At 41.2% G+C, this 53,355-nt stretch overlaps 4 protein-coding genes across 7 annotated transcripts; 1 reads left to right on the forward strand and 3 right to left on the reverse strand.

The window, feature by feature from the left end:
* Window positions 1-14,498: 14,498 nt before the first annotated feature.
* On the reverse strand, window positions 14,499-18,205 carry thumpd1 (THUMP domain containing 1). Of its 2 annotated transcripts, none has more exons than XM_069689633.1 (5): window positions 17,691-18,205; window positions 16,735-16,912; window positions 16,554-16,639; window positions 16,250-16,412; window positions 14,499-15,285 (listed from the first exon to the last, which is right to left on the reverse strand). In XM_069689633.1, exons 1-5 carry the CDS (start codon window positions 17,904-17,906, stop codon window positions 14,954-14,956), a joined length of 975 nt encoding a protein of 324 aa, XP_069545734.1. In that variant the 5' UTR covers window positions 17,907-18,205; the 3' UTR covers window positions 14,499-14,953. The 2 variants fall into 2 exon arrangements, with proteins under 2 accessions (XP_069545734.1, XP_069545733.1); XM_069689632.1 differs by having other exon boundaries at window positions 16,735-16,915.
* Window positions 18,206-19,140: 935 nt separating this feature from the next.
* Window positions 19,141-23,530, reverse strand: eri2 (ERI1 exoribonuclease family member 2). Its single transcript, XM_069689635.1, has 9 exons — window positions 23,508-23,530; window positions 23,252-23,316; window positions 23,102-23,182; window positions 22,868-22,995; window positions 22,598-22,760; window positions 22,215-22,315; window positions 21,811-21,892; window positions 21,184-21,272; window positions 19,141-20,750 (listed from the first exon to the last, which is right to left on the reverse strand). Exons 1-9 carry the CDS (start codon window positions 23,528-23,530, stop codon window positions 19,248-19,250), a joined length of 2,235 nt encoding a protein of 744 aa, XP_069545736.1. The 3' UTR covers window positions 19,141-19,247.
* A 487-nt stretch (window positions 23,531-24,017) lies between these two features.
* On the forward strand, window positions 24,018-34,373 carry LOC138615805 (RNA exonuclease 5-like). Its single transcript, XM_069689634.1, has 19 exons — window positions 24,018-24,104; window positions 24,785-25,057; window positions 25,242-25,368; window positions 25,469-25,580; window positions 25,879-25,986; window positions 26,957-27,045; window positions 27,269-27,384; window positions 27,647-27,785; window positions 29,516-29,610; window positions 29,695-29,797; window positions 29,886-29,983; window positions 30,363-30,471; window positions 30,760-30,876; window positions 30,955-31,092; window positions 31,261-31,356; window positions 31,430-31,790; window positions 31,882-32,069; window positions 33,888-33,997; window positions 34,085-34,373. Exons 2-19 carry the CDS (start codon window positions 24,792-24,794, stop codon window positions 34,137-34,139), a joined length of 2,427 nt encoding a protein of 808 aa, XP_069545735.1. The 5' UTR covers window positions 24,018-24,104; window positions 24,785-24,791; the 3' UTR covers window positions 34,140-34,373.
* A 1,558-nt stretch (window positions 34,374-35,931) lies between these two features.
* Window positions 35,932-46,180, reverse strand: parn (poly(A)-specific ribonuclease (deadenylation nuclease)). Of its 3 annotated transcripts, none has more exons than XM_069689637.1 (26): window positions 46,089-46,180; window positions 45,737-45,814; window positions 45,552-45,631; window positions 45,214-45,281; window positions 44,062-44,143; window positions 43,869-43,929; window positions 43,000-43,168; window positions 42,821-42,883; window positions 42,680-42,718; window positions 42,555-42,597; window positions 42,376-42,453; window positions 42,154-42,210; window positions 41,352-41,429; window positions 41,179-41,222; window positions 41,030-41,072; window positions 40,588-40,663; window positions 40,391-40,501; window positions 40,238-40,307; window positions 40,103-40,158; window positions 39,414-39,500; window positions 39,262-39,336; window positions 38,998-39,175; window positions 38,763-38,887; window positions 38,089-38,155; window positions 37,826-38,004; window positions 35,932-36,929 (listed from the first exon to the last, which is right to left on the reverse strand). In XM_069689637.1, exons 1-26 carry the CDS (start codon window positions 46,105-46,107, stop codon window positions 36,883-36,885), a joined length of 2,073 nt encoding a protein of 690 aa, XP_069545738.1. In that variant the 5' UTR covers window positions 46,108-46,180; the 3' UTR covers window positions 35,932-36,882. The 3 variants fall into 3 exon arrangements, with proteins under 3 accessions (XP_069545738.1, XP_069545739.1, XP_069545737.1); XM_069689638.1 differs by having other exon boundaries at window positions 38,089-38,149; window positions 42,376-42,456; XM_069689636.1 differs by having other exon boundaries at window positions 42,376-42,456.
* Window positions 46,181-53,355: the final 7,175 nt, after the last annotated feature.

The raw sequence follows: 53,355 nt of genomic DNA on the forward strand, positions 1-53,355 counted from the left end.
CACGTATAGTCAAAGTCATATTTTCATGCAAGTGTCTGAAATCCCCAGACACCAAATTATGGACTTCTCTCATCTTATTCCACATGTGTATTATTCCATGCATGCTTTACACTGAACACGACAAATATCTGACCTGATATTCACACGTGCTCATATGGGATTTTATCACGTGAATTTGTTTCCATGAGCCTTTTCTTTTTTGTAAATTCTTCTGATAAAACAAGGACTAAAGAAAGTGTGGAATTAAAAAAACAATAACAAAAAACAAAAAACAAAAATAAAAGAATATCACTAAAACGCAGTAGCTTTTCTGGAGCTTTTGATCATACCATATGAACTTAATCTATAGGTGGAGTTTAGCTGTCATGGAAATATAGATGTGCAAATTGTCATTATAAGCTACAGAATTTGCTGTTTCCGAGGTCAAGAGTGAACTTGGATTCCTGTGGCTCCTGTTTTGTTTTTTGTTTTTCTATTAATAAACTAATAAAGTACTACTTCCCATCGCAAAAATCAGTAACAGCAGTACCAGTGGTCCAAAAACTGCAAATCAGGCCACCAACACACTGAATTACCAACATCATTATGGAGTTGGTGTGAAAATACACCACTAAAATGACCACGTCAAAGTCATTATTTACTGTCTTCAGAGCAGCTACAGGATTTGTCTTTAGATGTCATAATCACCTCAAGAAGATGAATCTATAGGGATTTTATTTTCCCTTTAAATTGCAGACGATGTACTTACCGCGCCTCCTGAGAGCCTATCAGGCTAGCTGTGCCATGAAGAGGTGAGCAGGATCTGGTGGCTCAGGTGAGGTCCCGACACCTGTCCTCATCTCTGCCCACTCCTGGATGGACTGCTTCACCATGACAACCTGAAGCTGGGAAACAACAATAATATCCATGCACAGCATTAAAGATAAATGGAGCAACAGACATCTTTTCAGTGTCACATCAGCGCTATAGCCCTCGTGTATCCCAGATTCTTTTCTTTTTAGGTAATAATATACAAATAAATTAGTAGAATTTGAGCAGAACAATAAGGTATCATATTGATATCATGATATATAACAGATACCGTCTAGCATTTTGTTTCTTTTAATGTCTTTATATAGATTAAAATGAGTCTTTTAAGGCTGATTTAATAGTGGCATATTTGGACACTAACCTGAAAAGTACATACAATTCCTGTGTTTGTTTGAACAAATCTACAATATAAACTATTGTCTTTATTTGAATTTAATTCTATATAAAATGTAACATTTATTTATGTAAATATCAAAGATATTGACGTTCTTGGTCAATATCTTGTTAGTACTCTCCACTCTTAGGATATGTGCAGTTAAAGCTTTATTAAACTTATTCAAAAACATGAAAATCTGCTGCACTTACACCATAAAACACCCTTTGGCTTCCTCATTTAAAACAGATAATCGGTGGGACATTGTTCAGTAAGTGATCTCGAGATGACTTTCAGAGGGCACTAATGGAGACAGGCAGCAGCTTCGTTCAGAAAATAACAATGAGGGGGACTTTACAGCCAAGCTAAACATGCGGCATTATGGAAATGTATTCACATTACTTTGGTTATATCCTCAACAGTCCGCACACATACGCACGTACTGTATACACACTGCACCTGCGTATACAGGTTCCTGTGGCAACAGGCTGGTGTCGTTACGGCTGCTACAGTGACCCCAGGAGACAACGAGGAGAGAGGGAAGGAGACAAAGAGAGAATACTGACGAAGATGAACTTGACCTTTGTGATGTCTTGGTGAAGAGGGGTTGGGGGCATGTTGATACTTATGAATCTATAATGAGTCTCAACTATGTGTGTGTGAGCATTAGAGAGGTCGGAGCTCTGAGCTGAAGAAAAGGTCATCACACAAGGGGGGCACTAATACACCTGGCCCTGCTTCCTCTATCTATCTGTCTATCTGTCTATCTGTCTATCTGTCTATCTATCTATCTATCTATCTACCTATCTATCTATCTATCTGTCTGTCTGTCTGTCTGTCTGTCTGTCTGTCTGTCTGTCTGTCTGTCTGTCTGTCTGTCTGTCTGTCTGCCTGCCTGCCTGCCTGCCTGCCTGCCTGCCTGCCTGCCTGCCTGCCTGCCTGCCTGCCTGCCTGCCTGCCTGCCTGCCTGCCTACCTACCTACCTACCTACCTACCTACCTACCTACCTACCTACCTACCTACCTACCTACCTACCTACCTACCTATCTATCTATCTATCTATCTATCTATCTATCTATCTATCTATCTATCTATCTATCTATCTATCTATCTATCTATCTATCTATCTATCTATCTATCTATCTATCTATCTATCTATCTACCTACCTACCTACCTACCTACCTACCTACCTACCTACCTACCTACCTACCTACCTATCTATCTATCTATCTATCTATCTAAAAATAAAATGCAACTCTAAAATGTCTAGTTTTATCAATTAAATGTTTCTTCTTTACAGTATCGGGCACATTTGCACATATGGCTACAGACATGCACATTTTTCTGAGGGGATGGGGGGTCAGTCAGTATCTGGTGTGACCACCATTTGCCTCATGCAGTGCGACACATCTCCCTCAGAGTGGATCAGGTTAACTGTGGTCTGTGTAATGCTGGTCCACTTCTCTTCCATGGCTGTGGGAAGTTGATGGATATTGGCAGGAATTGGAACACGCTGTCGTATACGTCGATGCTGTCTGGTGAGAATGGAGATCGTGCAACAACTGGGATGATACCTGCATTCAAATTTCCATGGTGAAAATGCACTTGTGTTCAGTTGTCTATAGTGTATGCACGCCCAATACATAAGCCCACCTATCACCTCCACCGAGGGCCACTCTGTTCACCATATTCACATCAACAAACCGCTCGACGACGAGGACTCAGATGAGCTTCTCTGAGACTTCTCGCAGTTTGTGCAGAGATTCTTTGGTTATGCGAACCAATCGTTGCATCAACTTTCTGGGTAGCTGGTCTCCTGTGATATTACAGGGTGAAGCCCCTGGATGTGTCAGTCCTGGGCGGGCGTGGTTACACGTGGTGTGGCCAGCAGGATATACTGCCAAAATCTCGGAAACAACGTGGGAATCGGCTAAAATTAGTGAAATGAACATTTAATTCACGGGCAACAGCTCGAGTGAACATTCCTGCAGTCAGCATGCCAATTGCTCTCAAGACTTGTGACATCTGTGTCATTGTGTCGCATTAAAAAAGTGCACTTTTTGGAGTGGCATTTTATTGTGACCAGTCCAAAGCAAACCTGTGCAATAATCCAGCAGTTTAATCATCATCTTGATGTCACAGCTGTCAGGTGGCTGGATTATCTCATCAAAAGTGAAGTGCTCATTAACATGGTTTTAAAAAACATTCAGTGCAAAATTTGAGAGGAATAAACCTTTTGAGTATATAAAAGAAGTCATATCTTTTTTACTTTAACTCACACAAAAGTGTTGAGTTTGTATTTGTGTTAGATATATTTGTCTGTGTGTCTGTCTTTCTTTCTGGGCGATATGTTGAACTACACGTATACGCCTTCTTTCCAAGAGTTTAAAGATGATATTGAACCTGGAGATGTTAGTTTAGCTTAGCATAAAGACTGAAAACACAGGTAGACAGCTAGCAGGTAACAAACCAGCACTTTACAAACTCACGAATCTAAACTTCACATCAAGCGTCACGAAGTGGTGATTCCTTGTTTGCATAATTGAGCGTTGTATTTCAGGAAGTTAGGGTTGATCAGGTCTGTATTCTCTTTTATTTTTAAGTTCTGGTGTTACTGATAACACTGACAAAGGCCCTGATCAAGTGGCAGTGTGCCAGACATTGATTTGTAAAGGAATGTACAAAGTCTCCGAATCTGAAAAGTGAAGCCAATGTCTATGTCTTAAAGTGCAATACCACTGAGGGCCACTTGGTGCTGGCTGCAGTTTTATGAAAGTATTGGATTAAACTGATTTTTTTTTTTTTTTTCATCAATCTGACAAAGTACATGGAATAACCATAAACAGCCATCACCTGGAGTGTTTATGAACAATTTATGACAGTATATTACATCACTACTGTGATTTAAAACAGATACTATGATCGAGGATTTTATCTGAATGTCCCAGCTTTACTTTTTTTCTTCTCTGTGTGCGCCATGTATCTTATTCTAGGAGACTGTACACTTTGGCTAATAAGCAGAAAATTGTGTTCTGCAGAGCTGGGGACATTGTCGTTGATACAGGAATGATCAATGAGGCTGCCTCCATGATCAACTGATGACCCCGGAAAAGACAAAGAGCCCTGTGAATCTCTCTTCGAGTACTGTCAAGAATGTGACGTAAACAACAATTTCCAGTGACGATAAGAGTAGATTATCAACTTTTAAATTGAGGCAGCCCCCTTGGACCACTGAGACGGAGCTTTTTGTCAGCGTGTCGGTCTAGCTCTGGGGTCCCTTTGTTCCAGCTGCCACAGCAGATTTGGGCGTCTGTACGGAGGCCTGTCAGAAACAGGCTTATCTCTTGGGGGCCTCCCGGCACAAAGACCCATTTAGATGCTCACAGAGAGTGAAATCTTCATTATATACCTCTTGAAAAAGAAACAGTCCTCTGCTCTTTAAGAAAATTAATTGAAGACAAGTATTTTGTTTGGTTGCAATAAAAGCTCCGAAACAAAGGATAAAGGGGATCTAGTACAGTGGACCCTTTTATTACGTTTGTTATGTCGTGAGTAGGGTGATATCAACATTTTAGTTTGGTTCACGCTGAATGTTTACTACAAAATAACACAAACAATGTCACAGAGCTGTGAAGGACAGTGAGAGTTGAAGTTTGTGTCCGTCACCCCAATTTTGTCTTAATTGCACAACTCCCTTTGTTATTTCTTTATCTTAAAATACTCTAATTAAGTCACATAAGAGGACGAAACATTATGTGAAATTTAAAAAAAGCACAGTATCAATATCAAAGGTTTCCCTCATCCATTTATCTCCCTATCATTTATCCATACATCCACCCATCCATCTGCTGGCCTTTCCCAGCCATGCCTGTAGTAAGAGTGTCAGTATATCTGCCATGGCGTCCTGCTGATGTGTATTGTGATGGAGTTGAATACTCCAGCTACCAATATGGCCTGCACCAATACTGGATTAGCCACAGTGGATTAGCTGGCTGCCCTCCTGCTGCTTATTCAAATATTGTTTCACGTATTGTCATCATTGGGGCAGAGCTCTGGCCCGGTAGCCTGCAAGCGACAGAATATTCTCAAAGAAAACCAAAAAAAAAAAAAAAAAAACATGTCTTTGCTTCCATTTTCCTACAAAAGCGTCTGATTTCATCTTTCAGCGAAAGTGGAATTTGGACCACAGAGGGTCGGGAGAGATTGTCGATGGGTTCGGTGAGCATCTGCTGCCCTAGAACAGGCAGAGAGAAAAGAGGATGGAAAGATGATGGAAAGCAGGACCCAACCAAGGCCAAAACCAGGCATGAAAGCGAGCCTTGATCTTTGATACATGGTGTTCGTCTTTTTTTCTCCTCTCTCCCTTTCTCTCTTTCACCCTAACACATACACTTGGGAGTCAAGGCAATTGATGTGCTGCCTTTGATGGCAAAGAGAGGCCTATATTAACAGCCAAAAGACCATGATGAAAGGGCCGAGAAAAAGAAGGAAAATAGGTAGAAAATGTGTTATTAGAAAGAACGGCAACTCATGATAAATAGTTGGGATGGAGGGATGGTAACCAGACATCGGGGCGTTCGTAGTTTGATGGTTTAACGGCAGCGGAGGAAAAGCTAAGGTAGACGGAGAGCTTACCGTGCTAGCCCGGCGGTAGTGATGGCTGAGGTTGGCTTGGTGGTTCCAGTGTGTCATGCTGATGGTCGTCCTGTAAGAATAAGGGACGTGGATACACTCGCTGCACGGCCCGGGTTCCTCATGGTGATTTGGAGGTCTGGACGCCAGTGGACGTCCCATTGCTGAAGCAGTCGCCATCTTTGTCCCGTTGTTGTCTTGGATATCCTCTCCTGCGTCTTCATCCCTCCCTCTCTCCTTTGATCATGCCTCCCTCCCTTGCTCTCTGCCGTATGACATCATCACGCAGCGGTATCGACAAGCATCAAAAGAACCTCTGGGCAGGACTGTGTATCTGTCGGTCTGTGCATTTGAAAGGGGTGTAAATATGGAGCATTAAGAGTGCTGTACCCCCCCGCTCCTCGCATCCACTGCCCTGCTCTCTCTGCAGATGGATGGTTTATTAGGCCAATACAAAACTATACACACACATGCACACACCCACACCACCCATCTCAGACGGGTGTATCCCAAGGCCCCCTGCTGTGCCTGCAGCGTTTGATGATGTGTTCAACAGCTTCATTCATTCCCAAAGCTCGCTCCTTTTCTCCCACGTTTATTTCATCCTTCTTATCCAACTCTCCAAGTGGTGGCCGCAAACACAAATGCGCTCTTGGTCAACTTTGTGGCTAAATGACAGTTAATTCTCTCTCAGACTGATCTAGCAACACTCCTCCTTGCGTTGCCGCCCCTCCTTCCTCCAACGTTTACTCTCATCCCCTGCTCTTTCTCTCTTACCTCCTACAGCTGGTCGGTACCATTTCCAATCCTGTTAAAGTTGTATGTCCTCTTAAGAAACCCCTTTTGTGTGTCTGTCATCTGCCTGAAAATCACATATACATGTTTCACTGTCACACTCTCAATCCTCTGTGGCAGCTGTTATCCAATCCAAGAAGATCTTCCTCCAAAAAACCCACATAATTAGGAACAGAATGAGTTGCATTTGTCCAACATGAATGTGCCAGCAAACACAATGAAGCCAGTTAGTGTTTTACAACCATCAACACATCTTTGACATACACTACACTGGATTTACATACTGCTCTACAAATGCTGGCAGCTATAACCCGAACCACAGACAGTGAAGTCAAGAAAAAACATTTTCAAGTTTAAAGTTTACAGGCTGGACAACACACTGTGTGCCAAAGAAAAAAAGTATAATACATTCAGTTCATGCTTTTTTTTCATTTTCAAACAAGCTAGTTATTTGAGCCCATTTTAACCAAACACATGACGCTGAGATGGTCTTTTGTCCAAACTAGTTCCTCATTATGACTACATTTATATGGCCACATTAGCTCAATGTAGCTATGTGGAAGGAAAAATGTAACCACCACGACATAAGTAAGTAAAAAATAAAAAAGAATTCTAATTACAAATTACTAAAAAGTTCGTTTAAATTTAGCTCAGGTCATCGGTGACTGTCCTCCCAGCTAACTTTCACTGATAACCGACTTGTTGTTATTTTAGCTTGTTAGAAGTCTTTTTTAATTTTCTGTATTTGTTTTTATATTTAGATTCACTTTTCATGAAAATTGGATACCATGACATATTTAAAAATATTTTTTAAAAGGTAAAACCAGTGTTAAAAGTCTGTCTTTAACTGAAGTTTGACCAAATACAGTACGTAGTTAATGTCTTTTGGCTTTGCGTGCAGTTTGGTGCACTTACATTTAGCCCTGTGCAAATATCTTTACACTAATTACAAAATGTTTTTATTCTCCAAATTAGGATTTTTATTAACACTATCTCTCTAACTGAGTTGTTGCTGCTCAATCCTTTTATAGACTTTATGAAGTTTTTAGATCCACAAATATACATTGTCTTTTTAGCCAGCAAGAGCAACATAAGCTACCAGACTATCTAAACCAACCCAATGCAAACTAAAAATGAAACTGAAACAACAACAATTTCACTTCCTTGTTTTTGACGCAATTCTTATGAAAAAAAATGAGGAGATGAATGAAAATTTGTGGTAGCCGACAGTTATATGCTGTGCTCTTTCTGTGACAGACAAAGAGCAAAATTAAACAAGTCTCCTTCGTGAAAAAAGGGCATTGATCCATTTCCTTTTAAGTAGATTTTATTGGGAGGGAAAAAAAAAGAATGAAAAGTAGTTAAAGCTTTTTAGAGTCACACAGCTGATGTCCAACGTCTGCCTCCTCTACTCGGTCTGCTGTTCCTCTATTCTCCCAGTGGTTTCTATTCACATCTGTCCTCCGCACGCTGCCCTGCTGCCCGCCTCTCTGCCCCCACACAGCATCCCCTGTCCAACTAGCTGTCAAGGTTCTTGTTAGCATTATGCCTAACTGCATCTTTCTGCTGCCAAAGCAGTCCAGTGATATGGAAAGTACCCTCGGTGAGGATTACACCGCTGATGAGACCTGCTGGATAAATGTGTGTGCGTTTGGAAGAGAATGGCTTTTCCTCAATTTGTTGTTCTCCTCTTTCCATCTTCGAGTTTCCTCTCTTCAGCTCAACAAACTGTTTCTCAGCCGTCCTACTAAAACCAAACCTTCCATCTCATCCGCGTATACCAATCGCGTAAACAGTCATTTTTATATTTTTGCATTCAAACAGCAACTTCATCCCAGGTATTGAAAAAAACAACAACACATTTTACAATATTAATAGACCCCTTATAAAATACCCACTTATTTCCTCTACAAATTACTTCCCGTAATCCTAATCAACTAAATCCGTCTGCTGATTGCTCCCCTTCTGCAGGGACAAATAGGGATGTTTGGAATCAATATGAGCACTCTTGGCCTACCTGTAGGATTGTTGGGGTAACAGCTAATGGCAGCGAGCTGACAGGCTGTAGAGGGTTGATAAGCATTTCTCATTATTGAACCCCATTCACATGGCTGGCTGCCACACACACACACACACACACACACACACACACACACACACACACACACACACACACACACACACACACACACACACACACACACACACACACACACACACACACACACACACACACACACACACACTCTCTCTCTCTCTCAGAGAAATAGATGTCCTCCAAAACACATTGCAACAATAGATACAAATAAATACATACACCATTGGTGCATGCATCTATTAAATATGCATGTGTGTGTGTGACAAAAGAGAAAGCATCTGGTTAAGCTATAAAATGACACATACCTAGAGGGGATGAACAAAACAACAGCCCTTATTATACAACAGCTCTGCGGTAAAATACCAGTTTGGGGTTAATTGTTTTTTGTTGCAGCAGTCGGACACGTGGTCAGTGGTCATTTCTGATTTTGACAATTTGTTATCAAGCAAATAGCACATTGAGTGTCTTTCAGTCGTTGCTGGTTTACTTATGAAAACTTTATGAGTTGCCACAAATAAATGCCCCGTGTATGGTGTATGCCTCCATTCACACGGTCATTCATTACTTTACCATTTGCTATAGCCCGATTGCATTCATTTGCAGCGCTTGTGACCAAAACGTTATGCAGCCTAATTAAATCATTATTAAAATTACAGACAGGAAATTTGAGCTATTAGAGGTTTGACAATCATTCAGCAAATTTGAGTGATTTGGACTAATCTCGTGTTTTTGTGCCCTTGAGACTTTTTTCAAATCAGACAATAAAACATGAACATTTCCTCTGTATTATTCATATTTTCATGATAAGCAGTGTGGCTGTGAGCCTACACGGAACAATATGAACTTCAGCCCTAATTACCTTGAATATTTATAACTGTGTTTTTTTATGATCAAACTGCCTTCCTTAAAAATGAGCCTGTTATAAAACTAACATTAAAGGGATTGGAGGTGTTCTTTTAAGGGTAGAAAGGAGATGTTCAGGTGTCAAAATCCCTTTAATGCAAACATTAATTTATTTATTCTAGTAGAGTGGTTTCTAAAGTTGAGGTTGGGATCCCTCCAAGGAGTCACAAGATAAAATTGATGGGTCGAAAACGTATTAATGGGACAGGAAAAATGTGGTATTGCTGCTTGTCAAAAAACTTCTATATATTTTTAACTGTTCTCTTGTTTATTTATTGGTAAACACTGAACCGGTTTACCACTTAAAATCTGACTACTTTTGAAATCAAACAATCTAAGATGGTTTCGAAGAGAAAATTATTCTTTGGTCATGAGCCCAAAAAGTCTTTGAGAAGCTTTTTAAAATGTACTTTTTTATAGTGACACCGTGAGAAATAGAATATTTAATTCGGCGGACAAAACAATCTCACCTCATGGTTCACTTAGTCTTTGTTGTAAAGCTTTCAATCCTATCCCATTGTCTTCATCAGCAGTGAGCTGCTCACACCGCACCGTCCCAACAGACTCCTCAGGTCTGCTCGTCTGGGTCCTCTAAATGTTCCAGAGTCCGGGTTCGAAACAAAGGAGATGAGCCTTTGGAGTTTTAGACAAACCTTCCTCTGAGCATCAGATCAGCTGAAATCTTGGCTTACTTTCGTAGAATGTCTTTTCCTCACAGCTGACAGACTACACTTGTGTGGTCATGAGCTGTTGGTTTTTAATTGTGTCATTGAGAGTTTTTAAATCTTTTTATGTGTGTGTATGTAGATGCATTTATGTATGTATATGCTCATGTTTTTTTGTTTTAATTTCCAGACCTTGGAAAGCACTTTGTACTTAATGCTTGAAAAATCCTCTATAAATATAATTATTATTATTATGATATCAGTCCAATAACTGACTGACTCAGAAGACACTGCTAATGTTGTCATTTTTTTCAGAATGTATTGAATTGGGACGAATGCATTCTGGTTTATGTAAAGGACGTAAAAGCAGTGGTGATGCAGGATTATGCAGAGCTCTATTGTCTTCTTGTCGCAGTGCCCACGTGTCAGTTTTTCTACGTGATTACTGTGTATCCTGCTCACTCCCACACATGTATACAACTTCGTATGCGTCGTCACCTTTTTCTTTACACCGCGTCTCATTCTGATGAAGCTTGTTGTTTACTCATCATGTCATAATGTTTCTACTCGTACGTTCTACATTTCATGTGTTCACCTGTTCTCTCTTCAGGCCGTTACTAAACACAAATTGTACCTTGTTTGTTAGTAACATTTTTATGAGTGGCATTTTAAGGCAAGTAAAGAACCTAGATGCATTTTTCTTAATCCTTTTCTTACTATGAGCAATGTGGGTCCTCCACAAACACAACACAAACTGCCGCAGTTGGAAGTGCTTTTGCTCGTTTCACATTTCGTCTGAGCTCTTCTCGCTGGTTTGTAGCGGGCGGGGTTCTGTAGGAAAAGGTAATGTCATATATTTCTGTGCACCCATCTGAATTCAGCCGTGTTTGAATCTAAACGGGATGACAGTTGTGGGGTTGTCAGCAAAAAACACATTTACTGGATTAAAATAGCAGATTATCTTTCGCAGATAAGAGTTCTTGGGAAAACACTGAATAAATATGAATACAATAATTTTGACTTCCTGATTAATTTACTTTCTGTAACAATAAACAATGAGTCCCTCAAAAATTGTCTTCAGACATATTTTTAACCATAAAAAGTGTAAAATACTTAAAGTAATTACTTGTGTTGACGTTACACATAATTTCAAAATTGCATACTCCATCACCCTTGTTGTAAAACCCAGAAGCTATTCATTTTATTTCGATAGTTCCACTGCTGGAGATAAGTCTGAATCTCACTGTGTATGCGCTGGAGGCTTCAAGTTTCCACATTTAATCCTGCTGATCTAGCCGACATGTTAAAATCACATTTCAGACACTTTTGTCCTTCATTACATGAATTTAAAAACAGCAGCGTATAGTGCCACTCTGAACATGCATCTCCCCGTAAAGGGGAGCTCAAACATCACTAATAAATAGGAACTAAATGTTTGTTTGAACTTTAATTCCAATCTATTGTTTACTTAGTCTCGAATATACGTTTTTGAACCTACATTTTTAGGGGCTTTAATGGTTATTTTATCCACATGTGAATAAGTGAAAGAAGACCTGCAGTCCTTGGCGAGCTCTCAAGCTCAACAATTCGAGCCTCTGCACGTTCATTCTGCACTGAGGGAAAGCCAGGGCTACATTTGTGAGGGGGTTGAGGCCATTGTTCGCCTAAAGTGAGACAAATGAGACCCCGGAGAGCACTACTTAGCCACTCATAAAGGTCAGATATGGAGTCACACCAATGGATGCTAATCCCGACCCCGGGGACTGTGTGCACATGCGCCTGTGGATGTAATTGTTTCAGAGGCCTGTGACATTTAAACCCGAATGAGTGTACAATCCTGGGTGGCAGCGCAATGCGTACGTGCTTGTGTGCCTTTGGCTGGGAACCAATGGGCTTTAGTGCCCACGGAGGTTTAATTAGACATGGCCTCGGGGACAATTAAAACATCAGAGTCTATTTTCTCATGCAGACAACATCATTTAGTTCCTACTGTAAATATTCACTAGGTTTTGATTATGCTGCTCCTGGCACAACATTTACAACTGTCATCCTCCAAACCATGGTGTTAAAACACTGAATAGAAAATTTGAATAACCCCCATGTGCTTTTAATTTTTTGTGTTTTTGGAAAGATAATCACTACTAATAAAAAGAAATGCCTTCACAGCTATGGGAAATGATTAAATCTGCTATAGACATAAGAATTTCATCTGACAGCAGACATATCATTATGAGGGATCACTATACGTCAGCCATTATATAGGCTAGTTCCACAACCTAATTGGCATTGTACTAATAACACACTGGCAGGCAATAAACAATCCCTCCCTCTTGCAACAGCGCTGCAAGCTCGTCAGCAGGTCTCACTGACTGGGGGCACCTGAGAGCCAGTGGCAATGCAATTTGTGAGTTTTAGCTGAATACGGCGGAGATAACAACTATCAGGTCACAGCAACAGTTCAGCCCAAGTGTAATGAGCAGAAAAAGAATTCACAAATCAGTAAATACATGTGTGTGTGTACGTGACAGAGCTGGAGAACACGAAGTCGAGGTTCTTATTTGGATTAATTACCATCACTGCAATGTATCCCAGACTTTAGTTATACTGCACTACTTTTCTATAAGAGACATATTTTCATTTTCTCCTAATTTTAAAACATTTAACGTCTCCACCCACAAACCTAAACACAAAGCCTCCTGATAATATCTTCGGGAGAAAAACCATAAAAACTCTTCGTGCCCTCTGGAGGAAGGATCGGTACGGAGGACAGACCCAGGATGATTCTACAGAATTATAAAGCAGATATTCTGGCATAAACCTCTAAACTGAACTCGTGCAAAAATGAGGCAAGAACCACGGAGGCAAGACCTTCTGCAAACACTGAAAAACCAGCCAAACAAACCCCAAAACACAAATGCAAACACAAACCCAAAACAGAAAGCAGTTCTCATTTTTGGCCTTTTCTAGTCAAGGCAGGGCTCTTAATAAGGCGATGCCATGTTTTGGTTCGATTCATCACTTTTTTTTTGGTTCAGACAGAAAAATCTCAACAAATTTTTTAATGGATTGCCACAAAATTGAGTAAACACATCCATGTCCGATGTAGATTAAATGTAATCCCTTGATGTTTCATCTCACATCATCATCATCAAGTTAGTTTGTCCAAAACTAATGACGTTTGTGCTTTTGCTATTTACCAAACGCTAGCACGCTCGCCAAGCCAAACTAAGATGGTGAACATGAGCACCAACATTATCGCCACGCGTGCGGTAGCATGTCGGCATCATTTTAAAAACAAAGACTCTCTGTACTTTTACTACAGTTTTTCTTTTGTTCTGGAAAGAGACGGTACGCGAGATTTCTGTTAAAACTCGCATACAAAAACTAAAACCCTAAAAAGAAAAAACTAACCATACTGCAACACATTTTACTGCAGCATGTTATCATCGTTTGGCGCCTTAGGTTCAAGCCCCAAAAACCACGTGGTTATGTAACGGAAGTTATTTAACATACTTTGTGTAAATAATGTACATACTTAAACCAAACCCACAATGGCGTTCGCTTTCCCCGACACGTTTCTTCTCTTCAAACCAACCCGACCTTAAGTGGAGTTTTTCCACTCTTCGTGCTTCGTCTCTTGACCTCCTTCAAAGCTGCTAATGCGTCTCGACACATTTCAGGGAGGCCAAGCAGGAAGTGGACTGATGAGTGTATGACACACTTTGGTGTTATACCGGGTTGGAATGACACACAGCTTTCTAACACACTATCTATTATACTATCTATTATCTATTATATTTCAAACCAATATTAAAGCCTGTTCTGTCCACAATTAACAAACAGCTGCAGGACGCTTAGAAAATGATCTAAACAGTAAGTGATTAAAAAGGACAAAGGCGAGATCTTCCCAATATTTGGTGATAACTTAGTAAACCATTAGTCATGTCTTCATGTCTACAGTACACGTGATGTTGACGTCGCTGCAAAGTTAAACATTAACTCCATCTTGTGGAGTAAAAACAGAATGGCAAAAAAAAACAAAACACGTTTTGTGATGTGAAATCCACAAATATGTGGTTGTTTATGTACTCTATATCGATTTTCATCCTTTTTAACCTTATCCTGTTTTACTCTCTTACCTTTTGTGCAAATCACTAAAACACACACGCACCCCAAACAAAGAAAATCAAAACACACACTAAGTAAAGAACACGAGGAAAATCAGTCAAACACACAGGTAAATTTAATCCAGGGACCAGTTTAGGAAATAACAGTTACAAAATGTGTACACCTGTTCACCTGAGCAAAACTCACTTTGTTTTGAGTAAAAATGTCAAACATAAAACAACATGGAAACTCAAAATCAACATCAGCATTAAAAAACTGTCAGCTGTTGGCAAATGTAGGCTGTAGGATACTAAAATCTAGAGTTAATTCAAAGTCACTGCTATCTGAAATGGACAGCTAAATGAAGCTGGTATCAATGCCTGTCAGATATGTTTATGAACATATAAAAAAACACATTAAATTATATTAGGATCCTGTTTGACTTACGCCAAACTCCTTATTCTGATCAATTATTTGATCAGTCCATTTAAAACAAAAGCACTACAAGATAAAGCAATTAAAAAAGACGTCTCACAGACTGACAACATAGTTTCGGTAAACATGAGCTTTCAGTCACCCCCACTTTCATCCTTATCAACCTCCTTCTTGTCCTGTGGCACGATTTTGTCCTCGTCTTCTTCACCTTTCTTCTCGTCTTTGTCCGCCTCTCCTGTGTTGTGTTTCTCCTTCTGCTCAGCCGTGTTTGTCTCTGTCTTTGCTGCCGTCACATCAGGTTTGGGTGCGTCTTCTTTCACTACTTCCTGAACATTGTACTTTCTGTACAGCGTATAGTCTTTTACCACACTGATGCAGCACACGGCCTTTATGACCTCCACAATGATAGTCAGTTCCGGGTTCGTCAAATCCACTTTGTTTTTAGGGTTCAGCTTCCCCACCAGACCTGCAGAGGTCAAAATCAAAAGGGACAAATTAGTTTTCTTCAGCAGAGCCGCGAAACATAAATACAAAGGTTAATCACAAAGTTCAGAGACTGCTCCTGTCGCACGTGAATGGAGCGCAGCAATGTGATGTGCACGGAGGAGGGGGATAGTCTAACCTTCATGAGTAAGTATTGCCAGTTACATCGGTTGATCAAAATCAACACCTGAGCTACGCACGTTCTTGTGAGCAGTGGTCCGTGCGCATTTGTGATTTCACCATGGATCTGAAACTTGAGCAGAAAGCATTAATCAACTTCAGGGTTACATTTTTGGGGAACAGAAAAAAGTTGCAGGGAGCCAAATCTTGTGAATTAGAGGTGATGGCGGTGAAACTGGTGATGTTGTGGCGAAGGAACTTTTGAGTTTTTAACGCGCGGTGAGTGACCTCATTGTCACGCCGCAGTTCAGGTTGTTTCCTCTGAATGTTTTTCCCTCGCACGCCTCAGAACATCCCTGTAGAACTCGGTGTTGACCAGAAATGAACTAAGCACAACCCTACGAAAAACAAAGAAAACCCACCTGACCCGTCCTTCATCGCTCAAGCACATTGACCTTTTGCCCCTCATGAGAGATGAACGCCACACCGAACACCTCTGCAGGCTCATTTTCTTCTATATCTTAGGTTTTATGAAGCATTTCAAGGGCCTCCGTTTGCGATTTCCTGAGTTTGACGCAAAATTTGATGTGCACTCTCTGCTAAGGTCCACGGAGAAATCCCGAATGCGCACGTATCGCTGCTCACAAAAACGTGCGTAACTTCGGTGCTGATGTTGAGCAAAGCAACGTCTCTCGGGACACTTACTCATTAAGGTTATACCTTCCTCGGTCTCCGTGCATTTCAAGGCGAGGTGTTCCAATCGCGTGCAACAGGAGCAGTCTCTGAACTTTTTGATTGCCCCTTGAATAACACTTATCCAAACCTACCTGCAATAGATTTAATGATTTCCTCTCTCTTGTTATGGCTGCTGTTGCGGGCCTTGAAAGCGATCTGGTAGGTAGCACAGTTCGGGGTTTTGAACCAAGGCTCCAGGAACGTGGTCAGGTATTTCAACATGTCCTCCTGGAAGGCCTTGCATGTCCCAGTTACCTGGAGGAGACGAAAACAAGGATCAGACACTGCAGATGACAGCATGAAAACTTAAATGATGTTAGTCTTTATGATTCTATTATCTATTTTTAATCCACAAATAAACACAGGAGGCATATTAATGATCAATGAGCTTCTCACTGGCAACATTCGAAGGATCACACGTGACTTTTTCTTTTTGGTGGTATGGAGATCAGACAGGATGTGATGAACCAGTTTGTCAGATTCTAGGACAGAAAAAAAAAAAAAAACCTGTAACCACAGTAACACTGAAAGCCATAAATAGATCACATAATCTGCTCTTTCATTCAAAGACTCTTACCCAGATTTTGAGTTCTGATAAAGATGACGTTGTTCGCGCCGCTGTCGAGAGCCTGGAAGCGCCTCTCCTGTTTAGCTCCAGAAGCTTGCAGCTGTGCCACTTCCTTCTTCAGCGCCACATCCACATCTTCTTCTTCAGCCTCCTCTTCTTCACTGCTGCTTCCTGTATTATCTTGCAGCTGCTATCGAGAGTGGCACATTGTTAATAGGAAATTAACTTAATGTGGCGATTTTTGGCTGAATTGATTGGACCAGCCCTACAAACCTGAATGTCTCGCTGACTGAGTGATGAAGCCACACAAAGGTTACACAATTGACTGGGATTTCAAATTAAAAGCCATCGTTTTACATTAAAAGCCCTCGAGAATTTTATACACGGTCTAGACATATTCTAGATTTTGACCGAGTGTTTGCTTATGAAAAGCTTTAAAGAAAGTTCTACAAATGACACGCATGAGTGCAAAGTGAAATCTTAAATTTGCTTTTACACAAAAAACTCGCTGTTAAATGCTATATATATATATATATATATATATATATATATATATATATATATATATATATATATATATATATATATATATATATATATATATATATATATAAAAACAGAGAAAAGAAGCAATTCTTCACATTTCAGAAACTGAAATGAGCAAATATGTTGGCGTTTTTGCTTTAAATATTCCTTTTTAATGTTTCAGGTAAAACCAATTAAATTTTTTTTTTTTTTAATTCAAGGTATCGAGTGTGTTGGTATTTAATTGTCGACATATACAAACGTGTGAAATCTTCAAATATGAAATGATGCAAATGACTTGCTAACGTTAACAGAGCCAGTGGAGCTTCTCTGTTCAATCTGCACAGAAAGTTGAGCTCGGCCTGGTCCGCAGCTGGCGGGCGAACCGGCCGGTCTGCCCCGGCCTCTGATCCGCCAGCGGTAAACACTCGCCGGCTTACCTTCTCAGGCCCGAACAGCTCGTCAGCGTACTCGTTGAGCAGATTGAAGGCCTCCGCCGTGCACTTCCTCTCGTTCATGTTGCATGTGATGAGGATCCCCTGCATGCCCACCTCCAGCTCCCGGGAGCCCTTCCACCGCTTGTTGTTGTTGTTGTTGTTGCCGGCCACATAGCGCTTCTTGCTCCGTTTCCTGGACTCGTTCAGCGCGGCTGACATGTTACCGAAAGGTTGTTTTTTTTTCGAGCAGATATGCAACCGGAACCGTGAGTTTTAAGCCCACCCCAGCAGCCGCCTTTACCTTCCTGGTTTCGGTTCACCCCTCTCGGCTGTATTCGCTGTTGGCTCTGCAGACGCGGCTCAACGTGGTCAACCGAGGTTTGAGAGCTGCGGAGGCGACGAGGCAGAAAGCTCTGAAAGTTCCCAGAATGCTGCAGCCCGCCTCTCCGACATGTGTGCGAGTTGAAACGGACTGCAAAGTGAAGGAAGGACGTCTCAGCCACAATAAGCACGTTTGTTGGTTGTGCTGTACGGAGAGGGAGGAGGGACAAATCTCCTCGGCCGCGTGGAAAAGCAATGCTCGGTCCGAGGAGCAAAACAAAGTCAAAACATGAAGTAAGAGACCAATACTGCCTTTATTGTTATGAAATATGTATATTTTTGCTCACCAAAACACATTAAAATATTTTAAATATTTACTGTACAACACAATTTCTTCTTTGAATGACCGGTGAGGCTACTAACTATTTTTTTTTTAATCGATTCAGTGATACTTAATTTTATTAAACTAAAAAGACAAATTCATATCTTAAAATGAGTGAAGGCCAAACAATACAAATACCATACGATGATATGAAATAAAGCAACCAAATTTCTTTTGGCAGTAATTCAATTTGCTTATTAACAATTACCAAAAGTGGAACGGATCATTTCAGTATTTACAATATCACTTAAATAAAGGTTTTGATTTGCTGGTTGTTCTTCATGAAAGCAGAATTCTACAATAGAAGCTGACCGATGTATCTGACGGCCGATTTCAACATCCAGTATTGGCCCAAATCAGATATATTGTTCTATATATATTGATATACCAATGTATACATTGGCCGATACGACAGCTTTTTTTGTTCTTTTTACAAAACATAATGCTGAATAAGACTCTTGGCGTAAAATACATTTTTTTTTTTTGTCAAACACCAAATAAAACCCCACACTGCTACCACAGCACCGACGTCCTCCAGAGACGGGGGAAGACCTTGGTATGTGCAAAGAATCTCCTCAGAAATATTGATATCCGAATCCTTATATTCCTTAATATCGGTATCGGCCCCAAAATTCAGTATCGGTCAGGCTCAACTCTGAACTAGGCAGCAGTGTGATACAAAAAATGTCTTTCCTCGTCTCCGAGCTTTTTATCCTTTTAAATTAAATGTGACGAAAGAGAGGACACGGGTTAAGCAAAATACAACGATTCAGAAAATAATCTTTTGAAAATTGATTTTCCTTTGCACTAAAATTGACGGTGTCAATATTACCAAGTGCAGCTGTTTCTCCAGCACATTAGTAGCTTTTCCTCAGTGATGGGTGGACGAAGGTGGAGAGGAGAGTTGACCTGACAGAGGAACCCACAGCAGCAGCAGCCACTGAACTACTCATCATCAGAGCCGACTCCCACTTAAAAAACTCACAACCTTTTTTCATCCCACCTGTGCCGCCTGAGCGACGGACCGGACAGCAGTAAAACCCTCGCCCGTGGTTTGGACCACCGTTTGACACAACCTGACGCTTCGCACGACGACCGCATGCACACAGAGGGGAAGTGACCTTCTGGACTCCTTTCACTGTCACAGAAACGGAGGGACGAGCGCTACGGGAGGACAGAGTGTTGGTGGACAAAGAGGAGAGGACGTTGTTGGGGGTGTACAGAGAGCCCCGTGAGGAAGGACGTGAGCGAACTTGGGCTTGTTTTGCTGGCTCAGTGTAGATAGTAAAGGGCGACTTCAGAGCCTCTTTGTGTTTCCCGTGTTGTGTGATGGCTGGTTTGGGCCTGGCGAAGGTCGTATTGGGCGTGGAGGTCTTTTCAGGAACAAAGAGTTTAGGCCTGGATGGGAAGGGCGTGCTGGCTTTAAATTTTTGAAGGGGCCCGTCACATGTTTCTTGAAGTAGTCGAGAGGTTTTAAGTCCTGTTTTGTCACGAGTTGGTTTTCCCCTGGTCACAGTTGTAGGAACAACAAAGTAAGTCTCTGACTCTGAGGTCACTGAATGCGGCATCATTTCATTTATGTGATCAGAGACATGGGATTTTGATGTCTTTGTAGATTTACAGGTCATGAATGTGTTCATTTTTGTCATTTTAGAGTTTTTTCCATCAACTGTCTCTCTTATATTGTCCTTTAAAGTGTACCGACCTCCTGGTGAGTAGTGGGAATTATCTGCCTCTTCCCACCCATAACATCCACCGTCAAAATCTGATACGTACTCTGCATCACATTCTCCGTCTGTTGCACGACCAACTTCATCCTCCTCCAACACGACATCATCATAAGAACCACAGCTCTCCTCCGTTTCCACTGAAAGAGCTGCACTTTCCTCTTCCTCCACGGGTCCTGGTGGTGCTCCTGGTTTCGAGGCGTAGCGCTGTTGAGCTCTGTTGGAAAAGCAGCTGACGGTAATAGGACACAGAACCAGGCTGCTGTTGCTGTTATTGTGTGGTGAAGCACAGTTTATCATAACGGAGGAGGAGAGGCTACCGGCAGCCTCTGCTGTAACCGATCTGCCGTGTCCCCACCGTGGTGCCGTTGTGCCATTGAGCAGGGTCTTTGGTGAGATCAGGCTTTGACACACTGGAACAGATTCTTGAACAGCTGTTGAGTTTTTCTTTGCGTCTAAATTCGGAGTAATGTCCTCTAAACTTGATCGTTTGTCAGAAGCTTTGAGAGGAACTTTGGATGATGAGGGTTTGCTCGTGGTGAGTGGATTTTCCTTTTTACTGGTGGTAGGTTTTTCTGTCTTGTCGGCAGGACAAATACTGTTTCCAAACATGGGTTTGACCGTTACTGGGGTCTGTGAGAAGAGGATTAGATTAGAAATATAATCAATAACTCAAAAATAAAACCCCATATTTGCTTTGTTCTTAAAACTGAAATGCTATATGATTTTGTCAGCAGTTCTTGTTGGTACATACTAAAGTCCCTTTGAGCTACATTATTAATTATCTTGCTGTCTTCTCTCAAAGCACCAACAAAACTTTATTTCAAATATTATGCCAGATTAAGAACACAAAAAAACAGATTAAAAGCAGTTAGTTTATATTTAGATTATTTGAGATTTAAAATGCATCATCACAAGTTAAAAAAAAAAAACCCAAAACATATCAAATCTTTCATCTGTGAAATTAGCGATATATTCGTCATGCAAGTTTCTTTGGGAAGGTGATGATGGAGGCTGAGTTTCAGGTGTCGGGGTTCATTAAGGACGTTCTCAGGTGGCCACTCACCCTCTCCAGGCTCCTCGTGACCCTCATTACACACCTATCCCTCATCATTCTTGCTGCCAGATGAGCTGTATTTCGGGCATCATCCAAACCTGAAGAGAGAGAGGAGACAAGAAGCCCAGGAGAATGAAAAAAAAGAAAGAGAAGAGGTTAAGGCTGTTTTATATGTAGAATTATCTAGACCAGTGGTTCTCAACTGGTTGGGCCCATTTCGAGCAGGTCGCAGATGTTTGTGGAAAAAAGGGGAAAAAGTGAATATTTTATTTTAAAGTAACCTTTAAGTGCTTTTATTTTTAGGAACGTAAATTAACCCAAGACGTAGTGTGCGTCTAGTAGCCGTTTTCTATCAATGTTATCGTGACAGAAACAACCAAAACAAATGCACTTTGCTCCTCTCGAGAACTGGAAATCATTAGTTAAGTCTGCCTTTTTATTTCATTCAGTTCTTAGCTCTATTTGCATTTCTGTCACCCGGTGATGAACAGTGCATGACGGCCTGTATATTACTACAGTATTTTTTGAGAGATAGATTTGAGTGACTAAAGAATTTCAGTCGTGAATTGATGGCGAAGGAAAAATGTGGGTCATGAACCACTGATCGAGAACAAATAATGTTCACTGTATTTGTACCAGAATGTTCTCTCCCAGAAAACTGTATTCCTAGATCTTGAAGAGCCCCGTTCAGGCCTCTGGGCTTCCTGTCGTAAAACAGCTGGAAATACAAAGAAAGGAGTTAGAGCGATAACACATGAGTGGAGATTAGATTAGGCCAAATCAGATCCATTAGTCAATTTAAAACAAGATGGATACTAATTTAATTCATTTATAATGTATAAATAACCGTGCTAAAAGGAAATATCTGCTCCTTTCCCCTGTTTCATGCTGATGTAAATTAAATGCATTTGTGTGTTTTGGAGTCACATGTATTACTATTATCTCTTAACTTAAAATGACATTATTTTAAATACATTATGGAATGAAGAAAATTACACAAGGAAGCATTAAAAAAACACAATAAGCGAGCGGGTACTTACCCTGTATGTGCTTCTCAGGTCTATCCAGTTGTTGAGAACATCTGGTTTATGAAGCTGTTTGCGTTTACACTCGTACTGCAGACACACTCCAAGATCCCAGTCTGGTACGCAACGCAAATGGAGGCTCATTCAATTAAGTGTGTTTTAGCAGATTCTCTTTTTTTCCATTTAATATCTCAATACTTTCAATGATCGCCACAAATTTAAAAAAAATAATAATAAAAAAACACCATTCTACTTGATGCTTTGTATAATCTTGCCACTAATGCAAGGAAGAATAATCTTAACCACGTCAGATTGTTACGAGGATCACGTTGCTCACCTGTCACAATTTACAGCAACACCAAGCTTAAAGACATGTAGACACATACAAAAAGTTTTACCTGACCACGTGAGGAAAGTACACATTTTCTGAGACTGCAGAGATGCAGAACATTTCTGTTCTTTGCCGGGGAAGACCACTCCCACCTCCAGCTGAAGGTTCTGCAGCCAGCGGCTGAACCGAGACAGACAGATCTGAAGGGGGATCCCTGACTCAACCTGCATCTGTGAGATGGACAAGTCACCCCGTCAGTTGCGATGCGAGAACATATAAAGTGCTTGACGTCGGTCAGCGTCCTTGTGCTTGCGTAGTTTTGCCGATGTGCAGACACCTGTGTGATCCCAGTCAGCTCAGTGCAGAACTCAGACAGGATGGGGTGCTCCTGGGGTTGAACATAACTATGAAACTCAGACTCGACCTGCCCCGTGGACGTGTTCAACAGAACGGCTGGAAACTCAACTGCACAAAGGAAGACAAAAAAAAAAAAGACAGACAGCTGTTTAAAGGAAATACAGGTGGGAAACATGAAACAGGAAATATGAATTTAAAAAGCTGTGCTACTTACTAATTTCCTGGGCGTCGTTGTTTTTTTCTCTCCAGCATGTGGACTCAAAGTCAATCACAATCAAGTATGAAAATATTTGATCTGTAAGAAAATCCCCACCAATAAGCCAGAGTGACCACATCTAAACATGAAAGCTCCACACACACTTACCTGACACCAGAGGTTTCTTTGACCCGGAGGAGGACCGACTCCGCTCCCTCAGTAATCCTAACTCCCTGTCGAGGCACCAGGAGATGAGGAGAAGTGTTTATGTGTGTTGGTGACCTTTACGAACCAAAACGTGCATTACAATGTTCAAACAAGGAACTCAAATATCAACGTATCACCGCTTTTGCAATATGTTTCCTTGTCTACCCAGTTTGTTGTTTTGTTCGCTGTTTCTCCAGCTAACAGGCTTTATACTTACTTCGCCAGTTTCTTTGTAGACATAGCTATCGCTTAATTTGGAACCGGTGAAATTTTTTTTTGTTCATCATTTCATCATTTTCAATTGAAAACGCTGCAAAGTCGCGCTGTTTTATTCAAACGCACATCTATCATTCTGAGCTCGATTGTTTCTGTCTGCTAAGTCAGCAAACATCGACAGCAGGCACAATTAGTCGATTGCGGAAAGAAGTCGGAGTTTATCGGAACTGAACGAGCTGCTTTTCCGGTTTTACGATTTCCCATGAAAATAAAAGTATGCAACACTGAGTTTAACCACGGATTTAACACACATTTTACATGGGGCAGCGCATACGATGGACATTTGTATGTGGACGCGGAGCCACAGTGATTTGTCATGGGTGATTTCCTCAGAGCGCACAATCCATCCATTTTGAGTCTGCTCGTGTGCCCACAGCAACTTTTATTTTGATAGTTACAAACAGGAAGTAACGTTATCATTTATTTATTTTTTAATTTAGAACTCGTGTATGTGGAAACGTATTTTAGCCATGTGTTATTAACCTCCAGCAGTGGTGGAAACACAAGAATTTGGACCAAGTTTTACCCGCAACAACAGGTATTTACACATTTTTACTTTCGTATAAATACTCCGAAACTATAAATGTGTATAAATGATTATTTTTTTTAAAGTGGCAGCTTGGAGTGTTGATCTAAAATGAACCATAAAACCGACCACAGAGAAGTTCACCCACTGAACCAGCTGAACTGGGAGACCTTCAATGAGTTAAATACTTTTGGGGGTCATGATATTTCAAAACAGTCAACTGGTATTTATTGTCTCTTAGTGGAGGTAAACACTAGTGCCTCGTATAAAACAATTACTTGTTTCAGTCTCACATTAAGTAAACTACTCTCAACTATTATTAATGAAGGAACACAACTCTTTGTGTTTATTTAGTTTTAGCTAAGAAATACCTGTCTAAAATTAACAAGTAAATATCTAGAAAAGTAAATAAAAGTAAACATTAAAGAAAAAAGAATGTCAATGTTTATTCTCAACACTTGTTTGATAACTAATGTTATTGACACACACATCAGTCAGTAGACGTAGAGTTTTAGATTTGATACTCACTTGAGCTTTGACTCAGTATTTCTACGTCTGTGCCGTACAAACCATACACATTTAAAGGGCAGCATGTGAATATCTTACGTGTGCACAAACTTAAAATGACAGGGATCACATTCAACATTCACGAGACAATGCTGCTTAAAATATTTTCTTTTACCTCCCGGTAGATCCATCATGGAGGCTTCTTCGTCAGCAACTTGCAGCGGAAGAAAAAGAGAGAACGTGTCCCCGCCAGCACACAGGAAGACCAAGATATTAAAAACAGAGGAGGAAGCTGGGGAAGTGCTGCTTTGTGGCCGTACCTCCTCCTCCTCCTCCTCCTCCTCGCCGAGGGTCTCTGTGCGGCCTGACCGCCTTCAGCAACCAATTACACTGAAGGAGCTGACAGAGCTGCTGCATTATGCTGCTCTGGGGAAAACAGGTGGCATCAGACAGACCAGGTAAAGACTGTGGTGGTAATGTGTTATTTATTTTCTGTCAGCTCTCATCAAATAATTCTCTTTAAGTAACTTACGCTGTGTCCTTATACTCCAATTATAATAACACTCAACTAATGTCTGCGGACTTGCAATCGCTGTTGTACTTCTTAAATCTTGTGTTTCTATCATCCTGTCTGTCTGCTAGTTGGTGTCGTCTCCACCGTCAGAGAAAAGTTGTAGGTGTAAATGTCGTGATCATGGAAGGCCTCACACAAAGTCACTTTTACAAACACTACCTCACCCTGCAACACCTCAGGACCAACTACAGCACTGTAGGTAACCAGGGGGAGTGTATGAACTGACATACATTATCTAATGAGAGGAATTTTATTCATGTTTTTTTATTTTTTTTATTTTTATTTGGTTGTTAAGAGGGTCACCTTCACTCCATCATCTGACAACGTGGCGTCTGGAATATTCAGCATTGAAGTTCCTGAAGTGGATTGTTTATCTGCTTCCAAACCAGACAACGACATACGTCCAGGTGATAATTGTGTGTGTGTGTGTGTGTGTGTGTGTGTGTGAACTGATGTAGGTCAAGCTAAGCACTTGTGACCGGATCATCCAGGACGCATGTTAAAGTCAGGTGTGATCAGTGTGTGATGAACAATGCTGCCATGGCCATGTCTTATTCTTTGTCTGGCATTTAGCAAAATTCAATTTGTCAACGGTAGTTTTGTTTTTGTGTTTTCTTTCGGTGTTTTTGCTTTTAATCGTGTACTTTATGTGTGTGTGTGTATGTGTGTGTGTGTGTGTGTGTGTGTTCTTGTGCACTGCTGCAGCACTGAGAAGTCACCCAGTTATCGCCAAGTTTGGGACACAAAGAAAAGGACTGACAGCCTATGTTTTCACCCAGCAGGAGATGATCCAGAGGCACTTTCCTGTCAAGGGTGAGTGAGCTTTTTTTTTTTTAACATAATCATTTTTGAGTCTTGCATTATAATGTCAACAATGAAAAGCAGTTTTTGACCCATTGTGAATGAGTTCGGGAGCGGTCATTTTTACCCAGATAGTACATTATGTATATTTTTGGCAGCTGTCAGAGCTGATCTAATAACAAACACGGGTGCTCTTACTGGCGTGAGTCACCTTGTTTCAAGTCTCACACAGGCAGACCTGTCTCCACCGGGCTGTACCGGTGCTGGAGAATGGCTGCACTCGAATATTAATTTAATCGGGGAAGACAACCCTCCGGCATGTTTGTATTTCTTTAAACCAATTATCATCGTCTTGGGCGGCGCGAAGCCGAGGATGTAGCAGTTGGGCGGGCGGTCCACCAACAACACGGGTTTTGGTGGAATATGTGGGAAGTCGAGCCCCGGCATTAAAATTGCTATATCCCCACAAAAGACTGCCGACCGTATTGTATGATCCAAATCTTCCGTCAAAATTAGATATTTTCCAGTGTGTTGGTTGCTAGCTAGGACCTTGTTGTTGTCCTTAGCAACAGGGATTTTGAAAACACACAAATATTGAAAGAGGAGGAGGATGTCAAATTATATAGTTGGCCAGTGGCAGCTTTATACCAACACTCTGTATCCATCAGTCCGACTTCTTTGTGACCAGGCCAAAGGAAATCTGAAAATGCAGTTTACATGTGAAAACGTGCTTTCATACTCGTCTTTTAAGGCTTTTAACTTCACCTCTGCTCTTAACTGTGTGTCATACCTTTGTCATTGTTTTCAATATGCTCTTTTTTTACCCACTCGCATTTAAGTACACGGCAGCTTTTAGATGTATCCACTCTGGAGAGCTTCTTTTTTTTTTTTTTTAAAGCTCAGTTTGGGCTCAGTGACAGTGAGAAGTGTCTTCTGACGTGGACTCACTCTCTGTCTTCTTGTTCTGTTTCTTTTGACACAGGAATGCCAGGCTTTGAGGAGTTTGTGTGTACAGAAAGCATTAACTGTGTGACTGACAGCAGCCCTCTGTTTGGAGTTGATTGTGAAATGGTGAGATGCTCACCATCATGTACTTACATTACCACTTTCTGTGGTTAAATCCAGTGGTGTTATGACATGGTAGTAAAAACCAAAATGAGTGGTTAAGTTCCTCTCCGTTCCTCGTATAACCAAACTCATTCCAGTGTACAGTGTATGTTCTTTTGCAGTTGTTATTACATTCATCGTGCTGCTGTTCCTAACAGTGTGTCATTGTGTTATAATTGTGTTTCAGTGTCTCACAGAAAAGGGATATGAGCTGACTCATGTTTCTCTGGTGGACAGTGATGGGACGTGTGTGCTGAACGAGCTGGTGAAACCTATGAACTGCATCCTCGATTATCTCACTCAGTACGCACAGACACTTATTTTTTGGGCAAAAAAAATGTCAATAATGAGAAGCTTTACACTTGTACAGGGATGGAGGTCTGTTGGCATATAGTTGGGTGCATCTTATAGGCACATATACGCTGTGCATTTTTTTCCCGGGTACTTTAACTATCAGATCTTAAGTCTTAAGGTAAAGCGTCATTTTTCCGAACAGTGTAGTTTGTGAGTAATGTCGCATGCTATGTTTAAATGTTCAAATTATTTTCTCCGTGTCTCCCGGCAGGTTCTCTGGTATCACTGCAGCGATGTTGCGACGAGTCACGACCACCCTGAAGGACGTTCAAGAAAAGCTCAGGAAGCTGCTGCCGTGCGACGCAGTTCTAGTGGGCCATTCCCTCAACAACGACCTCATGGCTCTGAAAGTGAGTCTCTGACAAGCTCGGCGTACAGTGCGTTACTAGAGGTTTGTTCCCTGACAGGGTCGGGCGACACAGTGACAGAAGGGGACAAGACGTCAATATCTAAAAATCACATTCTACCACAGTTTGTTCTGCCTCTGAATGTCACCGTCCAATCAGCTTGCAGTGGTGTTCTGCGTAGTACGGCTCCTTTCAGGCACTTTTAGCCAGCTTGAAAATAGGAACGCATGATTCTGGATGAAATACGAATAACAATCTTGTTACTTAGAATTGAGATTTCTTTTTTTTTTTTTTCTTCTTTTTTCTTATTATTTACCTGATACAGGAGGAAACAGCAAAAATATTCTAGTGCCTGTCATAAGCATGCTTACTTTGGACAAGAGAAAAGTAACGCTCTTGTTTACCTTTTATGCAACAGCTTCACGAATCTGACACTGAGCATTAAAACAAAAATCATCTTCCGTCTTCTCCTTTTGTCTTTTCCTGTACGTTTTCTTTTCACCAGTGTTTCACTCACTGGGTTTATTTCCCTCACTGACAGTTTCTGCTGCTCTGCGTCGCGCGGTGTAACCCATCGACTGTATGTGTGTAACTCAGCCTTGTAATTTGTTGAGGGAAAAAGTCAGAGCGCTTGTTTTAATGCAGCTGATGTCCCGAATGAAAATGTGACAAAATCGTGAACTGAGGTCTCGATTACAATACAATTAATCATGCAGCCGGAGCGGAAAATTACCCAGATCACCCTTACACACTTTAATGTTAACATTTTTTTTGTTAAAACTGCAGGCCCTGGTATGCTATCTTGAACATGTTTTTGTCATAAGTAACCAAGTGAAGGGATTGCTAGGAGTATGTATCTTGAAGAACAATCCATATTTTATGTTGCCATCCAGTGGTTACTGGTGGTATTGCCATGTAGACAGAACAAATTCTACAATGTCAAGTTAGTGAGCGATTTAAGGTAATTTACCCCTTCAGGGGATCACCTTATCTGTGATCACAACAACTGGCCCTCCTGAGGGATATCACAGGAGCCACAACTAGAAAAGTGTTTGTTTAGTAAAGCGTACATGCACCACCTGCAGGCTTTAAAGCCAGGATGTGCGTATTGAGAGGCATTGAAGTCGGGCGTGTTTTTTGAATGAGTGAGCCTGAGGAAGCTGCAATGTGAAAATCCAGTGTTTGTGATCAGGTACCACTAGTTTTATATGAAAACTATCAACACAACCCTTTTCTGTTCTACGTTTCTGCCGTATGAGTCGTATTTTTGTAATTACAAGAATGTTTCCTTCACTACTTTTCTGGGTTACTTTGAAAATGCATCCACTAGAAAACAAACATACTAAGTTAGGCTTTATTGTCCGGTGTGGAGTTTTTTTTTTTTTTTAATTCAGCTCTCACAAATAAGACAAAAACATAAAGTTGCAACCTGGGTTTAGGAGCAAGATATTAGTATTTCACAAATGACTCGTTTGTTGTCTGTATAATAATATCTCAACATGGCTACGGTAGAGAATATAAATCATTTTGGGTCCCTTACTCTCAGCAGTAATGTTAAAGTAGTCACATATTTCAGGTGTTCTGTGAATAGATGTTTCATTTTAGAGAGACACCCTTCAAACACAGATCCAAAATCCTTTATAATGTTGAAGTTTTGACCTGTATTGTGTGTGTGTGTGTGTGTGTGTGTGTGTGTGTGTGTGTGTGTGTGTGTGTGTGTGTCCTCCCCGCAGCTCATCCATCAGCATGTAATCGACACCTCACTGCTGTACAAGAAAGATTTCGGACAGAGGTTTAAGCTCAAGGTTCTGGCTGAAGAAGTGCTGAGGTAAGCTCTTGTTTTCACTCTCTCTCTCTCTGAGTTCTTCTCACCCACTACATGTCATAATTTCATTTCCCACCTGCATGCCAGGAGGCAAATCCAAACAGAAGAGAGGAGGGGTCATGATCCCACTGAGGACGCTTTAGCAGCCCTGGAGCTGGCCCAGTACTTCATCAAAACAGGACCTCGTCAGGTAGAAAAATGCCCTCTAAAACACACACACATTCACACACACACATTCACACACACATGCAATATTTTCTGCTGATGCTCGCTGTCAGGTTGTAGAGCTCCATCCGAGGCTGTGGGGATTTACAATAGAAGAGGAGGCCCCTGACTGCACACCTGCACCAGCACCAGCACCAGCACCAAGTCCCAGGTACGACATGTCATCCAGACTCTGTACCTTTCTGTGTCCTTGACATCATACAACAGTCACTCAGACCACGTTCGCCATAAATTGGATAGTTTTTCCTTTGGGTTTTTTTGTTGCCTCCGTTTAAAGGCAGTGTTTAAAAACTCTCTTCATGGTGGATAAAAAAAAAAAATCACAGCACATTTTGATTTGGAAAACAATAATGTAAACATCCTCAGACATAGAAAATGTTTCAGAAATAACCTGAAAACACTGTCGACACGGAGAATCATTTGATCTAAACAACATAGTTAATGAGGTTTCACGCCTTCCAGGAAATCTGAAACATTAAACTCCTATTGAAACGATTGTGACAGATTCTCCGTCCTTCCTTTTCGTGCAGGTTTGCCGACATACTGCAGACACTTGGGCGGTCAGTGTCCTTTCTAGGAAAGCGATCCGACATCGCCCTGGATCTGACCAATCAGCGGTGGTACAGCTCCGACAGAGAGGTGAGAAGTTAGTCTTCACAACCTGATCCAACACTTGCCCGAACACCCAAAAAAGCTCTTTTTTTCCCCCATTGAAATGAGCATCGATCAGCAAGTTTGCTCGTTTACTATATTAGTTTACTGGTTTATTGTAATATAGGTGAATATACATCAGGATTCATCTGCTGTGCCACCGCGATATCTTTAATCAAATCAGAAGTTTTACTTTCTACACCTTTCTGCGTATGTGAATCCTCTCCTAAACTCTTCCTCCTTTGCTTCCCTACTCCTGCACCTTCTCTTCTTCAGCTGCTGAAGTCTTTCAGGAGTCAGACAAAGAATCCATTCCTCTCCGTCCTCCAGTTATCCTCCTTCTCGGATCATCTGAAGAGGCACTCCCTTCATCCGGAGCAGCAGTATCTGACTGTGAGGCAGTTATTCAGACCACGTATCATTTTGCAGGGTGTCGTTTGGATGTATGTTTACCGTGCGTTGGTCCGGCAGGTGGGAGCTCATCTTCGGGACATGTGCGTGGTGTTTGCTGGGCCGTTCCCTGAACGATTCTCAAACACAGAAGTGAGGCGGCTGTTTCGTTGCTGTGGACCGATTCGAAGAATAGAAATGCTGGATGAAAGTGACTGGGTATCCCTCACATGTCCTTTATTTGACCTATTTTTATTTTTAAACTATTTGTGTCTGGTGATAGTTACTGCCTCAGTTCCTGTTAAACTACAGCTGTGACATTGTTCACTAGTTTTGGTGGTGATTTATTAAACTTATATAAATGTTCTAACTCTGTTTGGTTTCCAGGTCCTTCATGCAAAGATAGAGTTTGAGCTGCTGGAGGGAGCGGTGCTGGCTTTAAGAACTCTGGATGGACTAGATGTGCAAGGGCAGTCCATCAAAGTAGGTCTCTTCACTTTTTCCTCCCACTTATTCCCTTTACGTCGGCTATGCACAAATATTTATTATTTTCTAGGTGCAGAGGCCCGCGTCTATGTCAATGCTAGACCTGGATCTAACTCTTGATGCTTTAATGGCTGACCCTCTCAACGCAACTCACCTTTACGCTGTCAAACGGAAGCCCAGTCGGGCCGAACACGTAAACGTTTCCGCAAAGGTTAATGGACATGCATCAGATGCTGAATGTTCAGGTGTCCCTCCGGTTCAAACGGCAAACGGGCAGCCACCAGCTCAAATAAACGGTAAACAGTTGCAGCTCACCACCACATCTAAACTGTCAGAGGAGGCAGTCACAGAGACGTTTGGTCGCTTCGGTGCGGTGAAAGAAGTCATCCTGTCTGTCAAGCCGGTAAAACACGCGAGGCATACCTGCAGAAGTGAGTTAAAAAGCTCTGTCCTGAATGATCTCTTGTTGCAGAGTGTGTTTGTGAATTCTTCTCTTAACTCGAGCGTGTCTGCTGGACACAGTCGGGTTCCAGAGTTCAGAGGCGAAGCATGCAGCCGTCTCGTCTTCAGACGATCTGCGGACGGAGAACTACCTCATCTCTCCATCCCTGACTCCGACCCACCTGCCTTCATGGGTTGGCATGACAACGCCAGTGGCTCCAGTGGATGCTGATGGGACAGCAGCAGAGGGCGACAACAACAGTTCACAGGTAAAGATTGAATTGATTCCAGTTGGATGTCACACACAATCTTCTATGATCATTTTGGGCATTCATATTTTATGATTTTTAAAAAAAATTTTTAACAGTTGCATGTTTATGTTTGTATAAAGACGACTTAATACCAAGGAAAGTTGGTACTTTTAATGTGTTCACTGCCAAATTGTGCTTTACTATAGAATTAGGCTTGTTATGTTACGTTTTAGGTCAAAGTACAATTTAACAGTACTGTTCAGATGGAAAGAACAAGAAGCTTATTAAAGAAACAAACTGTATACAAGCAGAGCAATTACTACTTTAACGAATGCTTTATTGATAAGTGACGTGGATATTAACAAGTCAGTGTGTTAAAACTTGATGACTGGAGTAGGAGTTGGTTAGTTCTCTTTTGCAAGACATTTGATACACACAAGATCAAAACAGTAAAACTCACTCAGAACAAACGTCACACATACATGACAACACTGATTAATACCATCTAAAATATGATTAGAAATACAAGTTATTAAATCTTAATAGTCTCTCTGAGGAATGTGATTCCCTACAGTCGCTTCACAAAGTTGTCGACCCCTTCAATTTATTGTTCTAGAATCTTCTCTGATGTTTTTTGTACAAATTGTGTAGTGAACTATTTAGCTGGTCTTAACCAATATGAAGTGTCAGGTCAGGAAACAGGAACTGAAATTTATTTAACAGAACTTTACTAAGATTGAAGGCATCAGGTACACAGGCACAGCTGTTAGCTAGTGTGTGTGTGTGTGTGTGTGTGTGTGTGTGTGTGTGTGTGTGTGTGTGTGTGTGTGTGTGTGTGTGTGTGTGTGTGGTCTGTACAAAGGAGAAAGTATCGTTACTAATGGGATAAACAAAAATACACAGCGATCATTATTTATATAGTAATAATAAGGTAATCGAGAATGTAATTGAACTCTTTTACAGCAGAGGTAACCTGGCAAACATAAAGACACCTCTCATTAACATTATAAACCCTTCAAACAATTCCACAACACTGAAATGGCACAATGTCCTTCTTCCTTTAGGTCATGTATGCACACAGCAGGAGTTTAGTCCTTAACTGGTCTTTTTGTGGACACTGTTGTTGGAGTGGTGTGGGGAGTCTCCTGGCAAGCATGTGTAGGCATGTGTTGCTATGGTAATTAATTGGCTACTGAAGATGGCTGCAGAGACTTTTCTACAGATTTTTAAAAGCACTGTTTCACGTTGTCATTATGGATTGATTATTGTCGATTGATGGGGGGGGAAAAAAAATGACATTATAGTTTGAAAAAAACAAAAAAAAACTACAACAGTAAAATGTGCAAAAAGTCTGAATCTGAAGTCTGAACACTTTCTGAAGCAACTGTAACTTCAAGCTGTCTTGCAGCTCATTCCACTAGAAAGATGCAGAGTACCCGTATGGACGTCCCAGTTCAGAGGTGGAACTTTCAAAGCCAGTCTGCCTGGTTTTGTGGTTAGTAGCTCTGAACTCTGAACCTAAATATCTTGCTTAGATAACAAAGCCTTATAAACGAAGACACACGTATGCTGATGATCATCCAACCTTTACATACCTCACAGTAGTGTATGATGACTGTCCCGCGTAATGAATGAATGTCAGTGTGGTTTAAGGCCAGTGGCAGCAGCACAAACACACACGATTGCATCATGTTTCTGCTGTAAAATGAGCTCCAATTCAGTGTAAGAATCAGATTTGAGTGGTAACGTACAGAAGAAAGACTTGCAGGTATATTTCAGAATATTCATAATGTATAGCACATATTTCATTTAGGCTACATTGTGTAATATGTGCAGGACAAGGAAATGGATCTCGTGATGAAGAAGCTGGACCGCCGGCTAAAGAAACTCTTCCGATCCCTCCCGGACGGCACCTTGTCTGTGGTTCTGCTGCCCGGGCATTTTAGGTGAGGACTCTTTGCAGCATCTCTGACATAATCTGCTCCACAGTTTAGTATTTCTGAACCATTTTCTTCTTCTGTTCTATTATCCAGCGCGAACGGTCACCTTCCCGGTTTGTGTCTGATGGAGGTCATTCGAGGGTTTTGAGGAGACGGAGCTTAAACCTGCACCGGGAAAACAATGAAATGTCAGCAAGTGCCGTGATGCCTCAGCCCGTGTCACGTGGACTAAATGAAATCAATTAAGTAAAATCAAACTCCAAGGCTGTGTGTCATAATGAGACGTCCTTTACCTCAGATCGATGTTTTTTTTTTTTTTTTTATTCAAGGAGCTAATAGCAGTATTTTGTACGTATTTGTATATTAAAGGTTTTTTTCTCGCTTTTTCATATATTCTGTCCTAATGTTGCAACATCGGATGTTCATGCTAAATTTGGCCAAAGTTTCAAATAATGACGTAAAGGTAGGAAACGGTAATTCCTTTAGAAACCAGTTCAGGCGTCAGACTGCTTTGAACACTCGGTTGTCAGGGCGTCACGGATCTCCTTATATGGTCATCTGCTCCAAGCACAGCACGCTCGTGAAGTACAGAGCGACGTGCAGGGAGATGCTAGAAGTTGCAGGTGTTTGGTGACAGCTATGTTACTGCTCTCCCCACACGAATGGCTATTAGACATGTATAAGAAAAATTTATATATGCCTTATGACAAAATCCTGTGATGTCACTGGTAATGATGTAACGGGCGTAATATTTACCGTGCAGATGTTCGTGTTCATGGAGCAGATTTGTGAACTGTGAATCATGGAAAGCAACTCTAGTGGAGTCCGAGAACATTAAAGAAACTGGAAGTGACCACAATAGGTCCTATTTTAGGGACGTTTAGGTCACATACTACTTAAAAAAAAAAAAAATCAAATAATCAAAGCATGTTTTGAACAAGACTTTAACCATTAACCATATTTGTAAAATCAGTTCTTAGAGTACAATGAGGAAAAATGAACAAAACAACGTGGTGCAATGCATGCTGAAGAGCAAGTTTATCACAAGTTGATGTAGAATGACTATTCATTTAATGCAATTCATTTTCCATTTAACAAAGAAAGACAATAGACAATAATTTTTTTATTGTATTGTAAAGATAGAATCTATGTATTGCATTTTGTGCTATTAAAAGTGCTTGGAAGTCAGGTTTGTTTTTCTATAATTGACTTCCTATACAATTCATGTTACTTTGGGATTATTCAAAATCTTGATATTAAATTAACTTTACACGTTAAACCGTTTGAGATGATTGACACACACGGTCCACAAACACATCTCGGAGCGGATGTGTTTTGTAGTTAAAAGTAACATTCTAAACCAAATCAATTTCACATTTAATTTAATTATAACTAGTCAAATTTAAGTAACTAATTATTCTGACGGGTGTGGCAGTCGGTCAGCGGTGCATGAATTTAGTGGCAAACGTGAGGTGCATGTTGTAGGTGTAAAAAAAAGACAACAACCAAATGAAACGTTAGAGAACAGTGGCGTCGAGGAAGGTGAGATTAAATAAGGTAAAGAACACTGGCCAGGTGTTCCCAGTTAACCGGATTGTGCCTCAGCTTCACAAAGACCTGCAAGACAAACAAACAAACAGCCTACCAGGGAAGCAGGACTCTGGAGCAATCACAGTTAAAAAATAAATAAATAAATAAAGTGGTCTATTTAAAAAAATGTGCCAAATAAAAACTTTCTACAGCATCATTTTGAATAATGAAATCAAATGTTAATCTCCATCATCTTGTGGTTTCACCGGAGCTTTAACAAGCACTATAAAATCGGAGCAAGTGGACGAACAAGCTCATATTAAAAACTGGAGTTGGGGTCTTAACGTGAATAGCTTCATGTGCAACGACCCAGATTTTCATTCAGCAGAGAAAACGGGGAGACAGACAGATTACTAAGAAACATTCTTTAATTTTGTTCCCTTTCCAAGGAAGTATTTAAGGATTTTTAAACTTTATCTTATACAAAAATGTATACGTCTTAACGTTTACACCTTTTGCATTAGAACATACTCTGACATTGTTGCAGGTTGACGGTTACAAAACATTCAACACAAAAAAAGGTAAAGAAAAACAATTCTGTACAAAAACAAAACAAGCACCTCTCATGAAGGGTCAAACTGCCACCAATAATAAATATCACATTATCATTGATAAGCTTATATATGTCTGATAAAACTGGAGAAGTTGACCGAAACGTACATTTCTTTTTAAAATGGAAATTAATATCTGACTGCATTAAAATACTAAATAACCCTGACCTTGTAAACTACAGGACCTGTCGAGTGGTATTTTATCTCTCACGATTTATGAAACAGATTCACAGGAATACAAAGACTAGAGAAAAATGTACATCTCCCTCACATGCACAAACTCGCACTCAACTCACACTCACAAAATATAAGACTGATTAGAGGCGACCGTGTCGTTAAAACTCGTGAATGATTCTGTCTGTAGTGGCAGATTCCAGTCTGAGCACATCAGAGGAGAAATGAAAAGGTTTAACGTTTCGATTTTCTACATCTAGTGGTGTGTTTGTGAGGGTGTGTACCTGGAGGAGTTGCCTGCTCCTCTGGTGCGAGATCAAAATATGGCAGCTGTTTGTTATGGCTTGTGTTTTCTCTTTTCAATAGTCCAGCGGAGGAGCGTAGCTGGTAGCTCTGGACCCGGTACCCACAGCTGCTGAGTGAAATGGATGAATTCAGGGCATGCAGCGCTCCCAGAGCTGTACGACCTCGAGGAGGAGGAGGAGGAGGAGGAGAAAGGAGGAGGAGGAGGAGAGCACCCCAAGTGCTTCTGAAGAGACCCTGAGCAGGAGCCCAGTGCGGGACCGTGGCCTCTCGCTACCAGACTTCTGGGACTTCAAACAGGGAGTCGGTGGATTCAGCCGCTGCGGAGGAGAGGAGGAGGAGGAGGAGGACGCGTCTTCAGAAACCAAAGACACATTTCTATCCTCATGTGCAAATTATTGCATAGAAGTTTCATTGAATCTACCCTTTTGATCCAGACTAAATATCTCCACTGTTCGACGAACAACCAGGTCATTTGGTACCACCATGAACGTCCTCGTCAGGATCAGTTGTATTAACGTCACAGATTATTGAACTTTTCACCCAAAAGTCCAACCAGCAGAAGTCATGACGTTCACCGATATAATGCCCCGGTTGTACTTTGTGCATTCAGTACCATTTACCAAACGTTGGCACGCCAACATGCAAAAATGACCATCGTCTTTGTAAGCACATTAATGTTCACATTTGGCTCAAGAGTAACTGTATGCAGCCTCAAAGAGAAGCGAGCATGACATATCAGCACGTCTTCTAAATATGTTGTCACATTTAGAAGAAGTTGGTCTCTTATTTTGCATATGGGTGGTACAACACGTTCTGAACATTAGATAATCAATTTTCATTTTGGGATAAAAAAAAACAAAAGAAAGAAAAAGGGCAGAGTTTGTATAGCGTCCGTCCTCCTTTGGGAATCATCGAGTTAGCTGTTCTCTTTCCCTGAGCTCAACAGATTTCATGCTACATTTCTTCACATTGTGCATTCAGAATGTGAAAAATTACACCGCATCAGCGTTTACCCGTTCGCACCCTTGACGTTAAAGACGGCTTTAAATAGGTAACTTTTTAAAAATCAGAAAAACAAACCAAAAACCCACCACATCTAAACATGATGATAATCAGCCACTGTTCGATGGCATTATGAGGAGGAGCGGTATTTTTTTTAGATTAACGAACATCAGATCCAGAAAGTAAACGACTCTCGCGGTGACAAACGCACCTTCAGACTTCTTTTTCTTGTTCTTTGGACCTTTCCTCCCGTGGACCTTGGAGGCTCGTTGCCAAGTGACCGTCCCCTCAGCATCATTGCCGTCAGGACTGTTCTCGCCCTCTTCCTCATCGCCACCATCATCATCATCATCAGGGCCTGGACTTGACACGGCTGAATCTGCTGCATCTCTGTAGACCACAGCAACCATTAAGAGGCTTAAAAAAAACCCCGCACAAACGGGACAGCATAAACGATCACTGCTGTTCACTTACGACGTCTTCAGCCATCCCTCTGACGTCTTGCTCTCGACAGCCTCTGCATTCGCCTGTCCGCCTGCATCTACGAAACAGTGACAACCAGTGCAGAAGACCTTAGGTTAGATCTCCCCGTGCGGCATGGATTATTACTCAGGGGGGGGGGAGACGGAGACGCACTGTGTGTGCAGGACAAGGAGGGCCTTTAAAAAGGTTAAGAGGGCAAACGCGATGCCTTAAGCCAAATTAAAATAAGTTTTACAGGGTGAAAACAGCACCTGACTGATGGCTACTTATTATTGATGAAATCCTAAATGGTAAAATGACACATATCTGGAATAAAATAAAAATTAAAAAAATGAAGTCCTAACAAAAGCCAAGATGCACAACAGGAAATGTGTCACATGCTCCTTCAAATCACATTATCCAGCGTGAACACCTGCAGGGAAGAATCTGTCAGTTAAGAAGTCACCTGACCCATCTGTTCTGGAGCAGGTGGCCTTTAATTAAATCTAAGCTGATGTTCAACTAATTACCCAGGCCTGCTTAACTTTACCTCCTTGGTGGTGTTGATTATTCACACTGCCACCTCCCTCAGGGCACACTGTACCTCTGCTAAGTGCTTTCCTAAAGGAAACCTGCTGCCACACCGCAGCAGGGAAGTACGAGTGCATGCGGGCATTCACACACACCGTCAGTTTTCATCTTCTTGCTGCCCGTGCTATCTGGGTAGGAGTACTGACTCCAGCCGTCTGTAATTGCACTCTCGCCGCTTCCCTGCTCCCCCTGAATGGGACTGATGCTGCGTTTCCTCAACCTAGGACAACAAATTAAAACAAATAAACCATGTACTCAGTGTACACAGAACGAGTAGAAACGACAACAAAAACACACAGGACGTGATGTTGAAGAATGTACAAGACGTACCTGGGATACCCAAACTCGGCAGAGGTGGCGGAGGGCGTGTAGTGAAGCTTCAACCAGCCATCTTCTCCCCAGGCTTTGGGCGTGTGGCCGAGCTTCTCCTTCTCCTGCTGCTTCCCCTGGATGTACTCTGCGTACGTCTGGATCCTGTAGCTCTCTGCGTAGCGGCTGGTGTTCATGGCTGCGGAACGGGACGAGATATCAACTCCAGAGTCGAACATTTATTCATGCAAAAAGTCCAGTCTGGTACTCGGGTGCGAGACTCACCGATCTGTACCTGGTCCGTCTGACTCAGGGACACAAAGGCTGATGTGTCGTTGAGCCATGAAACCTGGATGTTCCCTGAGTGAAGAACCAAAAGGGAGAGGGTGAGGGACGACCGGCGGCGGTTTGAAAGCAGAATGAACATGACGTCTTACCAAAGGCACTAAAGAGCTGGTAGAGGTCACTCGTCTTCCATTCTTTAGGGAAGGTGACATACAGGACGTGGTCTCTTTTGGGTTGCACTACGAGCAGAAGGAGAGAAACATGAGGTGGAGTAGTTTGAATTTATATCTACACCGAACAGTTTAAAAAAAAAAAAAAAGAAGTTTTAACAATGAATCAGATGAGGAGGTGTAATGTGACGGGTTTCTCCAAGTGTGGAATCAAACCATCTGTGGAGCTTTAAAACAGCTTTTTGCTACTTGGAAATGGACCATTTTGTTTTTTCCACAACGGATTTAAAAACGTTGGTCAGCTCTGACAGGTTTTGGAGAGTGCCTTCTCTTTTTTTATGGTCATAAACTGTGGAAATCACCGTCTCCGGATATCAGAATAGAAAACTCAGTGTATTTAAAAAGAAACTACAGACCTATTTCTGTAATATGGCTTGTAATTTGGAGTAATGTTTATGGTCTTGAAGTTATATTTATTGTTTTTATCCCAGGTGTTTGTTCTTTTTAAATGAATTTTCCTCATTCATTTTTAACACATTGTTTTATATATTTGTTGTGTACTTTGGTGTGGTGTTCTAATGTAAAAGCCCTTCGAGTTGCATTCTTCTGCTATATGAATAAAGCAGAGTTGAGTTGGGACAGTCATGAGGTGTCTCCAGTACTTTACTTACAGTCTGGCCCTGTGATGTTGAGGTAGGGAATATCCATAATTCTCATCAGGAAAAGCCTGCAGAGCACAAAAGAATTTATGAAAAGGACCCGGAGGGATTCATGAAGGAGAGCAGCGCATCAGGAGCCTCACTTACTTGTTGAAGAAGGGCTCGATTAGTTTGGAGCGGGCCGAGATGTAAGCTTTGGGTGGAGTCAAGAAAGAACCTGAAGGGGATGTCGAGCAGTTAAAACAACATGCAGAGATGTTTCTGTATTTAGGAATAAGACCAGTTGTGATTATTCATTACCCAGGTAGTTGGACATGGAGATGAAACACAGGCCGGTGATGTAGGCGTCGTACCCGGCCTCGTGCAGCTGCTCCTGGGCTGTGTCGTAGCTGGGAAACCCCTCTGCCGTTTCTGACGGGAACACCGCGGAGGAGAAGAAGTGTCGGCGGGATTTTGTGGTGAATTGATTTCAGGAAAGAACCGGGGTATTTACTCACCAACTTGTGGCGACTTAAAGGGGCTCTCCTTCAGCCGCTTCTCCAGCTCTGCCAGAGAAGTATTCATGATCTGCTCCTGGAATACAAACATGAAAAAAAACACCACATCAGTTCAGTTCCAATTTAGACACAAAATCCTCAATCAAATTTTGGGCTTAATTGGGAGGCTCCAGCTACTTGCACTATCACAGCATAATCATGCCTAATTATATAAAGGCTTTTAATAAGCCCCACTAATTCCTCATAATCAGGTTTGCTGGTCAAGTATGTCGACACTTGAGAAATCTGAGCAGCTCCCAATGTCATTATTCAGAGCAGAGAACAAACTTAGAGGTAAACAAATAAAAGCTTGTGTGTATGTTTATGTTCTCCCTTCAGTCAATCTCAGACATCAAGTAAAGATCATGAACCAGGTTCTACAACACTGCTGCAAATAATTTACCTTAAAAGGCTGAGTGGAAGCCATCAGCTTTGTGTCTAGAAGTCTGCAAGTGAATAAATAACAAATAATACATTAAAAAAAAAAAAAACAAACAAAGAAAGCATTTGCTGTGAAGTCATGAAAACACATTTAACAAAAGGAGAAATTACCTTGGGAAGACACACATTGTAACCTCCTTAAAGTCTTGAAGATCCTGGAAAAAAACCAAAAAGGTTCACATTACGTGACTTTAAACCAACATGTAATGTAGCCAAATATTTTAGAGCTGCCCCCCACTAAAGGAAAAACAAATAAAACCATATTTATAGTTTCCATCTGGTACCTCTGGCAGAGGGCAGTAGAATTGGTGGATAGTGTGCATCACATCCAGGAGCATGTTGTGGCCAACGACAAGTTTACCCTGCCAGTCAGACGGAACAGTTCAGGTTAAGAGTCAGATTCACCACAGCAAAAGAATATTAACACAAAATACACAGCTCTGGCAAAATAAGACAATTACTAAAAGAAGCAACACTATCAGCAAAGTTGAATAACAACAGCAATGACAGTATCAGAGTTGTGGGAGAGGAAAAAGTAAAACTTTTATTATGAAATCTACAGAATTTCTGTTGCTGTGATTTTATTTTGAAGGGCGTACATTTCCCATGAAGTATCCATTTCATGCCAGCGTTGTCATGACAGTAAAGACCAAAACTAACAGTCATTACCAACATAAAAAGTTAGCTCTCAGTCCAGCATTTGTAAACAGGGTTAGGATTAAGACAACTGATTTTTATTTAATATTGCATACAGTTCAATTTAGATTCTTGAAATTCGATAGGCATCACCACTTTAAATTGGTTAGAAAAGGCTTTTTTTCCCCCCCGTTAGGTTTTAAGTCCAAATTGCACTTTTCTTGTTTATCTAATGTCTTTAAATGTGCATGAAGACATTGAGTATGACTGTAATATGTTTTGAGCAACAAATTTTACTGGCTTTAAAATTATTATTATTATTTTTTTTTTAACATTTTTGTCTAGGCATTAAAACGCAACCAAAACATTTGAGAACCACTGGTCTATATTTTGGAGCATCGCTGTTCACCCATTCAATATTTTTTGTGTAATTATAAAAGGTGGACTCACAGATTTAGAGATGGCGTGGATGACCCTGGAGAAGCCGACAGCGTCATTGAGCTCCTCCTGTTGGTGGGAAGAGTGAGAGTGAAACACGGGATGTCAGAAGAGTGTCTTTTATATTCTGCTTCGTTTTTGTAGAGGGAACTACACCAACACGTTTTCCTACAGTCAGGACAAGAATGTGACTCAAACTCCGTGATTCGATATCCCTCTGGAGCCCAAACTCACCTGCTCTCTCTCCAGTTTCTGCCGTTCCCTCTTCTTCCTCTCCACCTCGTCGACCTTACTGACCTGGATGTATCGCACCTTCTGCACAGAAACAGAGGTTCGAGCCACAATTCTACACAAAACAAAACAAAACAAAACGAAAAGGTGACAAAACGGGTTCAAATTAAACCTATGCTCACCTTTTCGGTTTCCATGGTTTCCACATGAAGGCCTTTGGTAAACCTGTGGGAGCGAGACAAAATGTTAATGTTCAACAAACCAACATGATAACGACAGCGAAAGCGAAGCGTTGCGGGACACTCACTTCCAGTTCAGCGTCTGGTATATCAGCTTCCTCTGGAACCTGGTGAGCAAATATAAATACAAGCGACAACTTGAACACCTGACTTACATGGAGAATACAAATTGAGGGCGGATGTGGCGTTGAGAGAAGAGTTAGATTTACCCAGTGCACGGCTCCAAGTCCAGAGTCTTCTCCGAGTTACTTAAGAGGGCCTCGACTTTCTCTCTGCAGGGGAAACAGCACGCAGGATGCAAACGCACAACACTTGAAAAAGCCACACGGGAACATCTGCTTCTTCCAAAGCTTTCATCCCTTTGGTGTGTTTTTATCACGCTACTTACACCACTCTGTTGATGAAGTCTTTATATTCCTCGGGTACATGTGCAGGGCCTTTGGAGGACGACGGGGAGATGTAAGACGGCGTCCCGACACCGTTAGCGTGTTGATTCCTCCTCTCCTCCGTCTGCTCTCTCAGCTGTGCCTCCTCTTCCTGATTTTGGTACGGGATTCCTTTGAAAACCAGAAAAAGTCAATTTTATCGACTCTATTTCCACAGCTCTGGGTCTCATGAGTAGTCAGAAGCTACAGTCTATGGTCAGAAGTTACGGACGAGGTAAACTAAAATAATAAAACTTAAGCTAGAAGCAGCTTTGGTGAAACTAATGTCAGCCTGTTTTTTTTATTCACAAAAACAGCTGATAAGGTCTGTCTAGAAAAGTAGTCAGACTTGTAATGAACTAGGTTTCTACAAAAGGACTGGCCCAATAAGCAAACTGAGCTGCCATTTTGTTTTGCTTTATTCCAGCCTGACGTATGACAGCTTTACTTATCCAACACCTTCTTGTTTAAAAATCTCCATCAACAGCAGATAAAAAGCCTGAGATGTGGGACTAATTTGATGGGTTCATTTTTCCACAGAAATGCCTTTATATTGAACACTTCTACAGTTTTGAGTGTGTTATGACTTTAAATAAAGCGCACCCTTTCCAACATTTACCAAAATAAACTGCTGCAAGACAGAAACACTTTGATTTTTAAAATAAAAGGAAATACGTGATCAAAGAATTGAAACATTCACGACTAACTTTCTACATGTAAAGGTTTGCTACGTGATGCCATTTAGATACCGAGGACCCTACAATATAAAAGAAAAAGGCATTTTTACTTGTAAGATTTCATCCCGCACATAAAAGTGTCACTCTGCACTCACCATGACAGAACACCTTGTTGAAGTCGAATCCCTGACTGGCCAGGAAGTCAATACTGGAACTCTGAAACGACAAACGGTGACTCTCGTCACACAGTGAATCTTAGCTTTTCCATGAACAAACATCTTAAACCATCTAAAAAAAAACGTTCATTTCAGTTATTTAGAAGAAGCAGTTCAATAACCCGTCACTTACTTGACAGATGAACTTTATGTCAGGAGACGTCCTGTTGAACGGTTTGGGGAATACGTAAAAGTTAAACGGCTTTATGATATACCTGCAGAGAGGACAACGGGGAAGAGAGAAACGAGAGTGAGGGACATCCTTCAAGCTCATGACAATAACCTGCAGGAAAATCAGAGGAAAGCTGGATGACTTCATTTATTCATCTTCCAAATATTCCTGCGTAAAACCCAACGGTGGCACTGGAGGGGAACTCTATGTAAACTATCAGCATTTGGACCATTTTAAAATGGAAATTAAAACAGGATAAAACGTTCCACGGGGCAAAATTCAGCTGCGGGGCCCTCGTTAAAACAACAGTTTCTCTATACTAGAATATTACTACATTTGTTATGCAGTACTTTTTTGTAACTGCATCATAAGAGCACACATCCGACTACACGATGGCTCAAGGTGAGATTGTTGTTAAACAAGTCTCGTCTTCAAGACTGGAGCCTCAGGATCTGGTAACGAAGCAGACCTCCACCGAAAGGCCCTGATCAGGTGCTCTGATGATGCACATCTCCAAACAACTGTTCACCCAACGCTGCATTAAGCTTGGAAACTTTAGGATCTCATTTTGGGAATAATCCAGCCTCGAGGAGGGGGGCGGGGGGGGGAGGGGGGGGTCAAAGGACACTTGTTATTTGTGGAGAGTTATTGGAGCCAAAAGACTCGAACAGACTTTGTCAGGTGCGGACAAAGAGCCGTCTCTGGTCCTTATGTTGGACTTTACTTACTGCAAGAAGGGAGACACCAGAGCGGGTGACAGTTGGGAGTCTTTTAAGAGACAGCGCATCTATTTTGTCACATGTAGCAGTGGACAAAGTATTCAGGTCCTAAATACTAATACCAAACTGTGAAAATACACCGCCGCGACAAATAGTCCTCCTCGCTTCAGCTAAAGTGTGGAGGGATTATTGGCAAAATGTGTTTTAAGTATCAAAAGTTAGGGTCAGGGTATTATTATTATTATTATAATACATGATTTTAGATTGTTATTGTTAAATGACTTTGTATTTTCCTGCTGAAGTTATTCCAGGTACAGCACTTTTTAAAAGTACTTAGTCACGGATATCGATGTGTAATCTAAGAGTCTGTCCACACAGAGCAGATCTCACTCACGTGGACTTCGTCTGGTCGTACTTGAAGGTACACAACCCGAACTGGAACAAGAGGAAGTCCATCGAATGCTGGAAAAACACAAGACGAGAGTTTTAAAAGCAGGATAATGAGCTGCGGGGCAGTGGAGGACGGAGGAAGGAGGACAGAGGACGGAGGAAAGAGGGCAGAGGACAGAGGAAGGAGGACAGAGGACGGAGGAAAGAGGGCAGAGGAAGGAGGACAGAGGAAGGAGGAAAGAGGACGGAGGAAGGACAGAGGAAGGACAGAGGAAGGAGGACGGCGGAAGGAGGACAGAGGACAGAGGAAGGACAGAGGACACTGCAGGAAGCTCCGTTCACCTTTTTGAGCTTGGTGTATCTCCCCTCCGGCGTGTCCAGCCCGTTGGTCAGCGCGCTGACATTAGGACCGTCGCTGATCCCTGAAAACAAAAAACAAACAAACAAACAAACAAACACACGTCACGTTGTGCGTCCGCGACTTGAAGCTCCGCTTCTTCTTCTGCAGCAGAGAGAGACGCGGTTACCTGAAAACTCTCCATCGATGGCCATGAAGTCGGCCTCCTCTATGGCGCCGTACACCGTTTTCAAACAGGCTTTATAATCTGGAAGGAGCATCAACATCATCATCATCATCATCAATCATCATCATCATCATCATCATCACGTTATCGTCATGAAGGAAGCGCGCTAGCCAGAAAGCTAGCGAGGCTAGCTCGCGAGCTAACACAAACACCGAGGAATGTCAACTTTCAGTCCATTTAACTAAATAAATTTAAAAAACAAAACATAGATCACGTCTCTGCTCTGCTGTGCGTCGTCATAATGTGCAGAGCGAGCTGAAACATCCGCTGTAACAAAAGCTGTCTCGCTACTTACTCTGACGTGTTACCTCCATCCTGCACAATGACTGAACCCGGCTGACAGCTAACGTTAGCTAGCCTCCGTCAACTGGCTTTTAACCGCTTCACAAACACTTCCGGTGCCGCTGCCGCTCCGCCGACCACCGCTTTAATGACCCACGTGGTTGAGTTTTTTTTTTTTTTTTGAAGTGACACCTTGTAATAAATCTAGCAGGTTAATTATCCTTTTTATTTTTTTTTATTTTTTTTTTTGCTGTAATTTTACATCAGCTTTATGCTATTTATTATAATAATTTATTCTTTTCCCATTTTTTTTCCTTTTTAATGTTTAGTTGGGGATTTAAGCTGCAACAACTGTGTATGAACTTACCACGTGTGAACTCACAGAATCCATGCAAGAGAAATAAAATTTTTTTTTAAAAAGAAAGTAAAAGAAATGAAATAAAAAGACGTTTTTCCAGGAAGAGTTCATGTCAAAGTGTTGAGGCCTCTTAAATCTTTTTCTGAAGGGACTCTTAAATGTCCTATTAGAATGTCAATACAATTACTATCGACAAAACAACCACAGAGGCACCAAAAAGTTTGAAGTCAAAGACATATAACACCTAAAAACAGACGCACCAACAACAACAACAAAAAGAAATATTTCAATCAAATGTCAAATATGAGTAGATATGCTACAATAAATATATGATGAGGACAAAGAGGACGATGACGCTTAAATGATCATGCTGTGACTATTTGAGTATGTTGTGTAAAGAGATAGGGGCCTTTTAAATGTCTGTGCCCAGGGGCCTCATCATCTTGCAAGCCGCCCATGACAACACAAATTATTTGTGCTTCAGGGTCTGATACTTGAACAAAACCCATTAACATGTAACTCTGCATGCACCCACACACACATAAACAGGTTTTGTGGATCTTATATAATACTTTACATCTTCATTGTTATGCACTACATTTATACTGGTTTGTTCCTGTTGTGTTTGTGCAGCGGGGACTCAAGTCAATGCAGTTGTCAATGAATTTCTAAGAACAAGACAGTTGCTGCTGCCATTATCTACATTTGCATTGTGATATGAATATTAAAAAAAAAAAAAAATCTGTTCTTGAGAGAAAATGTCTTGTTAAAAGCAACGCTGAGGTGTTCTCTTAAATAAAATGCAAAGTTGACATTTCAAAAAGTACAGACAAGAGGAATTTTATTTTTATTTTTTTATGAAGGGAAGCAGGTAAAGGCTCAACCTCTCCGGGGGTGTAAAGCAGGATTAAACTTGTTTTGACAAATTATTACAAATTTGGAAAACCAGATCTTTTCTGGCATTTAGACAACCAGCAGAAGTCAATATTATTATTCTATAGGCCCAGACACACTTTTCTCTGCACTTTAATTTGTTGGCCTTAGTTTGTAGAGTTTATACCTTGTGGCACTGATGTAGACACACAATACACATTGTGTAATTTTATAACTATCATTATATATTTATAAGATGATAACAGACAGAGAATACAATAACTACAAAATCAGACAATCCCCATATAAAATTGATCTAAAATTCACTTCAGAACAATTACTGCCTCGCAGTAGTTTGCCTCCACCAACCAATCAAGTTGCAGTTCACGTCCATATCTGCTTGGACTCATATGAAATATGTTTGAGGGAGTCCTGATATGTGTTCACTTGCTTCAACTATACAATAGATGTTTCTGCAAAGAAGTTACAAGTTCTAAAACGTCAATGCATCATACCCAACTTTAACCTGACAGCCAGAAGATCTATTCAATCAGCACAGTTTCAAGGTGGACACCCAAGATTGGTGTCACCAAGTCAGTATCCAACTAAATGAGAAATATGGCCACAATGGCCCTTTCTGTTTCTGAGTTACGGTGTTGAATAATGGACACAAAAGTGCTTTTGCAGAATGTTTGGATGTCACATTGAAGTTGACCTTTGGCCTTTTGGATCCAAAATTGTCACCATTTCTCAGTCGTATCTTATGACGTGTGTGTGATATTCTGTCATACTTAACACAAATGTGCTTGGTGAGGTCACACTGATATTTGACCTTTAACGTTCTGACCATCAAAATGTAATCAATTCATCCACATTTGGAAGCATTTCCTCGAGACATTCCTGAGGTGTCGCACTCTCAACAATGGTACAGATGTGAGGTCACAGTGACCTTTGACCCCTGGAATCTAATCAATTTATCCTTCAATACTTGTGTCATATTGCAAGGAAACAAACATCAGGATGAATCACAAAGATATAAATGACATAGAAAAATAATAGATTTCAGTAGAATCCAACATGTTGACAAATGCTTTCAGAAGTGACAAATTAAAACGATTTCATTAAATACGGTTAATGAGTGAAGGTAGGAGAGCGGGAGGGAGCATGTGTGTGTTGAACTTCAGCAGGGGGCACCTGAATCACAGATGATCTACAGGATGCCATTATTTTTGAATGACCTTTACTGTGTCAGTTCAGATTTACTGCCATCCCCCTCCCTCCCCCCCACCTCCCTCATCCCCCCGCTCCCTTTGTCTTGACCTGTGGTGACAGACACAAATTATTTCTCCTGTTCAGTCAGGCAAAAATAATTTGATCAACAGTCTTATCAAGGCTGGACTCCATAGATATTATTGATCCACCATCTACCTTTCACTTTTGATGTTATGTATTGGAGAGAGATTTGAGATTTGTAACAGGCGACAGTTTAGGACTCAACAGTTTAACAAGCTGGCCCTTACTGAAGAAGAAGAGCACAGTACAGCATAATACTTCATCTCCTCTGCAGTTCAAATTCAGTGTTTCAAAACATCAGGAGTTTGTTTTATCTTTCGCTCTTTTTTGTGTGTGTGGAAATGATCAAATTGAAAATAAAGCTTGGAAAAAAAAAAAGGCCTTTGAAACAATGTTTGAAACTTTGTCTGGCATATTTGGAAAAGCAGTGGAGGCCGTGGCCCTTGAGGTCAACCTTTTTTGTAGACGTTGTTCGCCTGCTCTCTCCTGGCCAGGACATTGATATTATTTAAATGGAGAGACACTATTCACTGACATATACTGTAATTGGATCAGGGAAGTCATGTACCATCTTAAATTGGAGAAAATTAGAAATACTGTCAGAGCGTCTAACAAGTTTCACACAGTTTGGCAGCATTTCTTAACCTTTGTTGAGGAAATGAAAGCTGACAGCTTGACAATGTAACCAAGTCCTTTCCTTTCTTTGTAGTTGTGTTCTATGTTTTTCTTTTATGAATGCCTGGCTTTGTGTTTTTATGTGTATGTCTCGTAAAACTAAAAGACCCTGATCAAAAAAAGCCTTTAAATGTCCTGCCTCACTTAGGTGGACTAGACTTTGAAACCAGATCAACTGATTTCTTTGGCTTATTTGATGGTTTGTATTGAGTCCATCCTGCACCTGCTGTGGTCAGACCTGATTGAAGTGTAGATCTTATGGCTTGTTGGATTTTATAGTTCCTTTCTTTGTCTTATTGTTGCATTAAAATGTACTTATTGTTATTTTACTCCAGGTCTTCTCCTTTACTAATGTGCCTCTTATCTGCAATTTCAATTTCAGTTTTTATCATAATGATTTTGTATATTTTTAATGACCCAATGAAAAAAGGTTGAATAAAATGAATGAAACAAACATCTTCTGAACAAAGTTCTCATTACCAAAATCCACAGTCCTTATTTGGTGCAAAAATATTTAGAATCACCAATGAACTTAAGAAGCACGTCTTTAGATGTTGGTGTGAAATACCCAGAGAAAAGCCACGCAGAGAAAGGAAGAACATGCAAACTCCAAAGTAAGGCTCAAGCCCCAGTCACAGTTTGAAACCAGAACCTTCTTGCTGTGGGGCGACAGTGCTAACCACTGCAAGGTGCCGCTGAGGTTCATTTGAAGCTGATATGACATTTCATCAGTGTGGACGAGTGCGTTTGTTCCACAGTTTCATTCCTTTTTCCACCAGATTTTCTCTTTGGGTTGCTGTCTTTGAGCTGGGGCTCAGCCAGGTGACACTCCAGACAGGGTACCATTGCTTACTTTAACACACAGTCATGTACGTGTCTATTCAACAATAGTACTTTAAGGACACAGATTTTGATAGCTACATTTCCCTCTTAAATTAATATTGTTTTCAGCTTTCACTGAGAACTATTTCATTTGGTTACTTTATTCTCAAATGATACAAAGGAACAAGGCCTGCTGGGAAATTACAATTCCTTTGTGAAATGAATTTGCTCCCTGTGTTTTGAATTAACTTGTGCTGATATAATTAAATCAGTTCAACCTTTTAGCAAGAGGCGCTTCAAGAAATGGACAAGAAGTTAGCAGCAGAGGCTAAATGTGTGTGCGTGTGCGCCAATGAGCCTGTACTTGAGAGTTTTGGATGAGGGGAGGAGCCCAAGAAAAATATTTGCACCTGCCCAATCGTAGATATGTTATGCTTTCTTCTTACGCAATTTGGTGCCAAAAAGAAGCAGCAACTTTGGAAGAAAGACACTTTATTAGACTGACTGAGTCTGCTGAAGCCTCATATTAGCTATGACAGAACTTAACAAGTCATTCATAGTCTGAACGAGGACTGTGGATTATCCCCCACGTACACTGAAATTGCTTTATGAGTAGAGGTGGAAATGAGGAAACCCTTTGCTGATTCAAATCACCTGTTCAGTTCAGTTTTAAGATTCAGAGTTGCTGACAAAGTAGCTTGTTCACTTTTTGTACCTTTGCTCAGATGTCACATCCCTCTTCAAAGGCATCACGGTTCACACAGCCGACAATCAGCTGGAATTCAAACGGCCTTCAGTTCAGTAGTAGGCTATGTTCAGTCTGTTGCTCGTCTAAGCTGTTAAGCTCAGTACAAAACCTATACAAGCCTGGCACAGCCAAAAAGTGCACATAATGTTGGTAGCACAGCAGCCTATTACTAAAACCAATATATCAGATTCTTCTGTTTTTAATGAGTAAATAATGTAATGTCCTGTAAGTATTGCCTGTTTCCTCACTCTGTTTTTAGATGTCATCAGATTCAGCTCAGTGCCTGTTTGTTGGTTTATGTTTGGACTTCAGTTGTTTTTTTCTTTGTCAGTCTTATTGGCACTCCTTTTGTTGTTTTCCACAGCTGTTTTATTATTGATAACCCTTCTAACTTGTTGAACCTCCTGTTGTGTTGTGCGTTCAGGTCCTCCCTCCCTCCAATTATAACATTGGTTTAGTTATTTTTCCATCAAGTGACACAACTGTTAATTTCATTAAGTTGATATTTACACGCACGTCTACATCTTTCCTTCTGATTACTAAACGTTAACACCTATCCAAAAACCTGTGAATAAACACCACATGAGGGTGCTGCACTCCAGAAGTTCAGATGAGCTATTATCTTACTGTTAGACAGTCCTTCCCCTCTTCCCTGCTACGCACACGTACGTACGCACGCAGGCACGCACACACACACACACACACACACACACACACACACACACACACACACACACACACACACACACACACACACACACACACACACACACACACACACACACACACACACACACACACACACACACATGCTTGTGCTCACTATAGAAGCTCTCAGCTTTTTCCTTTCTTCTTAAGCAAAGCACACCATACCTTTTAGAGCACAATGGGAAGCCACAGACTGAGCAGAGTCAGGAAGTGATTGAAAGAATGAAATACAGTGAGGGTGAGGGATGAGCGGCGAGAGACAGGCAGACGGGGGTAGAAGCCAGAAGGGGAGCAGCAATTTGAGAAAAAAGCACACTGAGGGGAGACCATTAGCATCTGTCAAGTGAGCATGTCTGTTGTTTACTGATCCAACCGGTGAACATCTCAGCAATCAACCTTTGTTAGAGGAAAGAAATTGAAGAGGGGCCATAGGGGATAGAAGAGGTGAAGATGGAAAATTGAGAATGGTGTGTGAAGGTCAAGGCCGGAGATTTGTAATCCTGTAGGTATAAAAACAAAGACGGAAGGAGAACAGGTAGAAAAAAGACAGAAATAATTTTGTTGTAATGTGCAATTAATGGTTCAATAAACATTTTCCAGGCTATCACACACATAAAAGTGTACATACACGAATGCGAACACACACCGAGAGAGGGGAGCTCACATTTTTGTAACGTGCTCAGACAGTCGTGTTATTGCTCTCCTAATCATGCGTGAGATTAGGTGGAAACACACAAGCAAAAACCTGCTGTTGACATGTCCTATGCAATTTCATCACACACACACACACACACACACACACACACACACACACACACACACACACACACACACACACACACACACACACACACACACACACACACACACACACACACACACACACACACACACTCTGTTTTAACTGGTCCTCAAGTGAATAGAAACTGATTTGCTTTCAGGACAAATAGAGGAATGAATAAGTATGGTTTATCACACTCTAATTGTAGGGTGGGGACGGGAAAGGAACAGAGACATAGCAGTGAAAGGGATAAAAGTTTTTCCGAGTTGTGGAAGTGTAACAGATAAGCAAGAACAAAGAATAATTTGATGGCAATTTAGGGAGAGGAGCTTTTCTGGCTGCCTGTCGCTGGTTCGGTTCTTTGTTTAAAAAGAACTTGTGGGAGGATGAGGGTTTTGACTCGGATGAAAGGAAGAGCTCGAGTGAATCTCAGCTGTGCAGACAAGAAGGAGGAAGTCTCTCTCTCAGAGGTGAGCCTCAGAATTTATACCCTCATTTCCATCGCTAGTGTACAGAAATGGCGTCATTTATTACATTTTGGACTCTGAAATGATCACACATAATCAGAGGAGCACTGCTCGTTCTGGAAATGACTCCCATTCCCATTTGTTTGCTGTCGATGGGACTGAGCTCTAAAACCAGAAACATGCAACAGCTCATGGGCACACGAGGACAGCAGACAGTCATCATTTAGAGGCGGGGCACACAAGAAACAGCAGACAATGTAGTCCTTTATCTTCCCATATATGAATGATAGAGATCATTATGTGTACATGAACAACAATCCAATTGGACAGTCATAAAGTAAAAATTTAACAAAACACAGAAGACCATGAACATTAAAGATGCATCCTCCTGTTGTGTGGATCTTTAATTTATTGACAAGAAACAAGTTGTGCATCAACCAAATTTCATGATTTGTGCTCATCCCTAGATCATGTGTTTAGTTGTTTTTCTTATTTATGTTAATTTCCTGTTTTATTTTGGTTTATCACCGTGTCTCTAATTCCAGGTGTCTTTGC

The sequence above is a fragment of the Brachyistius frenatus genome, unplaced genomic scaffold (genome assembly GCF_029030835.1).
Source record: "Brachyistius frenatus isolate BFR_SWC_R1_liver_20210118 unplaced genomic scaffold, ASM2903083v1 Contig_7, whole genome shotgun sequence".
Lineage (NCBI taxonomy): Eukaryota > Metazoa > Chordata > Actinopteri > Embiotocidae > Brachyistius > Brachyistius frenatus.

Bases quoted from the DNA above. Each gene is read 5' to 3' on its own strand.
- thumpd1 (XM_069689632.1), bottom strand. From the start codon at position 17,906: ATGTCAGCCGCGCTGAACGAGTCCAGGAAACGGAGCAAGAAGCGCTAT. The intron at 16,640-16,734 runs GTAAGAGTCTTT...TTTCTGTCCTAG, and splicing joins TATCAGAACTCAAAATCTGG to AATCTGACAAACTGGTTCAT. The intron at 16,413-16,553 runs GTGAGAAGCTCA...CGTCTCCTCCAG, and splicing joins TGATCCTTCGAATGTTGCCA to GTAACTGGGACATGCAAGGC.
- eri2 (XM_069689635.1), bottom strand. From the start codon at position 23,530: ATGTCTACAAAGAAACTGGCGAA. The intron at 23,183-23,251 runs GTAAGTGTGTGT...ATTTTCTTACAG, and splicing joins AAAGAAACCTCTGGTGTCAG to ATCAAATATTTTCATACTTG. The intron at 22,316-22,597 runs GTAAAACTTTTT...GTTGCGTACCAG, and splicing joins TACTTTCCTCACGTGGTCAG to ACTGGGATCTTGGAGTGTGT.
- parn (XM_069689636.1), bottom strand. The intron at 43,169-43,868 runs GTGAGTGCAGAG...TGGTTTTCAAAG, and splicing joins CAACAAGGTGTTCTGTCATG to GAATCCCGTACCAAAATCAG. The intron at 40,664-41,029 runs GTAAATTATTTG...TTTGTATTCCAG, and splicing joins CTTCCACTCAGCCTTTTAAG to GAGCAGATCATGAATACTTC.
- LOC138615805 (XM_069689634.1), top strand. From the start codon at position 24,792: ATGGAGGCTTCTTCGTCAGCAACTTGCAGCGGAAGAAAAAGAGAGAAC. The intron at 31,791-31,881 runs GTGAGTTAAAAA...TGCTGGACACAG, and splicing joins CGCGAGGCATACCTGCAGAA to TCGGGTTCCAGAGTTCAGAG. The intron at 33,998-34,084 runs GTGAGGACTCTT...TCTATTATCCAG, and splicing joins CTGCTGCCCGGGCATTTTAG to CGCGAACGGTCACCTTCCCG.